This window comes from Mus caroli, unplaced genomic scaffold, assembly GCF_978045245.1.
Source record: "Mus caroli unplaced genomic scaffold, Mus_caroli_1 scaffold_3, whole genome shotgun sequence".
Classification (NCBI taxonomy): domain Eukaryota; kingdom Metazoa; phylum Chordata; class Mammalia; order Rodentia; family Muridae; genus Mus; species Mus caroli.
The window spans coordinates 153484564-153556652 of NW_028227258.1; the positions used below are offsets into that span (position 1 = coordinate 153484564).

The 72089-nt window shown below is 38.1% G+C and overlaps 1 long non-coding RNA gene across 1 annotated transcript; it reads right to left on the reverse strand.

Annotated features, from left to right (window-relative positions):
* Positions 1–1137: 1137 nt before the first annotated feature.
* Positions 1138–48427, reverse strand: LOC147005683 (uncharacterized). Its single transcript, XR_015046648.1, has 2 exons — positions 48269–48427; positions 1138–1297 (listed from the first exon to the last, which is right to left on the reverse strand). It is a non-coding gene; the product is annotated as an uncharacterized LOC147005683 (long non-coding RNA).
* Positions 48428–72089: the final 23662 nt, after the last annotated feature.

Here is a 72089-nt window from a genome sequence, read left to right on the forward strand (position 1 = left end):
TTTTTAACCAGGACCATTGGTTGAGAAATATCCACTGGATCCTGGTGAGTTCAGAGTTAGTATACAACTGGAAGCAATGACTATCCCTCCCCTCAAATCTGTCTATCGACAGTTGTTTGGTAGGGAGGGGTAGTATCCCATGAAGTTCTCCTGGGTCTGTGACAGGCCCAGTCTTTTGCCAGCCTATGGCAAGCAAGTATAGATGCTCTGAGGATCATGTTTGCAATGACCGTGTCATGCCTGTAAGATAGGATTTCTCATCTATTCTCCCTATCTTTGGCTCATATATCTGTTCTTTGTGCTTTCTTTCCACAATGTTCTCTTAGCCTTAGGGAACTGTTATAAGGGTACTGTTTAGTACTTAGAACTTAGCTGTCATTTATTCTAAGAGGCTTGAATAGTCACACATCTTTACATACACCATCACCTCACCTCTATAAAGGGAAACCTTTTTGATTAAGGCTAATAATATTATTTGACTATGGTTACAAAAACAAACAGAATGAATTTTGGACTTGTGCTAATTTTCTCCCTTGGTTCTATAATTTCCTGAGCCATAGGTCTTTGGCCAGATTACAGTACCAAGTTTGTTTTCTCTCCTGCACAGTGATTTTCAAATCCAATCTAAGAGTAGTTGGTTGCCTCCATAACAGTCAGAATACTGTTGCACTAGTGAGCACACTTTGCTCAAAATGTTAGTATTGTCATTCACAGGATTCATAGATAGTAAGACCATTGCTGCCTATCAGTCCCATACTCTCCCAGAAACCTAAATAGCAATTTTCAGCATTGTGAAACTAGTCAGCAAGAAAGAAGCTTTCAACTTAGTTACATCAGGCTTTCTCTATAACTTGCAACCAAATTTATGGTATCTGGAGCAATAGGGTCTTATGACCTGTTCTGATGAGCAACCAATCAGAAGAGCAGCAGCTTGTTTTGTTCAGGTATCCCTGGTGTTTTCTAGGTCAATGCATAAAGAAGCATCCCACACTGAGTAGTGAGATGTTTGTTTGCTAAATAGAGTAAGGCCGTTACATTTCTTAACAGAATGGCAAAGCTGAACATAATGTAAATATTATATTATGGGGTGGCACTAGTCCATTTTTCCATTGCTATAAAAATACATAAAGTTGGATGTTTTAAAAATGAAAGATTATTTAGGTGAAAATTGTAGAAGCAAAGAAAAGGAAAAAAAAACAAATTTAAAAAAACACAAGAGGCTAATATTGAACATCTCCATTAATTCAGGCTCTGGTGAGGCTCCTCTTGACTCCAGTATATCTTGGCAGATGGCATCCTAGAGAAAGCACATGGGAAAGGGGAGCTTAGATGGTAAGAAAGACACAGAATATTTCAGTTCAACATTTTTGTGTGCACATATATAAACACATATATGTGTAGGTCCCTGCTTTCATTCAAGAATGAATAGTCCAGAGGAGAATTTAGGGCATTCTGCTGTATTACTCTCAAACTTATTTACTTGAGTCAAAGTTCTTACTGAACTTGGAGTCAGGCTGGTAGCTGGCAAACTCTACTAATCTTTCTGTCTATACAGCTATGTGATTAAAGGCTTGATCTGCCAACTCTGACTTTCACGTAAGTGCTCAACACTCAAGCTCTCATGCTTCTGTATCAAGTGTTTTTACACATAGAGGCATCTCTCCAGACCCAGTTTTACACTTGATGACAATTTTAGTGATAACTGTGTCAGGTCCTATAAGAACTATCTTATTTCCTATTAAGTTCATTGTCCCTAGAAACTAAATTACTTCTTACTAGATCCCAGCTCTTAAGACTGATTCCATGTCCCAACATTGCCATTATTTCTCAGTATGAAATAAAGCTTTCAACATATAACTTAAAGACAAACTTAAGCCATTTCTAAGAGATAGCAGCTATATTACACAGTATGCAATGTAATGACCTAACATCTATATTTTTGCAGCCAGCCTAAACAATGGTATCAGGAAAATCACAACCTTTCCTTAGCTGTTAAATGTAAGAGTTCTCTAGACCCTCTTTGTCTCTACACCCAGATCTATAACTGATGAGTTTGCTTAGTATCTAATACCTCAGTTTCCTCATCATTGCAAAGAGAACACAAAAATTTCTTCTATACATAAACTGATGTGCACAGAGTGTGTTCATGGAATGTCTTGGCTTTGTAGGTATTTGTTTGTCATGGTTGTCCATAGGAATAATTTATTGCTTTGATATACACTGAGAACTTGTTTTGTCTGCCAGGTAGAGATGCAAGCGTTGGTTCTACAGCAGTGAACACTAGATGATGTTCCTGTTTTTTGTGGAGGTAACACTCCTGAGATAAAATTTGCTCATTTCACAAAGAGTATCCCCAGTAAATGGATATCTTGAAATTTAGGCTCCTTAGTATGAGAATAGCAGCACACAGAAGTATCTTAGTGTGTGTGGGTGTTTATTATACTCTGCTGATTTTATTTTGCTCCAAGGGGAATATTTGGGGAAATCAGTGAATGCTAGAGTCAATCATTCTCCTTTCTTGTGCTCTGGTTATGCCTTACAGAATATGACTTGAAAGGAGCTGTTAAAACATTTTGGGGTAGCAAAGATTTTATTGTCCCTGTTGTTCTTACCAGCATGTCTTTAGTTTGTGATAAAAGAATTGTAGTTCTTGAACTCACTTTGGTACACATATTTTATTTTTGCTAGAAAAATGACAAATGAATACATAATGGGGCACCATGGAGTGTTGTCCCTCCTAACATGAGCAAGGCTGACACCTCTGTCCATATTGAAAGCCATAGTAGAAACAAATGGAAATGGGGATTGTGGACTGTCTGTTGGTAAAGGGCTTGTGATGTAATCATGATGACTTTAGTTCAAATGTCTGCCATTCACATAAAAAGTTAGTTGTGCCCATGTGCTCATATAACCCTGCAGGTGAAGAGGAAAAGACTGGTTGATCTCTGAAGCTCCCTATAAAGGGAGCCTAGCCAAATGGGGTACTCCAGTTTTCATGGAAGGGATTGTCCCAAAAATAGTGATTGAAGAAAATACCAAATAGCATATATGCCAACTTTTAGTTTCTACATATTTATATATTTCTTTCTGTACACACATGTAGTACATGTACACATATACACTCACACATACACACAGACTTAGAGATGGAGAATAGAATGAAAGGGAAGAAAATAATTCTCAAGTTTTGGAAAAGACACGATTAAGGGTATAGAGGCACCTGTGAATCTCAAGGCAGACATGAAGTTTGTGGGCACATTATGTGGGCCTATGAGGGCACATTAGATCCTCCAAAGTGAAATAGCATGTTCTTCTGTTTCTTAAAATGGCCTGGTGATAAGGATTCCACTGCTCTTGATTTTTATTCTTTCCATTACCTAAAGAATGTAAACTTTGATTTCTCTTACCCTAAGAGAAATCTTCATTCCTAATATGTCAATGATGCTGTCTCTTACAAAAGTATCTCATGGGTTAGAACTATACATCGGGCTTAAACATAACAGGGCCTAATGATAAAGATAGTGATTGTTATTGCTGTCTTGGCACACAAACAAGTATAAAATAGGAGGAATGGAGAAGCTGAGCTTTCCGGCTGAGCTGTCACCCCTCAGATGCCTTGAATGATTTTACTTCTTGAAATTATATACTGAGATTTTTACCCTAAAGTTAATGTTTTAAATGATGAGTCTTTAGTGAGGAAAGGAAACTGGAGACCTCATGGTGGCCATGTGAAAGAGAAAAAGGAGAGAGTTCTCTAGCCTTTTTCACAACACGGACAGAGGATGAACGACTACTGATGATGAAGCAACCCTCACCAGACAGCACAGTTGTTGGCACCTGAATTGGCTTTTGTAGCCCCTAAAACTGTGAAAAATGAATTGTTGTTGCTTGTATCCTATATGGTCTGTAGTATTTTTCTTTTCTTTATTGAATTTTTTATTGATATTTTGCAAATTTTGCATCATTTACCCAAATCTCAATCATCTCTCCAGCTCTCCATATCTACTCTCTGCCCTTGCAACTTTCTCCAGAAGAAAACGGAAAATAAAAATTGATACAACAGCAACAACATCAAAATAAATAAAAAATTAAGAAACAAAACAAAACATCACCAGCAAAGTCTTATTGTGTAAGTTGCAGTGTACTTTTGGCCAAACAGCTTTGCTTGCTAAGGTTTATTGATTTGAGATCACAGGTTTCTGCTACTTTATCAATATTGGATGTGCACTGGGACTTCTCTCTGGTATCATGTTGTTGCCCTGTGTCATGGAGATTCTGCAGCTTTGGTTATGCAGGACCATCCCTTCATGGTTCCAGCAGTTTATAGATAGGGCAGATGCTGGGGTGGGCCATTTCAAAGCCCTAGAATCCTGGGCCTGGATGGTGGTTGTGTTGTTCAGCCCACCAGCTCTCCCTCAACCCACAACATGTCCCCCATACACCATGGTGACAGGCTCAGCTCTTTCACTTTGCCCAGTCTGTAGGGGTGCGGGTGATGGAAGCTCTCTTATGTTCATGTAGTTTGAGCTAGATTATCTGTGCCCATTTCTGTTTCCATTTCCTCCTTGCTTCATAATGTGAAAATAGTTCCTTTATCTTTCTCTCATAACTCTTCACTACATTCTTGCTTATTGTAGTGGTGCCTGCCCATACATCACCACACAGCAGTGGGTATGCCTCTGAGTAGCTATAGTAGTGGTACTTGCCCACACACCACCACACAAGGCTAGATGTGGCCCTGAGTGGCTACAGTGGGCATGCCTCCATGTGGCAGCTGGCATACCCCTGGGTTTCTTTCTCTAGTGTGTGTACACTGTTATTTAACAGTGGTATATAGAATTTTATTAGAGAAGACTAAACAAAGTAATTCATATTACCTCACAGTTAAATTATGTTTAAGAGAGATTATGAATATTTTCATATATTTTGTTTATATAGCTATATAAATACACACACATTTATATTAGCCAGTTAGCCATACATAGATACACAATGGATAGAAGAAAACCCATCTCTTTCTGTAAAGCTTATAAATAACATGTGGATATATATTTATATACAGAACTTATAATCAATATGTGGCTATGTGAGTGTTGGAACACTGTTGTGCAGGGCATTATGGACATGCAAGTATATCACAGTATGTTTTTATTTCAATACACAGATGACAAAATAGCATGCATATATTCAGAAGATATTCAGAATAGATAAATCTAAAGTAGGACTCCCAAGAATAGATAAAATAATGATCTGAATATTGGATAAAGAGAAAAATATTACTGAATAAAAACAATAATTAAGAATACAGTGTCAACTCTGATAAGACCATGATTAAGCAGATAATGGCATGTAGATGCAGGCATGATGGATTAGGAGAGAAAGAATATGTAGAACTGGAGAGCATGCTCAAATCAATAGAATGGAGGACCCTAAGAAATGATGGCAAACTTGCTTATGCAACCAGGAATGCTGGACAGCTTCAAAAAAAAAAAAATAAATTTAAGGTCTGAGATTCGGGAACTAGCAAACTTTGGCCAGGCTGAAATGGTGACTGGAATTTCTGCTTACAAAAGCCCCAGAAAATAACTTACGGCAAATATTTTTTGTGTGTGTCCTCAGGAATCCATGTCAGCACTTCCTATCAAAATGATCATCTTCACGGAACTGAAGACTATGGAAAAGAGCAATTAGACAGTTGGCAGTGAAACTGTTGCCTTTGTCCCATTTCTCTACTCTTGTGTAGATTTCCAAATGGAGTTGGCTGAGCCAAATGAGAAAAGTTTCAGGGCATTCCAAAATATACCCTCTACCCAGTCTCAGAGTATCTCTTAGCACATTTACCATCAAACCTGTGACAAACTACCTGTGATATATATAACCTGTAGGATGATGGATAGAAAGAACTCTGTTGCTTTATTTGCTTCAGAGCTGGTGTTACCACTCTGTGGAATTCCACCAGAAATAAGGCTAGTAAGTATTTAGTCTGGCCCACTTTAGCCATCTGAAGCCAGGCCTACCCGCTCTGAGGTTAGGCAGCGAAGAGCACAAGTAATAAAATATTGAAGAGCCCGAGAGAGCTTGGATATAAGCCCATCTCATGACCTGTTAGGTTAAGGAAGTGCACACACATTGGTAGAAGTTATTAAGCTCAGAGCTCTTGTCCTTTGACTTGGTGATAATGTTAAAGTGAGTAAACTTAGTCATAAATTGCAAGTACACTCATGTCTTGGAAAACAATCTTCCAAGCCTTTTCAGAGAGCCAAGATCACCATTAAGTGAGACTTTATAGAAGGGTCTCCATTAGGGATTACTTCTCAACACCTTGAAAGGTAATTTTGAAGCCTATCTTCCAATAGAAGACTGGCACAATGTCAAGAATGATGCCATTGAAGTTACAAAGGAAAACATTGAATGGCTTACTGTTATTAAACTACAATAGAAGATAGAAGACTGCCACCACTTAGCAGTCATCATCTAAATCCTCAGCACACTTTGTACCCATTCCATGACCCATGCAGATGCCCAAGCTGCTTGCAAAGTATTCTGCCTTGGGTACTTAGATAAGGGATTAGTTTTTCCTCTACCTCTTTATTCATTACTCCAAGTCTACGGAATATGCAGGAGGAGGGTCAGGTGAAGTATATAAAGCAAATAGACAAAGTTAAGCAGAATCTGTGTTTTTATTGTGATGTGGATTTTGTCTTATACACTGAATGCCCTGGGATTTGTTTCCAGTGAAGCTGCCTCCTCCTCCTCCTCCTCCTCCTCCTCCTCCTCCTCCTCCTCCTCCTCCTCCTCCTCCCCCTTTTTAACAGTATTTCTGGGGAGGTGAGAATGAACTATAGCAATCCTGCAGAATTTCCTATGGAAAAAGTACCCACCACAGAAAGACATCTCACTCTGACCCCTCCTGGTAGAATATCAGAGCAGAGAATTAGAATTGTGTAGGGTAGGTAGTGTGAAAATTATGAATTGCAGAACTTCTGGGCAATGGCAACTCACAAAACAAAAACACATAGGTACTCATATATACACATGCACACACACACACACACACACCAAGTCCTCTGATTTTTCAGCTTCGATATCAATTGTTCTCTTTTTGAGCAATTGATATTTTTATCATTTAGAGATAATAAAATGTGAAATTATCTCCTTTCCTAGGAGACAATTTGAGAGACATGGACTGACAGCTGTTGCTCTTTGCCTTACTTCTCTTGAGGCAGAGTGAAATCTTAACCTTCAGTGTTAGTGGGAGATCAAAATTTTGGGAGGTGAAGATTTTTTTTTTCTGGATGAAGCCACTGCTATTGATTTGTGTTTGGTATTTGTTGATTAGACTGCACTGCCACTATGACTTGTGTTTTGATATCTTCAACTGGATTGATATCTTAACAATGAAGATTGGAATTGCCCCAAAGAACTGCTACTAAAGAGGTTCAAAACTCCCATTTTCCATGAACCTTTCTTTTCCCATATCCTCTTGTAGGTGGGATAGAGGAGAGTTTGAAGTGCTATAGAACCATAATTAAAGTAAGATTTGTGTTTGGGACTGATAGCCTAAGTTCCAGAGAGATAGCTAGGTACTTCCACTACATGAGAACACAGGTAAAGGCATCATATACAATCTAGTTCTTATCAGACACTGAATCTGAGAATATCTTGAACCTTGCCTTCTCAACCTTGGGAACTAGGAAACAGATTTTTGTTGTTTATAAGCTATGCAGGTTATAGAATTTCTCTGTGGCAGCTCAAATAGCCTAAAGTTTGTCAGAACACCAAAGCTCTAGCCATAGCTTTTTTTTTCTGGGAATTACAGTCTTACATTACTAGATTTCAGAGACATCCATATATTAACATTTACTAAGTATCTATTATAGAGAGAATGCCTTGTGTATTGTAAGAATACATCACTTGTCTTTTATTTGTTAATTTTTTCTTTGCTTTTTTTTTATTGGTTATTTTAATTATTTACACTTCAAATGTCATTCCCGTTCCCAGGTACCCCTCTACAAACCCCATATATCCTCCCCCATATCCCCTGCTTCTTTGAAGGTGCTCCTCCACTCCTGCCTCGGGGCCCAACCATTGTCCTATGTTGGGTTATTTGAGCCCCCACAGGACCTCCCATTCACTGATGTCAGATAAGGTAGTCAATCCTCTGTTACATACACAGCTGGAGCCATGTGTCCCTCCATGTGGACTCTTTGGTTGGTAGCTCCCTGGGAGCTTTGGGGGAGACTGGTTGGTTGATATTGTATTTCTTCCTATTGGGTTGCAAACCCCTTCAGCTTCTTCAGTCTTTCCCCAACTCCTCCATTGAGGTCGTTGTGCTCAGTTTCATGATTTGCTGCTCAGATCTGCATCTGTATTAGTTAGGCTCTGGCACAGACTCTCAGGAGACAGCTATACCAGGCTTCTATCAGCAAGTGCTTCTTGGCATCAGCCATAGTGTCTGGGTTTGGTGTCTGCAGATGAGATAAATCCCTAGGTGGAGCAGTCTCTGGATGGCTTTTACTTCAGTCTCTGTTTCATTCTTTGTTACTGAATTTCCTTTTGACAGGAGCAATTCTGGATTAACATTTTTGAGATGGGTGAATGGCTCCATCCCTAAATTGGTGACTATGCATAAACACTAGATATGGTCTCTACAGAGTCTCTCTCCCCTTTGTTGTTGTTTTTGTCTAACATCACCCCTGTTGGGAACCTCTTGGGTCTCTGGCATCTGGGACTTCTACTGACTACTCCCAGGTCTCCTTCACCCATGACTATACACCTTCATTCAAATTCTTGACTCTCTGTACTTCTCCCTTTCTTGTCCCACACCTAATCCTGCCCCCTTTTCCTTCCCCCTCCTCTCTCCCTCACAGGTCCCTCCCTCCCTCTATCTCCCATTATTATTTTTTCCCCTTTCTGAGTAGTACTGAGCAGCCATACTTTGGTCTTCCTTTTTCTTGGGTTTCATATGGTCTGTGAGTTGTATTGTGGGTATTCTGGGCTTTTGGGCTAATATCAGTGGGAACATACCATGTGTGTTCTTTTGTGATTGGGTTACCTCACTCAGGATGATATTTTCTAGTTCTATCCATTTGCATGCAAATTTCATGAAGTCATTATTTTTAATAGTTGAGTAGTAATCTATTGTGTAAGTGTACCACATTTTCTGTATCTATTCCTCTGTTGAGGGACATCTGTGTTGTTTCCAGCTTGTGACTATTATAAATAAGGCTCCTTGTACAGAGCTCAAGTATAAGGGGATCAAGGACCTCGACATAAAATCAGATATGCTGAATTTAATAGAAGAGAAAGTGGGGAATAACCTTGAATATGGCACAGGGGAAATTTTTCCTGAACAGAAGACCAATGGCTCAGTCTCTAAGATCAACAATAGAAATATGGGACCTCAGAAAATGGAAAAGCTTCCTTAAGGCAAAGGACCCTGTTAATAGGACAAATATGCAAGCTACAGACTAGGGAAAGATCTTTACCAATCCTATATCTGATAGAAGGCTAATATCTAATATATACAAAGAATTCAAGAAGTTAGACTCCAGAGAACCAAATAGCCCTATTAAAAAGGGGTACAGAGCCGGGCGTGGTGGCACATGCCTTTAATTCCAGCACTCAGGAGGCAGAGGCAGGCGGATTTCTGAGTTCGAGGCCAGCCTGGTCTACAGAGTGAGTTCCAGGACAGCCAGGGCTACACAGAGAAACCCTGTCTCGAAAAACCAAAAAAAAAAAAAAAAGTGTGTGGGGGGATACAGAACTAAACAAAGAATTCTCAACTGAGGAATCTTGAGTGGCTGGCTGAGAAGTACTTAAAGAAATCTTCACCATCCTTAATCATCAGGGAAATGCAAATCAAAGCAAGCCTGAGATTCCACCTCACACCAGTCAGAATGGCTGAGATCAAAAACTCAGGTGACAGCAGATGCTGGCGAGGATGTTGAGAAAGAGGAGCACTCCCTCCATTTCTGGTGGAACTGCAAGCTGGTACAACCACTCTGGAAATCAGCCTGGTGGTTTCTCAGAAAATTGGACACATATCCCAATAGATGTCCCAGCTATACTACTCCTGGGCATACATCCAAAAGATATATGGGCATATACTATATAACAAGGATACATGCTCCACTATGTTCATAGCAGCCTTATTTATAATAGCAAGAAGCTGGATGCATCATTGTTAAAAAGTCTATGGCCTATGGCTTAGACAGGAAATGGGAAGTGCAACGTCTGAGAGGAGAGAGAATTCTGAAATAGATCTAGACAGGAGATGTGAGAAGACTGATTCAAGGTACTTGGGCACAGGTACTCAGTCACATGGCAAACATAGATTAAGATAGATGGGTTTTTATAATTCTACTCAGAGAAGAGCTAAGGTGTTCATTAATACAGTTTGAGTCTTAGTCTTACTTCTGGAGGCATGGGGCTGGGAGAAGAACAAAACCAATGTCAACAAAATGGTGCCCAATATGCAGTGATTAGAATCCAAGCTTATAGTTCAAGAGTGTCCAGATAAAGACAGAGGATAGGTCAGGCTAGCAGGTCAAGAGGCTCAATCCATTTTAAAAGGAATGAAATCAGATGAGAGAGAGGGCCAAATCTTCCCAGAACAACACAAGAGCAGCTGAGGAGATTTCATAGCCAAGGAGAAGGATCCTGTGCAGAGAGAATGGAGGGAACGTTTTAAAGAAACCCCTACTACTTCTTTTCTAAAATTTATTGGATATTCTATTTATTTACATTTCAAATGTTACCATCTTTCCCAGCTTCCCTTCTGAAAGCCCCTACCCCATCCTCCCTACCCTGCTTCTATGAGGGTGCTCACCTACCCACCCATCGACTCCTGCCTCCCCACCCTGGCATTCTCCTACACTGGGGAATCGATCCTTCACAGGACCAAGGGCCTCTCCTCTCATTGATGTCTGACAAGGCTATTCTCTGCTACATATGCGGCTAGAGCCATGGGTCCCTCCTGTGTACTCTTTGGTTGATGGTTTAGTTCCTGGGAACTCTGGGGGCTCTGGTTAGTTGATGTTGTTCTTCATATGGTTTAAAAACCCCTTCAGCTTCTTCAGTCCTTTCTCTAACTCCTTCATTGGGCATCCCGTGGAATGGTTAGCTATGAGCATCTATGTCTGTATTTGCCAAGGTCTGTTAGAGCTTCTCAGGGAACAGCTATATCAGGTTCCTATCAGCAAGTGCTTCCTGGAATCTGCAATAGTGTCTGGGTTTGGTGTCTGAATATGGGCTGGATTCTCATGTGGGGCAGTCTCTGGATGGCCTTTCCTTCAGTATCTGCTTCAAACTTTTTCACTGTATTTCCTCCCATGAGTGAAGTATAGCACAGAAACTGAGGATTCTCCCATTCTCCCAAGGGAAGATCACAGAAGTGGGTGAGATGGAGGAACCAGATCCGTGTTACACACAGGATGAATGTACCCAGTGTATCAGCAGATGGCAAAACTCATGGAGATTTCACAAATACCACGGCTGTGGGATAAACCACTTTGGTTTCTTGCAAGCTTGGAATGGCAGGTTGGTTCAACCCTGTCCTATGGGAATTAATGTTCTGGGCTTATAGAATGCAAAAATGCCTAGGTTGGTTGCTGAGGCCAGAATCAGGCAGAAGCCCGAAATGCCTCTTCCTGTAAAGTAAGGGGCAGGGGCCCAAGCAGAGCCCAACATCTGAGCTAAAACAGAGCTGTATCTATCATTACAGTATCTCCACAAGTTTTGCCATCTGCTGCTACACTGGCTGCATTCATCCTGTGTGTAACATGGATCTGATTCCTCCTTCTCACCCACTGCTGTGATCTGCCCTTGGGAGAATCCTCAGTTTCTGTGCTCTAATTTACAGGACACAGAGACAGGCAGATCTTTGTGAGTTCTAGACTAGCCTGGTCTACATAATAATGCTAGGACAAGATCGTCTGCTGATAGATACAGCTGTTTGTAAACAACAATCTGAAATTCAAAATGATACATTAATTTTTCCTTAAAAGTACGATGTAGGTTATTGTTTAGTAACTAGAAATATCCTTAGTAATTTTTAAAAAATGAGTACACATTGAACGTAATTTTATATAAAGAGAAAGGGGAATATAGGTATATTTATTCACATAGGGAATGTTTATAATTTCAAATTGAAAGATACTTTTTTTTTTTCCCCTGTGGCCAAAGAAGCATTTTGCTCTAGGAAAGATAAATTCTGCTAGTCAGTATAAGGACCCAGAGTTAAGGTTGGGCTGGAGTTGTTTGCTTTTATATTTCCAGAGTTAAAAAAAAAAAAGAAAAAAAAAGCATACAATTAAGGAATCTAGAGACCACTGGACAAAAGAATAAAGAATAATATTGTTAAGCTTAGTAGTCATACTTCACGTTAATTATGATTGGCAATACCGAATACAAATTATTTTTGTCAGAGACGATAAATCAAATAAACATGCATGTGGTAGAGACAATGTGATATTGCTTTAAATTTAAAAAGATAGGGTACTAATGCCAATTAAGGTCTAAATGTGATGTGTCATCATAATGTCCAATGGGATACACTGACAGACAGTGAACCAATTTAAAATGGCATAGATTGAGGACTTACTACGCCAGTGAAGTAAGGGTGTCAACATTATTCTGAGCCACTAGTGTCCACCAGAGAACTGATTATGGCTTACTCTAGCATATAACTCACACCTAGAACAAAAACTGAACAGATACGTGATTACTTGTACAGTAAATAGAAGGAAATTTAAATAAACTTCAATGTAGTGAAGGACATTAAGTCAATTTATATAACAAGAAAGGGGACTATCATTGTATTTATCCTCATAGATAATAATCTCCAAAGAAGGAAGAAAGAAATGAGAATTGATAAAAATGTTTTCAAGGGTGCATGGATAGTAAATAAATAAACCCAGGCCTTTGATCTCAATAGTTGGGAGACACAGACAGAGACAGATAGGTTCCTTGTGAGTTTGAGGCCAGACTAATCTGCAGAGCAAATCCAAATCAGCCCAGGCAGCACAGAGAAACCCTGTCTCAGTAAAACTAACCCTGACTGATCCTACCTCAATTGCATCAAAGCTGTTTCCTCTAAAGACGTCTTACAGGATAGCTTCGGAACAGCTAGCTCTCTTGGTCCAGTCTTTCAGATTGTTCCAGTCAGGATTTCATTTAAGGCTCTACTTTCTCTGCATACAGAGATGGGAGAAAAAATGCTACACCTAGATTTCTTAAGAATAACCATTTTTCTAATGTTCTTGGGTACCCAAAAATGAATTATTTGCTAAATTCAGAATGAAGCTATTATAAAAAGTCTGTCAACCAGTCCCTTAAGTTGGGATGTATGGTTTTGGTTTTATAAATCGTAGATTTTATAAATTTATAAATTGTATGGTTTTATAAATGATAGATCTGTTGTGATTTTAAGGGATTATTACAAATAATTGTGGTCTTAGGGAAGAAAAAATTTGAGAGGTTAGATCCAGGAATTTCTATGTTTCCTTTTCTTTTCCCTATCTTCCTTTCTTCCTTAGGTAAAAGAAAGTGAGTTGAGAAGGAAAAGGGGGGAAATATAGAAATATTATAAGAGATAAAAAAATATGGGCCTATTATTGAATCTATTCTTAAACTAAATAATATATCATAGTCATAATCTTACATTGGTAAAGATCTTTATATCTTTATATTTTAATGCAAAATTGAGGTTCTATTTTGTTACATTGGTGTAGAATTTTGTATATTGATATGAAAGGTAATTTTGGTACATTGGTATGAGTTATTGTATATTGATACAAATTTAATATTAATTTTGGTATACATAACATATTTATGTTTTAACATTTGACATATTATGCCTATAGAATTCTTTAAAATGCATCATAAAGTTCTCATCCTTTTAAAAACTGCTATTACAAAGTACTAGAGATGATAAAAATGAAAGTTATGAACTATAATTAATGGTTAAGAAATGCATGTTAGTAGTTGGTCAAACTCATGGTCATATTAGGTACTAGATTTGTTCATTACAATAAAATGTTTTCACGTATTTCAGATAGTAAACAGCTAAGAATAAACAATGTTTGGCTACTCAAATATACTATGGACAGATAGTTAGAACCTAAAAGAACCTAAAAGATCCAAAGAATATGGCATTTAAATTTATTTTATTATCAGAAGATTCTGACTATGTGTAGTGTGCTCCTGATAGTACCCTATTCCACTTCGAAGAACACTGGGCATCATCAGAACCAAATATGCCCACCACAGCGAGTCCTGGATACCACAACACACCCAAAAAGCAAGACACAGATTTAAAATCATATCTCATGATGGTGGTAGAAGATTTTAAGAAGGGCATTAATAACTAACTTAAATAAATACAGGAGAACACTGCTAAACAGGTAGAAGCCCTTAAAGAATTACAGGAAAACACTGCTAAACAGGTAGAAGACTTGAAAGAGGAAACAGAAAAATCTCATAACGACCTACAGGAAAACACAACCAAACAGGTGATGGAACTGAACAAAACCATCCAAGATCTAAAAATGGAACTAGAAACAATGAAGAAAACCCAAAGAGAAACAACTATGGAGATAGAAATCCTAGAAAAGAAATCAGGAACCATAGATGTGAACATCAGCAATAGAAAACAAGAGATGGGAGAGAGAATCTCAGGTGCAGAAGATTCCATGGGGAGCATGGACACAACAATCAAAGAAAATGCAAAATGCAAAATGATCCTAACTCAAAACATCCAGGAAATCCAGGACACAATGAGAAGACCAAACCTACAGATAATAGGAGTAGATGAGAATGAAGATTTTCAAATTAAAAGGCCAGCAAATATCTCCAATAAAATTATAGAAGAAAATTTCCCATACCTAAAGAAAGAGATGCCCATGAACATACAAGAAGCCTACAGAACTCCAAATAGACTGGACCAGAAAAGAAATACCTCCCGACACATAATAATCAGAACAACAAAAGCACTAAATAAAGACAGATTATTAAAAGCAGTAAGGGAAAAAGGTCAAGTAACATATAAAGACAGACCTATTAGAATTACTCCAGACTTCTCACCAGAGACTATGAAAGTCAGAAGATTCTGGCCAGATGTTATACAGACATTAAGATAACACAAATGCCAGCCCAAGCTACTATACCCTGCAAAACTCTCAATTATCAGAGTTGGAGAAACCAAAGTTCTCCATGACAAAACAAAATTCACACAATATCTTTCCACGAATCCAGCCATTCAAAGGATAATAAAGGGAAAATACCATCACAAAGCTGGAAACTACACCCTATAAAAAAAAATGCTGTCTTTCTTCCACTGGATGTTTTTAGCTCCCTTGTCGAAGATCAAGTGACCATAGGTGTGTGGGTTCATTTCTGGGTCTTCAATTCTATTCCATTGGTCTACTTGTCTGTCACTATACCAGTACCATGCTGGAAAGTAATCCTTTAGCAAACTTAAAAGAAGACAGCCGCAAGAACTGAATCCAAACTTTAATAACAAAAATAACAGAAAGCAACAATTACTTTTCTTTAATTTCTCTTAACATCAATGGACTCAATTCCCCAATAAAAAGGCATCGAAAATAGGCTGGCTACACAACAGGATCGAACATTTTGCTGCTAATAGGAAACCCACATCAGGGACATAGACAGAAACTACCTCAGAGTAAAAGGCTGGAAAACAATTTTCCAAGCAAATGGTCTGAAGAAACAAGCTGGAGTAGCCATTCTAATATTGAATAAAATTGACTTCCAACCAGAAGTTATCAAAAAAGACAAGAAGGGGCACTTCATACTCATCAAAGGTAAAATCTATCAAGATGAACTCTCAATTCAAAATATCTATGCTCCAAATGCAAGGGCAGCCACATTCATTAAAGGAACTTTAGTAAGGTTCAAAGCACACATTACACCTCACACAATAATAGTGGGAGACTTCAACATATCACTCATACCAGTGGAGAGATCTTGGAAACAGAAAATAAACAGAGACACATGGACACTAACAGAAGTTATGAAACAAAAGGATTTAACAGATATCTACAGAACATTTTATCTTAAAACAAAAGGATATAACTTCTTCTGAGCACCACATGGTACCAGCTCCAAAACTGACCATACAATCAGTCACAAAACAGACTTCAGCAAATACAAAAATATTGAAATTTTCCCATGCATCCTATCAGATCACCACGGACAAAGGCTGATCTTCATTTACAGCATAAATAATAGAAAGCCAACATTCATGTGGAAAATGATAAACACTCTACTTGATGGTCAAGGAAGAAATAAAGAAAGAAATTAAAGACTTTTTAGAGTTTAATGAAAATGAAGCCACAACACAACCAAACTTATGGAACACAATGAAAGCACTCCTAAGAGGAAAACTCATATCCCTGACTGCCTTTATAAAGAAACTAGAGAGAGTATACACTAGCAGCCTGACAGCACATCTAGAAGCTCTAGAACAAAAGGAAGTAAATTTACCCAAGAGCATTAATCAGCAAGAAATAATCTAATTTAGTGCTGAAATCAACCAAGAGGAAACAAAAAGAACTATTCAAAGAATCAACCAAACCAGGAGCTGGCTCTTTGAGAAAATCAACAAGATAGATAAAACCTTATGCAGACTAAATAGAGGCCACAGGGAAAGTATCCTAATTAACAAAATCAAAAATGAAAAAGGAGATATAACAACAGAACCTGAGGAAATCCAAAACATCATCCGATCCTACTACAAAAGGTTATACTCAAAAAAACTGGAAAACCTGGATGAAATGGACAACATCCTAGATGGATTCCAGGTACCAAAGTTAAATCAGGATAAGATTAAAGATCTTAACAGTCCTATTTCCCCTAAAGTAATAGAAGCAGTCAATTATAGTCTCACAACCAAAAAAAAAAAAAAAAGGCCAGGACCAGATCGATTACTAGTACAGAGTTCTATCAGACCTTCAAAGAAGATCTAATTCCAACTCTCCTCAAACTATTCCACAAAATAGAAACAGAAGGTACTCTACCCAATTCATTCTATGAAGCCACAATTACTCTGATACCGAAACCACACATAAACCAAACAAAGAAAGAGAACTTCAGACATATGTTCCTCATGAATATCGATGCAAAAATCCTCAATAAAATCCTTGCAAACCAAATCCAAGAAGACATCAAAATGATCATCCATTATGACCAAGTAGGCTTCATCCCAGGGATGCAGGGTCAATTTAATATATGATAATCCATCAATGTAATCCACTATATAAATAAATTGAAAGAAAAAAATCACATGATCATCTCATTAGATGTTGAGAAAGCATTTGACATAATCGACTAACCTTTCATGATAAAAGTCATGGAAAGATCAGGCATTCAATGCCCATACCTAAACATAATAAAAGCAATCTACAGCAAACCAGTAGCCAACATCAAACTAAATGGAGAGAAACTCAAAGCAATCCCACTAAAATCAGGGCCTAGACAAGGCTGCCCAATTTCTCCCTATCTATTCAATATAGTACTTGAAATCCTAGCCAGAGCAATTCAACAAACAAAAGGAGATCAAAGGGATACAAATTGGAAAGGAAGAAGTCAAAATATCACTATTTGCAGATGATATCATAGTATATATAAAAGACCCTAAAAATTCCACCAGAGAACTCCTAAACCAGATAAACAGCTTCAGCGCAGTAGCTGGATATAAAATTAACTCAAACAAATCAGAGGCCTTTCTCTACAGCAAGGATAAACAGGATGAGAACGAAATTAGGAAAACAACACCCTTCACAATAGTCACAAAACATATAAAATACCTTGGTGTGACTCTAACTAAGGAAGTGAAAGATTTGTATGACAAGAACTTCAAGACTCTGAAAAAAGAAATTGAAGAAGATCTCAGAAGATGGAAAGATCTCCCATGCTCATGGATTGGCAGGGTTAATATAGTCAAAATGGTTATCCTGCCGAAAGAAATCTACAGATTAATGCAATCCCCATCAAAATTCCAACTCAATTCTTCACTGAGTTAGAAAGGGAAATTTGCAAATTCATCTGGAATAACAAAAAGCTTAGGATAGCAAAAACTCTTCTAAATGATAAAAGAATCTCTGGTGGAGTCACCATGCCTGACCTCAAGCTGTGATCAAAAAACCAACCAACCAACCAAACAAACAAACAAACAAAACAAACAAAAAAACCCTGCATGGTACTGGTACAGTGTCAGACAGGTAGATCAATGGGATAGAATTGAAGACCCAGAAATGAACCCACACACCTATGGTCACTTGATCTTCGACAAGGGAGCTAAAACCATCCAGTGGAAAAAAGACAGCATTTTCAAACAAATGGTGCTGGCACAACTGGAGGTTATCATGTAGAAGAATGCGAATTGATCCATTCTTATCTCCTTGTACAAAGCTCAAATCTAAGCCGATGAAAGACCTCCACATAAAACCAGGTACACTAAAATTTATAGAGGAGAAAGTGAGAAAAAGCCTGGAGGTTATGGGCCCAGGGGAAAAATTCCTTGAGAGAACAGCAATGGCTTGTGCTGTAAGATCAAGAATTGACAAGTGGGACCTCATAAAATTGCAAAGCTTTTGTAAGGCAAAAGATAATCTCAATAAGACAAAAAGGCCACCAACAGATCGGGAAAGGATTTTTACCAATCCTAAATCTCATAGGGGACTAATATCCAATATATACAAGAGCTCAAGTAGCTGGACTCCAGAAATTCAAATCACCCATTAAATAATGGGGTACAGAGCTAAACAAAGAATTGTCAACTGAGGAATATCGAAGGGCTGAGAAGCAGTTGAAAAAATGTCCAACATCCTTAATCATCAGGGAAATGCAAATCAAAACAACCCTGAATTTCCACCTTACACCAGTCATAATGGCTAAGATCAAAAATTCACATGACAGCAGATGCTGGAGAGGATGTGGAGAAAGAGGAACTCTCCTCCATTGTTGGTGGGATTGCAAGCTTGTACAACCACTCTGGAAATCAGTCTGGCGGTTCCTCAGAACATTGGACATAGTACTACTAGAAGATCCAGCAATACCTCTCCTGGGCATATATCCAGAAGATGTTCCAACTGGTGTTAAGAACACCTGCTCCACTATGTTCATAGCAGCCTTATTTATAATAGCCAGAAGGTAGAAAGAGCCCAGATATCCCTCAACAGAGGAATGGGTACAGAAATTGTGTTACATTTACACAATGGAGTACTACTCAGCTATTAAAAACAATGGAATTATTGAATTCTTGGGCAAATGAATATATCTGGAGGATATTATTCTTAGTGCGGTAACCCAATCACAAAAGAAGTCACTTGATATGCACTCACTGATAAGTGGATATTAGCTCAGAAACATAGAACACCCAAGATACAATTTGCAAAACACAAGAAAATCAAGAAGAGGGAAGACCAATGGTTGGATACTTCATTCCTCTTTAGAGTAGGGAGCAAAATACACATGGGAGGAGTTACATAGACCGAATTTGGAGCTAAGTCCAAAGGATGGACCATCCAGAGACTATCCCCCCCCCCGTGGATCCATCCCATCATCAGCCACCAAATACTGACATATACCAGCAAGTTTTTGCTGAAAGGACCCTGATATAGCCTTCTCCTGTGAGGCTATGCCAGTGCCTGGCAATTACAGAAGTGGATGCTCACAGTCAGCTATTGGATGGAACACAGGGCCCCCAATGGAGGAGATAGAGAAAGTATCCAAGGACCTGAAGGTGTCTGCAACCCTATAGGTACACCAACAATATGAACTAACCAGTACCCCGTGAGCTATCTTTGGGAAGAGAGGCTCCTCGTTCTTGCATACTTTATATGCCCCAGTACAGGGGAACACCAGAGCCAAGAAGTGGGTGGGTAGGGGAACATGGTGCAGGAACTGTATAAGGGACTTTCAGGATAGCATTTGAAATGTAAATGAAAAAAATTTCTAATAAAAAATTGAAAAAGAATAAAATAAAATAATTTAAAATATATAATGTGCAATAAAACACCAAGTTTCTTGTAGACAGGATAAATTTAGTTTTGTGGGCGAGTTGATATCTCTATTGCTCCACTTGTTCCTCATAAAGGAGTTCAAGCTCTTATGAGAGGCCTCTGTGCTAGGATGCACTCTCAGTGACACAGGTACACAGTGACTAATGTACACAATCCTTCACCTGAACTCCTGCAAATAACCCCAGTAAACGCTGATGCAGCTAATTTGACTTTGGTAATATCATAATTTAGTAGTATTGGTTTCTTTTATAGGATGAGTAGATATTTTTTCACCTATCCTGAGAGAATGTGCAACAGAACACAATATTTTACAATGGAATGAAACTCATGGTATGTGTCCCTCACAAAGCTTTTAAAAGACACTTGAAAATATTAAGAATAACATCTAAAAGTGTTGATACTCATGTATATTTGATGAAGGTGCATAAAAAAATACATTGGAAAAAAGTTGTCTTCCGTGAGTAGCACTGTGAAGATGAATAAAAATGATGTTAGAATTGGATTTCTCTTCCTGCATAAAAATCAATTCAAAGTAGAATACCTTAATATATAGGCTGAAATGCTAAAGCTGCCAGAGGAAAGCATCAGGGAAACACTTGGAGGTCATGGTATAGGCACGTTATTTGCAAAAAAGGTCAGAAAGATTTAAGTAATAGCCTGTGGAACTGATACGTAGGATTACCTTAAATTATAAGGACTTAGCACAGCATAAGGAACTATCAGAAGAATGAAAGCATGGCTTGTAGAATGGGGGAAAATCTTTTCCAACTATGCTTCAGACAGGGTTTTAATAATCATAATACAGCAAGAACTGCAAAAATGGAACACCAAACTTTCCCCAAGTCTTCTATTAAGCAACTTGTCTAATGAACTGAGCATACAGTTCTTAAAAATGAAACACAAAGAGGCCATTAAATATTTTTTAAATGGTCAGCATATTTAGCCTTCCGGGAACTGCACATTAAAACTGCTTTTTAATTTTATCACACCCAGAGGGAATGACTAAAATCAAGAAACAAAGCCAACAAACACTGGGAAGGAAGTGAGAAATAAACCTTTATTCATTGCAGTTAAATGTAAGCTAGTAGTACAGCCATAATGGAAAACATTAAAGAGATTTCTCAATGGACAATAGAGCTTACCTATGGTCCACCTATACTTCTCCTAGGTATATATAAAGCAGATTCCAAGTCAGCACAGAGTTGTAGTAATTCATTTATATTGCTACCCTATTTACAATAGAATTTTTAAAAATGGAATCATCCTATATTACCAAATGAATGGCTAAAGAAAATATTAGCCTATATACAATGGAATGTCATTCAGCAATAAACAAAAATGAAATCAAAACATTTGTAGTGAAATGGGTAAAAGTAGAGATGACTACATTATGCAAAAAAAAAACCTTCACAAAGATAAATGATAGATATGTTTTCTTTTTTATTAGATATTTTCTTCATTTATATTTCAAATGTTATCCCCAAAGCCCCCCATACCCTCCCCCACCCTGCTCCCCAACCCACCCACTCTTGCTTCCTGGCCTTGGCATTCCCCTGTACTGGGGCATATAATCTTCTCAAGACCAAGGGCCTTTCCTCCCTAGGAATCCAAGGTTTCAATTTATATTTGTATGCACATGAATGTTTGGATGGGTGAATAGGTGGGTATTAATAACAAAATTATAAAGAGTACAAGATCATTAGAGAAGGAAAATATTCTTGAGGGTTGGGTAATACAATATATGCTCCAAGAACAAAGAAATGAGGCTACTGGGGAGAAGAGGGGGATGAATAGTAGAGAAACAGGGATGGAGGTAGTAGATGGAGGTGGAAAGGGGTTGGTAAGAGCAGAGTATTCAAGAAATGCCATAGTAAAACCCATTTTTTTGTATAAAAATGTAAAGAAATCCAATTTTTCTGGAAGAGTTTAGCAGCACTAATTAGTGATTTTGGAATATATTTCCATAACCAAAATTAAGTGACTTTAAAAAAAAATCACAAAAATTATTTCACAATGTGAATGTTAAATAATCTGAAGGGTCGTTTTTAAAAACACAGCAGGGCCACACTGGTCCATGTTCATTGTTTAGCAGGACTTTTTCTGGAAAGGCATTAACACACACACACACACACACACACACACACACACACACACACACACACAATTGGGTAAACCAATGAGATTAGATTATACTGGGATTGCCAACAGGAGTAAGGATAAAGGATTACTTACAGGAAGCATAAATAACTCTAAAGCATTCATATGAACCCTGGGGACTGAACACTGGAGATGACTTCCAACAGCTGCAAGGGTGAAACTTTCTTCACATCTTGTTGACAGCTGCAGGATCTGAATAAATCCTCTCACTGCAGGGTAGCTGGTCATGTCTCTATCCTCATCCTGTAATTTATTTAATAATTGTTATATTGCTGGGAGCAGAACCATCAAGAATATTTCAAATTTGGTTAAGAAAGACAACACAGGCCCTGAGGTGATCCTGTGCCACAGCAAGAGAACTGGTCTCCCAAGAGTGCAAACAAACCTATGGGCACAGGTAAGACTACCACTTCTTTTCAAATTCCTGGCCCAAGAGGGAAGTTTCCCCCTCTAGAACCATCACAACACAGGAACCAAGGTACATCCTAGGACAAGATCCATACAATTTCCATCTGCACCCTGGAGCTGATGCTGTGCCACAGCTCACCATACCCAAATTCCTTTTGGAGAAAACTGGTATCCAAGAAGTACTGAAACACAGGCATGCAGGAGGGACAAACCACAGACAGAGACAGCAAGACCAGAGATAACCAGATGGACAGAGGCAAGGGCAAGAACATAAGCAATAGAAAACAAGGCTACTTGGCATCATCAGAACTCAGTTCTCTCACAGTGAGCCCTGGATAACCCAACACACCAGAAAAGCAACACTCTGATTTAGAGTCATATCTTGTGATGATGATAGAGGACTTTAAGAAGGATATAAATAACTGGATCACAGGTCCCCCAATGGAGGAGCTAGAGAAAGTTTCCAAGGAGCTAAAGAGATCTGCAACCCTGTAGGTGCAACAACATTATGAACTAACAAGTACCCCGGAGCTCTTGACTCTAGCTGCATATGTATCAAAAGATGGCCTAGTCGACCATCACTGGAAAGAGAGGCCCATTGGACACGCAAACTTTATATGCCCCAGTACAGGGGAACGCCAGGGCCAAATAATGGGAATGGGTGGGTAGGGAAGTGGGGGGAGGTTATGGGGGACTTTTGGGATAGCATTGGAAATGTAATTGAGGAAAATATGTAAGTAAGTAAATAAATAAATAAATAAATAAATAAATAAATAAATAAATAAATAAAGGACAACACAGGTAAACAGCTAGAAGCCCTTAAAAAGGAAACACAAAAATCCCTTAAATAATAACAGGAAAACACAACCAAACAGGTGAAGGAATTGAACAAAACTATCCAGGATTTAAAAATGGAAATAGAAAAACTGAAGAAATCACAAAGAGAGACAACCCTGGAGATAGAAACCCTAGGAAAGAGATCAGAAGCCATAGATGCAAGCATCACCAACAGAATACAAGAGATAGAAGAAAAAAAATTCTCAGGTGAAGAAGATACCATAGAAAACATTGACAAACATTCAAAGAAAATGCAAAATGCAAATTGCTCCTAACCCAAAACATCCAGGAAATCCAGGATAACAGTGAGAAGACCAAACCTAAGGATAATAGGTATAGAAGAGAACAAAGATAGCCAACTTAAAGGGCAAGTAAGTATCTTTAACACTGTTCTGGAAGAAAACTTCCCTAACCTAAAGTAAGAGATGTCCTTGAACATAAAGGAATTCTACAGAACTCCAAATAAATTTGACCAGAAAAAAAATTCCTTCTACCACATAATAGTCAGAGCACCAAATGCACAAAATAGAGAAAGAATATTAAAAGCAATAAGGAAAAAATGTCAAGTAACACATAAAAGCAGACCTATGAGAATTACACCAGACTTCTCACAAGAGACTATGAAAGCTAGAGGATCCTGGGCAGATGTCATACAGAACCTAAGAGCACACAAATGTCAGCCCAGACTACTATATCCAGCAAAACTCTCAATAACTCTATATGGAGAAACCACAGTAATTCAAGATAAATCCAAAATTACACAATATCTTCCTAAAAATCTAGTCCTATAAAGGAAAATGTATGGAAAACTCCAATACAAGGAGGGAAACTACACCTAGAAAAAGCAAGAAATTAATCTTTCAACAAACCCAAAAGAAGAGACCAACATAAACATAATTCCACCTCTAACAGCAAAAATAACAGGAAGCAAAAAATCACTTTTCTTTAATATCTCTTGACATCGATGGACTCAATTCCCCAATATAATGATGTAGTCTAAAAGACTGGATACATAAAACAGGACCCAACATTTTGCTTCATACTTCTCAGTGTCAAAGACAGACACTTCCTCAGAGTAATGGACTGAAAAACAATTTTCCAAGCAAGTGATCCCAAAAAACAACCCTGAGTAGCCATTCTAATAAAAAATTTTAATTTCTAATTGAAAGTCGACTTTCAACCAAAAGTTATCAAAAGGATAAGAAAGGACACTTCATACTCATCAAATCTACCAAGAAGAACTCTCAATTATGAACATCTATGCTCCAAATGCAAGGACACACACATTCATAAAAGAAACTTTACTAAAGCGCAAAGCACACATGATACCTCACATAATAATAGTGGGAGACTTGAATACTCCACTCTCATCAATAGGCAGATTATGGAACACAAACTAAGCCGAGACACAGTGAAACTAACAGAAGTTATGAACCAAATGGATTCAATAGATATCTATAGAACATTTCATCCAAAGAAAAAAGAAAAAAAAGAAAGAAAGAAAAAAGAATATACCCCTTTTTTTCAGTACTTCATGGTATCTTCTCCAAAACTGACCATATAATCAGTCACAGAACAGGCCTCAACGAATAGAAGAAGATTGAAATAATCTGATGTATCCTATCTGATCACCACAGAACAAGGCTAGTCTTCATTAGCAACAAAAGAAATAGCACACATACACATGGAAGCTGAACAACACCCTACTCAATGATAGCTTGGTCAAGGACAAAAGAAAGAAAGAAATTAAAGCCATTTAGAATTTAATGAAAATGAAGGCACAACATATATAAACCTATGGGACATAAAGAAAGCAGTAATAAGAGGAAAACTCATAGGTCAGAGTTCCTCAAAAAAGAAATTGGAGAAAGCATACACTAACAAGCTTAACAGCACATTTGAAAGCTCTAGAACAAAAAGAAGCAAATAGACCCAAGAGGCATAGGTGGCAGGAAATAATCAAACTCAGGGTTAAAATCAACCAAGTAGAAACAAAAAGAACTATACAAAGAATCAACAAAACCAGGAGCTGGCTCTTTGAGAAAATCTACAAGATAGATAAATCCTTAGGCAGACTAACCAGAGGGCACAGAGACAGTGTCCTAATTAACAAAATCAGGAATGAAAGGGAGATACAACAACAGAAACTGAGGAAATTAAAAAATCATCAGATCTTACTACAACATAATATATTTAACAAAACTGGAAAATCTCCATGAAATTGACAGTTTTCTAGACATATACCAAATACCAAATTTAAATTTAAATCAGGATTAGAAGCAGCCATTAAAATCTTAAAAAAAAAAAAAAAAAAAAAAAAAAGCCCAGGACAAGATGGGTTTAATGCAACCTTCTATCCTTCCTTCACATAAGACCTAGTAACCATACTCCTCAAACTATTCCACAAAATATAAACTGAAGGAACACAACCCAATTCATTTTATGAAGCCACAGTTACAGTGATACCAAAACCACACAAAGACCCAACAAAGAAAGAGAACTTGAGACCAATTTTCCTTATGAATATGGATGCAAAAATACTCAATAAAATTCTCTCAAACTGAATCCAAGACCATGTCAAATCATTCCACACTGTCAAGTGGGCTTCATCCCAGGGATGCAGGGATAGGTCAAAATACAGAAATATATCAACATAATCTACTACACAAAAAGAACTCAAAGAAAAAGTCCGCATGATAATCTCATTGGATGCTGAGAAAACATTTGACAAAATTCAACATTTCTCCATGTTAAGATTCTTGGAAAAATCAAGAACTCAAGGCCCATACCTAAGCATAGTAAAAGCAATATACAGAAAACTAGTAGCCAACATCAAACTACATGGAGAGAAACTTGAAGAGATTGCACTAAAATCAGGGATTAGACAAGGCTGTCTACTCTCTACATATTTATTCAATATAGTACTTGAAGTTCTACCTAGAGCAGTTAGACAACAAAAGGACATCAAAGGGATATAAATTGGAAAGTAAGAAATCAAAATATAACAATTTGAAGATGATAAGATAGTGTACTTAAGCGATTCCAAAAATTATACCAAAGAACTTCTAAACTTGATAAACAACTTCAGAAAATTGGCTGGATATAAAATTAACTCAAATAAATCAGTAGCCTTTTTATACTCAAAGGATAAACATGCTAAGAAAGATATTTGGGAAATGGCACCCTTCAGAACAACATAAAAGATCTTGGTGTGATGCTAACCAAATAAGTGAAAGATCTGTGTGACAAGAATTTCAAGTCTCTGAAGAAAGAAATTGAGGAAGACCTCAGAAGATGGAAAGATCGCTCATGTTCTTAGATTGTGAGGTTTAATACAGTAAAAATGGCCATCTTGCCAAAAATAATTCTAAAGATTATATGCAATCCCCATCAAAATACCATCTAAATTATTCATAGACTTAGAAAGAGCAATTCTTAAACCCATTTGGAATAACAAATAACCAAGGATAGCGAAAACTATCTCAACAATAAAAGAACTTCTGGGAGAATCAACATCCCTGACCTCAAGCTATACTACAGAGCAATTGTGATTAAAAACTGCATGGTATTGGTACAGTGATCAATGGGATAGAATTGAAGACTCAGAAATGAACCCACACACCTATAGTCACTTGAACTTTGTTGACAAAGGAGCTAAAACCATCCAGTAGAAAATAGAGAGCATTTTCAACAAATGGTGCTGGCTGAACTAGCAGTTAGCATTTAGAAGAATGCAAATCGATTCATTCTTATCTCCTTGTACAAAGCTCAAGATCAAGTGTATCAAGTACCTCCACATAAAACCAGATACACTGAATCTAATAGAAGAAAAAGAGGGGAAAAGCATTGAACACATGGGCACTAGGGAAAAGTTCTTGAACAGATCACCAATGGCTTATTCTCTAATACCAAGTATTGACAAATAGGATCTCATAAAATTGCAAAGCTTTTGTACAGCAAAGGACATGTTAACATGAAAAAATGGCAACCAACAGATTGAGAAAAGTTCCTTACCAATCCCACATCCAATAGAGGGCTAATATCCAATATATATAAAGAACTCAAGTAGTTAGACTTCAGAGAACCAAATAACCCTATTAAAAATAGAGAACAGAGCTAAATAGAGAATTCTCAACTGAGGAATTTGGAATGGCCGAGAAGCCCCTAAAGAAACATCCATAGTCATCAGGGAAATGCAAATCAAAACAACCATGAGATTCCACCTCACACTGGTCAAAATGACTAAGATAAAATACTGTGGTGACAGCAGATGCTGGGAAGGATGTTGAGAAAGAGGCATACTCACTTCTCTATTGATGGTGGAACTGGAAGCTGGTACAATTATTCTGAAAATCAGTTTGGTGGTTCTTCAGAAAATTGGACATAGTGCTACCTGAGGACCCAGCTATATCACTCCTGGGCATATACCCAGAAGATGCTCCAACATGTAATGAGGACACATGCTCCATTATGTTCATAGCAGTCATATTTATAATAGCCAGAAGCTGGAAAGGACACAGATGTCCCTCAACAGAGGAATGGATACAGAAAATGTGATACATTTACACAATGGATTACTACTCAGCTCTTAAAAAATGAATTTATGAAATTCTTGGGTAAATAGATGGAACTAGAAAATATAATTCTGAGTGAGGTAACTCATTCACAAAAGAACATACATGGTATGCACTCACTGATAAGTGGGTATTAGCCAGGAAGCAAGGAATACCTAAGATACAATTCACAGATCATATGAAGCCCAAGAAGAAGGACGTCCAAAGTGTGAATGCTTCAGTGCTTATTAGAAGAGGGAACAAAACATTCACAGGAAGAAATATGGAAACAAAGTGTGGAGCAGAGACTGAAGGAAAGGCCATCCGGAGACTGCCCCACCTGGGAATTTATCCAATATCCATCTCTTATACATCCCATATATAATTGACAAACCTAGATGCTATTGTGCATGGCAGGAAGTGCTTGCTGATGGAAGCCTGATATGGCTGTCTCCTGATAGGCTCTGCTAGAACCTGGAAAATGCAGAGGTGGATGCTCACAGCCAACCTTTGGACTGAGCACTGGGTCCCCAATAAAGGAGTTTGAGAAGGGATGGAAGGAGCTGAGGGGGTTTGTGGCCCCATGGGGGAAGCAACAGTGTCACCTGGCCAAACCCCAAGAGCTCCTAATGACTGGATCACAAACCAAAGAATATACATGGAGGGACCCATTTCTCTGGCAGAATACGTGGCAGAGGATGGCCTTGTTGGACATCAGTGGGAGGAGCAGCCTTTGGGCCTGAGGTGTTTGATGCCCCAGTGTAGGGGAATGCTGGGGCAGGAAGGCAGGAGTGGGTGGGTGTGTGAGGAAGCACCTTCATACAACAGGCAGGGGGAGAACAGATGAGATAGGGGGTTTCCAAATAAGAGACCTGGAAAGGGGAAAACATTTGAAATATAAATAAAGAAAACAGCCAATAAAAATGAAAATAATATAAATCTTTTAAAAGAAAAAAATACAACATAAAAATAGTATCTTCCAAATTTGTATTCTCCAAGACATGTGACCTTTTCTTTACGTCTTGAGACTCTTGGAGGAAATGTTTGAATTTAGAGGAAAATGTCATTTAGTACTATCCCAGAATGAAGGCTCTACACAATGCCTTGTAATTAAAAGGAAATAAACCATTCTTTACTTCATACTGGAAAAAGCTCAAGGAGTGTATAGCCGTGAGTTCCTGAGATCAAAGGAAAGACATTATTTAACCAATACAACACAGGAAGCAACCTGAGCCAGAAAGAGTGGGTGGGGGAAATCCTGAATCACCATGACTAGCATTATCAGAAAGCATGGCATTAAGTCCTTAGCTTCTTTTCCTTGTGTGTATCTTGGTAATTGAATTATCTATTTCTTTAAAGCACATAACATACTCTCACACACAAAAAAAACAACAACAAACATAAGGTGGCAGATAAGTATGCAATGCATGGGATTTTAGAAGCTAATCCTTATTTGCACTGACTTATTCATTGTAATTTCCCCTGTGCAGCCAAACATTAAAATTTCATAAGGCAATCCATACACATAAACGTGATAGATACTATTTAGCAGGTCTATTCAGAGACAGGCAACTTCAGTAATTTGAGGAAAGAAAAGGAATTCCACAGTAGGCAACACATTTGTAAGTGTAGGTGTTGGCATAGTATTTTCAGCAGAATTTTTCATTTGTGGTTTTTATATGCAAAAATAGATTGCTCTCTGTGGTAAAATGATTTCTTTTGTTTTGGTTGCATGGTAATAAAAGAAAGATCTTAATCATCTGACACCTCCACTGACAATCTAGACAAATTCTGCTAATCACTAAATGGAGAATGTGCAAAGAGCTAATTTACAAGCTGATGTGAGTAACTAGGTTGAAGTAAGAGAACTCACATCATACCAGAACAGAAATGAAATTTAGAAGAAGCCTAGGAAATCCTTGACATGCCCTGCAGGGCTCGCAGTTAGCCTTTAGAGACAAGGAAATCAATTGTTGTCAGGTTTCTTGGTTATTTGAAAGGTAAGGATTGGGAGATGAATTTATCCATCTGCTTTTTAAACAATGTATGTTTGCTATTTATTTGAACTTAAACTGTACTCCAAAATAACTATAATGGGGTCTATTCTTCTAAGGGACTTTCATAATCTGTATTCAGAAAAAAAGTGATCTGTTTCACAACTTAAGTTATATGTTTCATTTTCCTTATTAACAGAATTTGCAAGTAACAATAAGATTGCTTACATTTTTTTATAGGGTGAGTATCTCCTACTTGAGAATTCAAAATCTTCAAAATCTGACATTTGAGTGTCCACATGGTGCCATAAGTAGACAATTACAAACTAGCTTAAAGACTTACTCTGAATGCCGTTCCCATGTACTAATATAATAAATCTTTACAATTCTAGTTTGTGTTTTAATGAATGTGTATATTCTGCAATGTATGTGGGTGCACATATGCACATGCATGCATGTGTGCATGCACGCAAGCACACACACACACATACACATGCACATCCATAGGTATAATTGTGCATGTGTGTGTGCATATATTTGGATGTCAGAGGACAATCTCAGCTATCATCATCAGATATACTGTCCACCTTTGAGGTAGTCTCTCTTGTTTTCATTATCCAATGTTTCTGTCAATGTATAGAATTATTGACTTTGGTTATAATATCTCTATACTTACATATGTAGAGATTTAGGGGTAACATGCATTATTTTTCAAATGTTCCTAAGCCAATTTGCATAGCTGTTGCAATGATTTTATTAATACACTGCTAATTTTGGAATTTTGATTTGGAGCACAAAGAAAAAGAAGCAGCTGTATTTCCATCATACCAGGAAATTATGGTTTATATGTAATAACCCACTACATTCGTGCTTAAGAATTTGCAAAAATACTTTTTCTAGTCCTATGCACTTTAATATTGAAATCTTATCTGTGTTTTTCTCTAGTGTGGCCAGTGGGACAAAAAGTATTCAGACATTGATGTGTTTTGTTTAAGGCATGGAGAATTAAGTATATAAGTACTTTACTGGGTCATACTTGCTTTAATCAAAAGATACATCTCAACCTCTGGGCCACACTGTAGTGATCTTGAACAAGAGAGCCTAGTGGCACAATAGTATCTTTAGAAATACCTTTATGGTGTCTACTTTTTAGAGTGAGGCTTCTCTAATGTCAAGTTCCCACAGAGGTCTCACTTGCATGTGTCTATGGATGCTGAGTTAAGAAAATGATTTCATATTGTTGTCCCACCTATAGGGTTGCAGACCCCTTCAGCTCCTTGGGTGCTTTCTCTAGCTTCTCCATTGGGGGCATTGTGTTCCATCTTATAGATGACTGTGAGCATCCACTCCTGTATTTGCCAGGCACTGGCATAGCCTCATTTGAGACAGCTATAACAGGGTCCCTTCAGCAAAATCTTTCTGGCATAGTACTAACCAGTACCCACACAGCTCATATCTCTAGCTTCATATGTAGCAGAAGATGGCCAAGTCAGCCATCACTGGGAAGAGAGGCCCCTTGGTATTGCAAACTTTATATGTCCCATTACAGGGGAATGCCAGGGCCAAGAAGTGGGAGTGGGGGACTAGGGGAGCAGGGCGGAGGGAGGGTATAGTCCCTAGAAAACTTTCTGGATAGCATTTGAAATCTATATAATGAAAATATCTAATAAAAATAAGTAAATTTAAATAAAAAGAAAAAAAGCGATTTTCTATTTTTAACTATTAACAAACACTAGAGCAGTTGTTCTCAACATGTATGGTTGCATAACCTTTGGGGGTTATATATCAGATACCCTGAATATCAGAGATTCATAACAGCAGCATAATTACAGTCATGAAGTAGTAACAAATTAATCCCATGGTTGAGGTCCCTACAACATGAAGAAATGTATCAAAGGGTCACAGCATTAGTAAGGTTGAGAATCACTGTTTACATGTTCAAACTTTGTCATAAGAAGGAAGATATTAGTGTTACATCATCAATAGCCTTTGATACTGAAGGGGAGAATGAGCCTTTGATTAGCTGGTAAAGCTGACGTTCTGGTGTAAGTAGCCATATACTTCCCACAGTTTTCTGCAAGTTCCCCATCAAGCATGACAACCCTTTTGACTGGCACTACTAAACTGCTGATTTAGTTTCTTTTGTAAAGGTTGAGGCTCCCAGAGATGGAAGATTAAATACACATTATGCTTGTGGGATAGAAGAAAGAGAAGGTGAGAAAAAGAAATTAGAAGAGACAAATTTCCTACAACTTTGTAGCAAGATGGATGTGTGGAAGGACCTATGAGGAGGTTTCTTACAGGATCTGCTTTGTGAAAGAGCTAAGAAGTAATATTAAGATTCCAGAAATGTGGGTTAATTCGTGCAGATTTGGGCATAGTCCCTAGAAAAGTTTTCTAGCCTTAGAGTAAAAGCTTCCAATATTGGCTTTTCCAATGCTGAAAGCCAACATGCTTCAAGTCTTTCACAGTCAAAGGTAGCAAGACCACAATCATGATCAAGAGACACACTAGAGAAGCTCTTTTTGAATAAACTATTGTGCTCTAATAAGATGAGATGTTTAAGAAGTGCTGTAGAATAATTGTACTAGCAATGACTTTTCTAACTAAAAGAGGGACTTGGTTTTTCTTATCAAAATGAAATATGATTGTATATACTTGAACTTATGTCATAAATGCATTATTGATTATTATATGGCATCATCATTGCATGCCATTATTTTTATAACTGTGTTCATGTATTACATTTAATTCCCCAACATGGTCACTAAGATACTGTCACCCTTCAATACAGTTCTTCATGTTGTGGTCACCTCAACCATAAGATTATTCTGTTACTATTTCATTATAATATGACTGTAATTATGCTACTGTTTTAAATCATAATATAAACATCTGATACTTCAAATTCAGAGATAATTGAACAGTATTTAACATTCTCTAAAAAATATTTTAATTAATCTACATGAAAGCACATTGTTTTGTCTGCATTTAATTGGCTATATAGCTATACAAATATTACTACACAAACATATACCTTCATACCAAGATCATACTATCTCAACATTGTGTATATTTGTATGATGTATGTGTATAGAAATATGTGTGCAAGTGCAAGTGCATGTATGTACATGTGAAGATAGAAGATGACCTGTCTCTTCCTCTATTGTTCTTCACCATATTTTTTTATACTGGTCTTTTAATAAACATAGAACTGAGATTTGGCAAATCTAGCTAGCTGCCCCAAAAGCTTCAGGGATCTTCTAGTCTGTTTTCCTAATGTTCCAACAAACAAGGCTGTTTATTAGGACTCTGGGGATCTGAACTCAAGTCCTTGTGCTTCCATGCTAGCATTTCATCAACTGAAAAATCTCCCAGCTTCTAAAGTTTCATTTATAGGGATTTTCTGTTCATTGACATCTTTACACTATATTTAAAATATATACTTAACATTTGAATGAAAAACCAAGCCTTGGGGGGTGACACATAAGGTGTGCTTGCTGTGTAATCATTAGTATTAGAGTTCAGACATAAAAGGCAGATAGCAGGGCAGCCTGACATACTTCCAACATGTGTGGTAGAGAGAGGGAATCCTCTAGTAAGCTCGTTAGCTAGACTGTCAAAAAATTGGTGAGGGCACTCTGGGTTCACCTAGAGAATTTGCCTCAATACTCAAGATGAAGAACATTCAAAAAAGATATTGAACATCATCTTCAGTCTTTTAATGAATAAACACACACCTGCATGTGTACACACACACATATACACACACATACACACACATGAAAACATGCATACACGTGTGCATACATTCCAGATATACATACATACAATTAGCTATAAAATATGTCATTATTGTATAAATAATAAAGTATAAATTTGAAGAAGAAACCAGTATTATAGTGGGCTTCCTGGAGACAGAAGACAGTGATGTGTTAAGGAAAAAAAAATCTCTACAAACAAAACACTGGTAATCCTGAGACCAAGCGTGTGCTTATCTACTTCAAAGTAGTAAGATTTTCAATAAACTTTGGAAAATTCAAACCCGAACAGGAAACTTCCCACTGGTACAAATAACCAGAATAATTTGGGGGGAAGTACTTTGGGATAAATAGAAATTTTTTCTTCTCCCTGTGCAGAAGGCTAATTATTATTTTCAAATTTCTTTCCATTCTTTGCTCAGAGGAAGATAATAATCGGTATGGGGACCACACCGATTTATACAGATATTATTAGTCTCGTTACTTTCTTAACAGCTGTTTTTTTTTTTCCAGTAGGTATACATGCATAAGAGTGACTTGTGTGAGGAAGCAATTTGTTTGAAAATAAAAGCTGTTAAAAGAAAAAAGTGGAGCAAAATTTTATTTTTCTTAGCCATATAACTGTTGTTATTGTTGTAGTCATTACAAGCTAGATTTCTTATAATATCTATGAGATGATTATTTCATTTCCCTCCAGAATTACAATAATTTGTAGATAATCACAATGTATAATCTATGCCTATCAAAGCCTATATTTTAAACCCTTTCTAGATAACTACCTGAAAGCAAATCTATGAAAATAGTCATTTTGTATTGTTTATTGAAGGCCTAGAAGAATATGTTCAGTATGCATGTAATTTTATTTGAGTTCTTCCTAGGTAAGGTTGATTGAATTCAATAATTCAGGTCACTATTAAGAAGGTAAAACAATATAGATTAATTATCCATTTGTAGAGGACTAGAAGTTGTCATCCTACTGTGACTATATATAACACAATGGGTTTATTTCAAAACTATATCGTTGTCTTAATGCATGGCAGTAAAGAATAAATGACTATCTTTACTTTTGTGGTTTTAAGTTGTGTACTTATTTGGTTCAATGCATTTTATTGGACCTGTGTGGAAAGTTGTATCTGATAAAAGTTATGATAAAATCTTAAGTCCATTAGAGTCGATCATAGAATACACTCAATAGCATCAAAGTTTTTATTCCACATGAGTCACTTGATACTGTGCATCTAGTACTGTCCACAACATATTGACAATAGTGAAAAACAATATGTGAATAGAGAGGCCCCATTACATTGAAATAAAAGATAAAAATCACTAAATAGTTTCTTAGCCATAGGATTCTCACTTGATTTTCACCACAACAGGCAAAATTAGGAGGCTCCTGGAGGCTCCAAACCAATGGCAGCAGCAGGGCTTGGGAACAGTCGAGAACAATAAAAAGCCTTGTGAGGAATGGAAATTATTTTTTCTTTGAAAACTAAAGAACAGCTTGTTGTCCTAAAGCCAGTTAAGAATATGCTTCAAGTTTATTAATATTTTAGATGAGATATTTGTCTAAATAATTCAAGATGTTTTTATAGACAGATGTATCTGTGCAGTACAGATTTACATTCCTCTCAAACACCTATTAATTATCATAATGATTCTAAAATGCAACTTTTCTGAATTTGTGTGTTATAATACATTCAAAACATTGTCACATAAGCTCTTTCCTCCTAACACAGCCAATGTAATTGTGTCCTTTGTTTCTGTTTTCTCCCTTATATATCATAGCTCAGTTATGTCCCCAGTGTAAACTACATATTGATAGAAAACATATCTGGGATGTTGCTATTTCACACTTGGATTGATATTCTCCCATGCTCACTCATGGTGCTGTAATACTGTGTTTCTTCATTGCAGTTCTTTGTGTATCTACAGCATTCTTAATGTTAGACATGTTGTATTATGGAAAGGCACATTTAGAGTTCTCCATGAAGATGAAGCGTACTGAATCAGGCATTGTGAAAAATTCTAAGAGACTGAAGTCTACACTTATGCATGCACAGGAATTGATTTTCTTTTGCCGGAAGACTCTGCTGCTAATTACATTGCTCTATGTCTTTGTGAGTAGTTGAAATGATGAATCAATGTAGGACTTTTGGTCTTTGACATACACCCTCACTAAATTGTTCATTTCTGGAGACAATGTTTGTGAAGCCTAAATTTATTTCTCATTTCAAAAGTGTATTCTTATGTTCTATTGAAAGTTCTCAGATTCAGTTTACAACACAAAAATAAGGCTTTATTCCCACATTTTAGAAGGCTGAATTGAAAATTTCTACACAAACACCCCCCAAAACACACACCTCATTTGCATTACAGATTAGACACATCAAATATATTCCAAGGTGCTTGTTAAAACAATTAATTGGTAATGACTAATTCAATGTTTTTGAAGCCATCTACAAACCCAATAAGGTCCTGAGATCAATTAACAATGTCTGTTGCATATGCAACAGTAGAGGAGGTATGTTTTCCATAGCTTTCATTTCTTGCACAAGACCTGGTGAATCCTGGTCATTGAGTACTGAATAAATACATGAACATGTTAGGTCTATTCATTGAACAGAAAAAAATGTACACTAAGCCGAGTGAAAGAATTAGGAAACAGTTGTACACTGGGCACTGTGGAGAAGAGAAGGAACAAAGTAGGGAAAGATATTAAAAATGTTCACCCATAAGATTTAGTACCCATGTTTTGTTTGTCTGAGATAAAGAAGAGATCAGAGATGCAATATATAGTAGGAAGGTTTGTGTGTATGTGTGTGTGTGTATGTGTGTATGTGTGTGTGTGTGTGTGTGTGTGTGTGTGCGTGCGTGTATGCATTTGGGCATGTGCAAGGCTATTTTATGGTGGAAAATGAAATACTGAAGCTGACAGTATAGAATTATTGATATGGCATTCACTCATAAACAGAATGAATAAGTTCAGGAAATTCTTAAAGCTGAAGGGCCAAGTAAGAGTCTTAGTGTTAGGTATTTCCCTCCTCAGGAAAGGGGATGAAAGACAAAATGCACAATATACTTTGTAGAGTTCACAATTATATTTTCCAAAAAAACTGGCATAGTAAAAAAAAATCACTCTCAAGTCTTAAATTAAATACTATTAAATAATTTAAATTCCCAGAGGCATAATTATTGGCTATATTGAGAAATTCATGCAGTTGGAGACTATAGTGGGAATCACACATTAGATTTCAGATGCCAAAGTTAGCAAAGACCAGAAAATTTTTCCTTTTCTGTGCTATGGGAAATTTTTAGTTATGATAATCAGAAAGTAGAATGATAATCAGAAAAGACACAGTAATTAGGTGTCCAACAATCTTTGTGAAGATACATATGAGCTGCATATGTCATAGATCCTATTGGGCACTGTGTGGTTATAAATTTGAGATTCATGTATTAGTGATAGTACTTTAGTCTTGTCATGAAGAAAATTATGAGAGGATATAGTAATAACATAGTATTTTATAACTTTGGGATTCGACATTTTAGTATGATTAGTAGTAAGAGGACAGCAAGTTAAATAAGAAAAAAAAGCCACTTGAAATAAGCTCAGGACCAACTCACAGGAGTGACTGTAAAGGATGAGGTTTCAGACTTGTTTCTATTGTTTTACTCAGTTATTATTCTCTTTAGTTCTGTGATGGAGACATTTTGACAGGGCATTATTCTTACATTACATAAGGCAGTCCTTCAAAACTGTTGTCAAGAAAGAGGAATAAAAGAATAGAAATTATGCATAGGCCCTCATTCTTGAAGCAAATTACCAAAATGGCCACAAGAAGATGGGAGAACAAGGTATTTATCATAAAATTACCAGAAATTAGCTTATTTTAAAGCTAATGCACACAGTCATCTTAGTTTATAATTGAACAGCAATAATTTGACAACTGGAATCCAGGAATTCTCCCTTCACCCCACTGAAGCAGGGTAAAGGGCAGTGGCAGTGCACAGAAGCACATTTCTAGTGTCTATGCAATCTGCTTTAATTTTCTGTCCCAGTGAGGTATTACAGGAAACAAAAGCACCCATTTCATATCAAAATAGGTTTTTTAAAAGACTCAAATTTTCAAATCAAAAATTAAATTGCTTTTGTGAAAGAAATTCATTTTCTTTGTCAGGCATGTACAGACTTCAAAATAGGTGTTCAAAAAATTCTTTAGAATAAATTAACGACCTGGAATGTGGGATTATATTGCCATCTTTGTGAGAATGGAGCAGCCACAGCTTATTAGTGTTCAACTCTAGCATGAATGTACAATGGAGCAGAAAAGTTCACTTTCAAAAATAAAATAATGATAATAAAGACAAAGTAGAAACAAGTTATGAGAATGAGAGAAAGTAAGAATACTATCTTAGGAATCAGCAGGAAGCCATGATATATCTGAAATTCTGAGTGTTTGGTGTCAGGCACTTTCACAGGTGTAGAGGAACCATCTCCATTTGGATGAAGAATGGTCTTGAGCAGAGACAGAGTCATTGTAGTGATGAGTGACCTGGGTATATAGAAGAGACACCGGAGTCCTTATGCCCCTCTTTACTGAACCCTGGACTAGCTTCTTGCCTCTGTGTGGAATCACAGTCATTTCTGGATTTGTAGGCAGGGAGAACCCAAAAGGACAGCTCCTTTTGTCCGTGAATTGATGCTAAAAAAGAAGTAAATGGAGTTGAGTGTTTTTAGAAATGAATGTGCTTGCTACCCATAATGATATTTGAGGTAGAGTCCTAGCTCTCTGATCTACTCTAAAGAAAAGCCACTGCTATTTATAGTATAGTTACATCCTGGAGACAGGTATTTCTGCCTGTAAGTTTGAATTGCTGTAATCTTGGGTCTTCATATCTTTCCAAACAGCATCATTAAGACTGAGACCATCACATACAAATATGAACCCACTGAAGTGGTAATCAGAAGCTATCCATGCTTCATCTGTCAGGTTGTCAGCTTGGATTGTCACACCCACCAGTCCTCTCCAAGATGTACCCAAGCATAGCTGAGGACTAAAGAGAGAGTTTCCCTAATGGAAACTATGTTACTTATTTCTTTAAATGCACTATCAGTCTTCCTTAGAACATTCTCTTCCTATCAGAATATTTATCATTTTATAATAGCTCTTGAGATTTAACAAAGAATTCCTTAAAAAAAGTATTTAGTAGTGTAGAAAATCCTATTAAGCATGTTCTTGAACATTTGAATGTAGCTTATTCTAACTGCATTCTTTATAAAGAAATTCTGAATATTTGCTCAAATTAAAATAAAATTCTGGGGGCTGGTGAGATGGCTCAGTGGGTAAGAGCACCCGACTGCTCTTCCGAAGGTCCAGAGTTCAGATCCCAGCAACCACATGGTGGCTCACAACCATCCGTAACGAGATCTGGCGCCCTCTTCTGGAGTGTCTGAAGACAGCTACAGTGTACTTACATATAATAAATAAATAAATCTTTTAAAAAAATAATAAAATTCTGTTATACCAGATGTGTCCTCTGTTTTTAAACAGTTTTTATAATGCAGAAACAACTACACAAAATCAACATAGGAAGTGGAGTTCTGGTAATTAAATTATACAAATTAATCAGAGGGTGGTTGGAAATAATTTTACTGTCTTGATTAATGCTACTTAGAAAAAAAATCTTGGATTTATTTAGCAAAATTAATCTTTGTAAGCACAAATGTGTGCTCTAACACCATGGAACATTTCCATATATGTATTGGATGAACATGTCTTTTTGACAAGCTAACAAAACCTCCTGTCTGTATTTCAAATATAAAAACCAAAAACTTTTGGTAAGTTCTTTCTTGTATAACAATGATTTATGATGAATATAATAACCAATTGGCTTGTCATTTTCCACCACCCCTATCTTTTTGCTGTTACTGAAGCCACTTAGGGGTAAAGTAATAATAAGTAGAGCATAAAGTACCCCAGTGAGTCCATGAATAGGTTTTAATGTATGCCTTCAATCACACATTCAAGACAGCTGACACCCTCAGCCCTCACATCATTCTTGATGGAGTCTTTTTCATTGACCTAAATCATGATGGTAACTTAATTTCCCTTTCCTATAATGCAAATTTCACTTTAGCTTCCGCAAAACCCTTGTTCTCCTGTGAGAGTGATACATCTGTCCCCTTTCATGCTTTCCTGTATATTTCGAATGTAAGGGATCAGGATGACTGGAAATTGTGCAAAATGTTAAATACTGTATGCTGGTGTTAGACTAGGAGGAGCATCTCTCTGGGATGTTGGAGAGGGAGAGTAAGTGGGAGAAGGTTATACAGTAGGCTTTGTGGTTCCATAAGTCCTTTTAGAGATTTTGTTTTAACCACAGGCACAATAGCTTGTTGTATTTTTACACTGTTGTGTGTGGACTCTAACATTGTGATAAGTATATTTCACTTGTCAGTGAAGCTCATAGATTAGCTTCGCTGCTGGTGGAGGAAGACACCAATAACTGACTTTCAGTAGCCTATTTAAAAAGCTATGAAAGGTATAAACAGAATTGAGATCCATTTAGGGGTGCTTGCATACGTTTTTATTTTCATCTCATGCACTGGAATTGATATTTATTGTCACTCCATTTCTATGTATCTGAGCAGATAAATAAAATGTAGCCTAATATTTAGATTAGACATATTGTGTTATTAGTCCCCGAATGTTTAAATAAAAAAGAAAATAATCTCCTCTTAACCCACCTTAATATGTGTTGATTTTAAATAACTCAATTGATTTTCTTTGTTCCAAGAAATGTCTAAATTAGTAAATTAATATATTACCTTCTTATAAATCAGGAATTCCTGTGAGCTTCATCTTATAGACAAGTGGATCAAGGTGCTGGCTAGTACAATGTTTTCAATGTTTGTGTATTACTAACAGCCTCCATACCTGAACACCAAGTTTCCTTGACTCTGCTTCTTGATATCTGTGCTCTTCAAAAATAGATCAATGGCCAGAAGTAATGTCTAATGTGGCTGCAAGAAGTTTACCATGTGAGGAAATATAAGTTGTTCATTACGCTGAACAAACTAGACTGACTTGTTCCTCAGAATCTCTGGGGAAATTCTGACTTGCATTCTGACTCTGTGTTTTGTTCCTCTGAGGAAAGTTATAATGATTCTTAATCCATCTTGCCAAAACAAGGTAGAGTTTATTAACTTGGGGGATGTGTTCTTAAGTATAGATAATATTTGGATGTAGATAAGCATGCCCACCAATATATAGCTGTAGCCGTAATCATAGAGTGAACAGACCATTTCGGTCTGAACCTTTACAAATATTTATATATTTAAAATTCATCATAATTTTAACTAAGGAGGTACAGCAACTATTTCATTATTCTCATAAACGTGTGTAAATTGAGATTCAGAGTGGTTTTCTAACCTGCCCCAAGTCCCATACAAGAGGAGCTGGGTTTTATGCATAAGCAGTCAAACTCCAGGAACCAGTCATCTAACAGCTACACTATAGCTTTTTTCCCATGCTATTTCTAATTAGTGATTGATAGAGAAGAATATGTAAAGCTTGTCACATGATTGCTCAAATTCAATTTTCCAACCTGAGTAACACATGTATTTCTAATTGAAAGTTTTAATAACCACGACATCTTACTAACATAGAGAAAAGTTTCTTATGTGAGCAGCTATTATTCTCCTCAGAAATTTCGGTGTTATAAAGAGGTGGAGATGCATTTCAAGTTGGAATTTACTGTCTTTAGCATCTGTTCTAGTGAATCAATATAAAGATCAATACAAAAGAACATAACTTATCTAATAACTAGAATGACTGCTATGGATTTCTTTTTAAAATAAAACAGAGGTGAACTCTGCTATTGGGCACTGGCATTTTAATTCAGACTCTTTTGGTTAATATTAATTGAAACTGAGCAGTATTTTTTCATTAGCTTCCTTTTATTCCAGTTTTTTTATCATGCTTTTAATCATTTCTCTGACTACTTCTGCAAGCTAAAGTGATTTTAGCTCTTCTGTCATTGCTTGCAGGGATCTTTCACTGAAAGGTCGATACAAGAGGATTTCATCACTTCCTGTAATGCACTGGACTGTGGGCACTACTGACAGCTGAGATTTATTACTTGGCGAGTGTAATTCTTTTGCCAATGAGTCAGTGCAATGGCCAATTCTTTGAAAAAAAGAAATGAGGATGCGACCTCCAGCATATGTTCTGACAGTAAGATGGAATGTATAATATCAATCCTGTCAATGAAATTTATAGAACATTATCAGCCTCTGTGTGAGGATGCTATGAACAGTTGGAAAATACAAAATACAGATTTCAAATTTCCTGATTGTCCTTGATGAAGAAGGAAAAGAAACTCCTTTTCTAAACACCACTTTATAGGGTAATCCTTTGTCCCCTCACACCCCCTTCCTCATTCTTTTGTTTTCTTCATGCCACGTAGCATGTTTTATGAAGCTTAAAAATCATTAAGCACTATGAAATGTAGATGAACATGTAATAATATCTAATATCTGTCCAATAAGAGTCCATAGAGTCCTTGAGAGCTAGAAAAGTGTGCTATTTAATAAAGTACTCACGAGGACATTAAGAAAGAGAACACAAAGTTGGGAGACATTTGAGAAACAAGTGCAAACTGACTTATCTATGAAAGGATGAGCACAGATTTTTTATAAGTTTCATTGTCAGAACAGAACACCCAAGCAAGGAAAGCTGAATGCAGGTATGATAATATCTAAGTTGTCATCTCCTTCCATCTTGTAATTATGATTGGCTCTATAGTGCTTTTATTTTCAGATTTTCTTCCTCTATGGAGAGGCATCTTTAGGAATTTAATAAGCCTAGCTTTGTTTCATAGTTCCAAAGTAATCATCACAGTCTCTATATTTATTTTTTCTAGTTTAACCCTTTCCCCCCCCTCTCTCTCTCTCGTGTGTGTGTGTGTGTGTGTGTGTGTGTGTGTGTGTGTAACTCTTGCTAGCTAGGTTACCCAATGTTAGTCAAAGGTACAATAGATACTCATGAAACAAAAATAACACCTTTCAAGCCGGGCGTGGTGGCACATGCCTTTAATCCCAGCACTCGGGAGGCAGAGGCAGGCGGATTTCTGAGTTCGAGGCCAGCCTGGTCTACGAAGTGAGTGCCAGGACAGCCAGGGCTACACAGAGAAACCCTGTCTCAAAAAAAAAAAAATAACACCTTTCATAGTTTAAGGCTGAAAAAATAGTGTTTATACTAGAGGCAGAGGTAAAAAGATATATATTCTCTCTCTCTCTCTCTCTCTCTCTCTCTCTCTCTCTCTCTCTCTCTCTCTCTCTCTCTCTCACACACACACACACACACACACACACAGACACACTGAAGCAACCTGAGGTATTACATAAAGTAGGAGATGTCTATTAAGGTACAAGATCCATTTAGAATACCAAGAAACAGCGTCAGAAAAAAAATTCCCTCCAAATAATCAGGGTACAATTCATAGACGACATGAGGCTCAAAAAGAAGGAAGACTATAGTGTAAATACTTCGGTCCTTCTTAGAAGGAGAACAAACTACTCACTGGAGCAAATATGGAGATAAAGTGTAGAGCAGAGACTAAAGGAAAGGTCACTCAGCAGGTGTCCCACCGGAGGATTCATCCCATATACAGTTACCAAACCTAGACACTATTGTGGATGTTAAGAAGTGCATGCTGAACGGAGCCTGATATGACTGTCTCCTGAGAGGCCCTCCAGAGCCTTACATATACAGAGGCAGATGTTAGCAGCCAACCATTTTACTGAGCACAGGGTCCCTAATAGAGGAGTTAGAGGAAAGACTGAAGGAGTTGGAGGAGTTCATAACCCCAGAGGAAGAACAACAATATTAACCAACCAGATACCCCAGAACTACCTGGGACTAAGTCATCAAATAAGGGAGTACATATGTCTCCAGCTGCATATGTAGCAGAGGATGGCCTTGTCATGCATCAATGGGAGGAGAGGTCCTTGGTCCTATGAAGACTCAATAGATGTCCCAGTGTAGGGGAATCAAGGGCAGGGAGGTGGGAGTAGGTGGGTCGGTATTGGAATACCCTCATAGAAGCAGAGGGAGGGAGGATGTGATAGGGTGTTTCTGGGAGGGAGGGAAATCAGGAAAGGGGATAACATTTGAAATGTAAATAAAGAAAATATCCAACAAAGAATTTAAGTTGTGATTAAAAAGAAAAAGAAAAGAAAAGAAAATTTCCCAGCACATAATAGTCAAACCATGAAATGTACAGGACAAAGAAAAATATTAGAATCTATAAGGGTATAAGGTCAAGTAATATATAAAGGCAGCCTTTATAGGATTACACAGGGCTTCTCAATAGAGACACTAAAAAATTGATGGTCCTGGAAAAATGTTCTCTAGCTGTAAGAAAAACTTTCTCCACAAGAGATGGATAAGATATTCCATAAAAAATACAAATTTAAGCAATACCTGTCTACCTATCTAATCTTACAAAAGGGGTTAGAAGGAAAACTCCAACCTAAAGAAAACACAAGAAATAAATAACCACAGACCAAAAAATTAAATGAGGAGAAAATAACACACACACACACATACTGCTGCCACCACCACCACCACCACCATCAACAACAAGAATGAACAAATACTGTTGAATGATACCTCTTAACATTAATGGTCACAATTCAACTTTAAAAAAGTGAATTACAAGAATAGATGTGAAAACAGGATAAATTTTTTTTGCTATATCCAAGAAGCACACTGTAACATCAAGGATAAATATTATCTCAGTAAACAACTGAAAAAATATTTCAATCAAATGGACCTAAGAAGCCAGCTGGTATAGCCATTTTAATATCTAACAAAACAGATATCAAACCAAGACAGATCAGAAAATATGGGGAAGGACAACTATTGAATCTAAGAAGACTTCAAATAGATCATCTTCCACAATCAAATAAGTTTCATCCCAGAGATTTAGGGGTGGTTCAATATATATAAACCCATAAATGTAATGCAACATGTAAATAAATTGAAACATTAAAAACCACATGATCATCTCATTAGATGCAGAAAAGTCTTGAACAAAATCCAACACTCTTTCAATAGAAAAGTCCTTGAGAGATTAGGCTACAAGGGACATACCTAAAAATAATAGAGGCACTTTAAAGCAAACTCATAGCCAGGGTCAACTTAAATAAGAACTCAAAGCAATTTCACTAAAATCAGGAACAAGACAAAGTAGTGAGTGCACTCTCTCCATACCAGTTCAATGTAGTTCTTAAAATCTTAACTAGAATACTAAGGCAACTGAAGGAGATCAAGGAGGTACAAATTGGAAAGGAAGAAGCTAAAACGCTTTTATTGTTAGTGGATATAATAATTTATATAAGTGACACTAAAAATTTCACCAGGAAGCTAGTAATGTTAATAAAAATTCTCAGCAAAGCAGCTGGATACAAATTACCTCAAAAAAAAAAAATCAGTAACCCTCCTATAGACAAACTACAATGGACTAAGAATGAAACCAGGGACACACCTTTCACAATATCCTAGAGAATAGCCATGAACTCAATGGCACAGGAAAAGTCTTTCTCAACAGATTACCATTAGCACAGGTACTAAAATCAACAGCCTAGATGTCTCTCAACAGAAGAACTCATGAAGAAAATGTGGTACATTTACTCAGTGTAGTAATACTCAGCTGTCTAAAATAATGAAACTGTAAAATTTGCAGATCAATGGATGCAACTAGAGAATATTCATCCTTAGTAAAATAACGTAGATATTCAGAAAATACAGAAATACCAGCATGGAATATGCTTGCTTATACCACTTAATTCAATGTAATGGTGCAAAGATCCACAAAAACACAGAGTTTAGGAATAGGGTAAAGGACTGTGGAGGAGACAGATTTCATTAGAAAAGGAAAATTAATAGATAATATGGATGAATGCAGGAGCAGGAAAAAACAAGTAAGTCAAGAGGGAGGGAGAGGAAAGAGGGAGATGATGGAAGAAGTAAGGAGAGAAACAGCTAAAATTATAGGTCGTTTGAGTGCACTAGAAGCGTCCTAAGATATATCTAAATATGAAGACAATCTAAATGAATACTTCAAATAATAAAGGAGACAGACCCCCAACTGTCCATAAAAGGAGAAACAAGTTTCAAACATTATAAAACATCCTGGGGGTAGTTCTAATCAAATAAAAGACTTGTATGATAAAAATTTTAAGACAGTGAAGAACAAATTTGAACAACATGTCAGAAAATGTAATGATTTCTTATGCTCATGGATCAGTAGGATTAACATAATAAAATGGCTATCCCACCAAAAGTGATCTACAGATTCAATGTAATCCCATAAAAATTCCAACTCAGGTTTTTACAGATCTTGAAAAGAAAATTTTCAGCTTCAGAGGGAAATACAAACACACAAACAAACTAAAACAAAATAAATAACAAATAAGATATCTAAAATAATCTCAAATAATAAAATACCTATTGGAGGTATCACTATCCCCAATTTCAAGTTTTACTATAGAAATATAAAAATAGCATGATATTTGCACCAAACACAGACACATTGGTCAATGGACTGAAGACCTGGACATAAAATCCACACAGCCATAGACATCAGATTTTTTATAAGAAAAACAGAAATATACACTAGAAAAAGGATAAAATCTTCAACACATATTTCTGGTCACATTGGATAGTGGCATGGAGAAGAATTCAAAGAGATTCATACTTATCATCTTACACAAAAATTAACTCCAAACATATCAAAGACCTCAATACAAAATCAGGTCCACTGACCCTGCCAGAAGAGAAAATGAGGACGAACCTTGAACTCATGGGCACAGGAATAGACCTTCTGAACAGAGCACTGTTAGCACATGTGCTAAGATCAATAATTGATAAGTGGAACTTCATGAAACTGAAAAGCTTCTGAAAGGCAAAGAACACTATCAATCTCACAGAGAACGGTTTTTTTTTTCCTATCTCCACTTCTTATGGAGGCCTAATATCCAAAAATATATTAAGAACTCAAGAAACAAGATATACAAAAACCCAAACAAATCAATAAAAATGGGTTACAAATCTAAACAGAGGATTTTCAATAGAAGACTCTCAAATGGCTGACACACACAAAGAAATGTTCAATGTCCTTAACCATCAGGGAAATGCAAATAAAAACAACTCTGAGATTCTTACACTGTCAGATATGCTATGAGTAGTACTACAAGTGACAACTCATGCTGGCAATGATGTGGAGCTAAGGGAATATTCCTCCATTTGCTGGTGGGGGTGTAAACTTGTGTAGCCATCATGGAAATCAATGTAACTGTTCCTCAGAAGATTGAGAATTGATCTGCTTCAAGATTCAGCTATACCACTCCTGGGCATATATGCAAAGGATACTCTATCCTACCACAGAGACACTTGCTTAATGACATGCATTGCTGCCTTATTCATAAGCACCAGAAACTGGAAACAACCTAGATAGTTAAAGAAAATGGGACAGATTTACACAATGGAGAAGTATTCACCCTTTTTTGTTTGTTTGTTTTGCTTTTTTGGTTTTTTGTTTTTGTTTTTGTTTTTTTGAGACAGGGTTTCTCTGTATAGCTCTGGCTGTCCTGGAACTCATTCTGTAGACCAGGCTGGCCTCAATCTCAAAAATCCACCTGTCTCTGCCTCCCAAGTGCTGGGATCAAAGGCGTGCACCACCACCACCCAGCATATTCAGCTTTTAAAAAAGTGAAATTATGAAATACATAGGAAAGTGGATGAAAGGAGGAAAGATAATCTTGAATAAAGTAACTCAGAATCAGAAAGACAAATATGGTATGAATTCACTTATATTGGATAGCAGTTGTTAAGTTAATAAACAAGCTATAAGCTCTAGAACCAGAGAGGTTAAGCATGGAGTAAGGGACTTGGATAGAGGAACAGTTCTCTAAAAGAGGGAAATAGGATAGTTGGATGAGTAGAGGATGGAATGGAGGATCAAGGGGGAAAGGAAAAGAAAAGGGGATGTGGGAGGAAATGCAGGGATAAGGAGTAATATGGAAACCTTATATAGATGAGTGCTATATCTATCTATAATATTGATCTATCATTATATATATATATATAAATTTATATATATATTCCAGCTGATGGCCAAAGGTTAGGGAACCTTCAAAGAATCCTACTATTGCCAGGGCTATAAGTTGTGCTCTATAAACTGAAGGCCCTATTGCTGAGGACAACACTCACACAACTCATGGAACACAGAGAAGTAGAGATGTAGCGTTCATCACGTCTTCACCCCTACATGTTAGCATCTTTGTTACAGGGGATTATTCTACGGAGTACTAAAGAAGAATTATAAACATCATCTCAGGCACAAACCCTTTGATCTTCAGTGGTGACATGTCTACAAGATTTCTAGAGTAGTAGTGGGTCCAAACTTGTGGGAATAACTATTTAATATTTGATTTGACTTACAGCTTGTGGGGAATTGCAGGCTGGTCTCCAGTTGAGCTGAGGTCTGAACCCCGATGGTCATAATTCACCTACATAACATGGTAGGCGTTCCCTCATGCTGCTGGAGCTCTGGCCCCTGCCTAAGTTACCGCCTCCCACAGTGGCCACAAGAGAAGCATGGTCAGTAGTTACGTAGACAATGGCCCAAGATTCTGACCTTCAGGCTAAACTTGTCCACAGTTTCCTAGCAACAGTAAACACCATAAAAGAGGCTGTTAGGCCCCCACCTTGCTTTCTTACTCTTACACTCTTCTCACTACTCACTACTCACTCTCACCCTCTCCTCTCCCCTCCCCTCCCCTCCCCTCCCCTCCCCTCCCCTCCCCTCCCCTCCTCTCCTCTCTTTCTTTCTAGCCTTCTCTCTCTCTCTCTCTCTCTCTCTCTCTCTCTCTCTCTCTCTCCCTCCCTTCTCTCTTTCTCCCTGATCCCTGCAATTCTATAATAAAGCTTTTAAACCATGGAGAGTCTCTGCTCCATCAAGATCCGCTGTGCATTCTGATCAGTGTTGGGAACCTCTTCCCTCATCCCTCTCTCCTATAACCCCTGGGCTATAGGGTGTGTCCCTGGGGCCTCCAGGTTGGGGGCTGCCCCCTTGTCCACCACCCACCAAGTGGCCAGAGGCTTGGATGCCCACCCAGTGCTAAGTGGAAAGCGTCTGGCAGTCCCCCCACGCCTGCTTCCACCTGCCCAGAGCACAGGAACTCTGGCCTGTAGTGGGCAATATCCTCCCCTTTCCCCACTTGCTCAGGGCTCCCTGCTCTTTTTAGTTCCCAACAATAGCTCATTCAATGAAATGGTATGTGATACTGCTTGGGTAACTAAGAGCGTGAGAGTAGATAACCCAGAGATCTAAGTTAAACAAAATGCATAAGTCAAAAGCATAGCATAAAGTGATTCTTAATAATATCTACTCATAGATCAGTGCCTTGTAAAGCCATCATATGAGAAGCTTCCTCCGCATCAGAAGGTAACATATTAGTGGCCCTCAGACAGACATTATGGAGAGAGAGCAGTGAGTGGGGGGCAGGGTGGGTAGGCCTTGGAACACTTAGCTCTAAATGGAATGTCTTAACCAAATTCCTTGCCTCAAGGGATGTCGGAAGATAAGGCAAAAAGAATATAAGGGCCTTAGGTGAGGAGAACAATGGCTGTCCTTTGGTTCTGGCCTGAAAGGGTCAGAGCAGTTAATTGGGGGAAAGTTCCTGAAAGGGAGGGATGTTCTAACATGACTTCCTGTGGGCCAGAGTTTTTCCTTGTTCCTAGTCAAGGGTTAATATTTACCCGGAGAGGAGGATGTCCTTGGGTCTGCTGATAAACAGTTCCTTCTTCTGAAGAATGTTCTTGTTATGAGAAAATGACTCCGAAAATGATAATATTGTGTGCCAGGTGCAACTAAGTAAAAATGTTATTTTCTGAGCAAAAATTGCAAAGTCATACCCCATGTTTATAAGGTGAAGAAATCAGTAAAGCTTTGCTACTTGCCACCCCGAGCGGCAGCAAGGCATTCTTTAAGGTGTTCACGAAGCTGGTCTTCCTCACTTAGGGAATGGATACTACCAAGAAAACAAAGTCCTCTAAATCAACATGATTCACACATGTACAAACACCCAGAGACTGAGGCAGCATGCACAGGAACTGCACAGGTCTGCACTAGATGGGGTTCTAGAGCTGGAAGGAGAAGTGGACACATGTACTCATCCTTAACCCAAAACCAATGTCCAATTTATAACCTCTTGTAAATGAAAGTTTTGTTTTCTCCAAAGGAGTCTCACTAGTAGTCTGCAGGCCAAGCAGTAGATAGCCAACAGAAAATGAACTCAGTGGAATCTTGAGAGTATCTTGTCTCACAATATTATGTCAGAGGCAGTCTGTCTCCCTTCCTTTCTTCCTTTCTTCCTTTCTTCCTTTCTTCCTTTCTTCCTTTCTTCCTTTCTTCCTTCCTTCCTTCCTTCCTTCCTTCCTTCCTTCCTTCCTTCCTTCCTTCCTTCCTTCCTTCCTTCCTTCTTTCCTGTTAAATGTTTTTGTAATGAAATATTGGTATGTATTTATTTTTGTTTATTTATTTACATTTCAAATGTCCCCTTTCCTAGTTTTCCCTCCACAAATATCCTATCCCATCCCCCTTCCCTCTGCTTCTATGAGGGTGCTCCGCCACCCACCTACCCACTCCCTCATTACCTCCCTAGCATCTCCCTATCCTGGGGCATTGAGCCTCCATAGAACCAAGGGCCTCCCCCGCCCCCCCCCCCATTGATGTCGGATAAGGCAATCCTCTGCTACATATGCAGCTGGAGCCATGGGTCCCTCCTTGTATAGTCATTGGCTGGTAGTTTAGTCTCTGGAAGATTTTGTCCAGTTGTTGTTGGATATTTGTCCTATGGGGTTTCAATCCCATAGCTCAGTCCTCCCCTAACTCTTTATTGAGGACCCTGTGCTGAGTCCAATGGATGGCTGCAAACATCCATATTTGTATTGGGCAGGCTCTAGCAGAACCTCTCACAGGATAGCTATACAAGCTTCCTGTGAGCAAGCATTTTTTGGCATCAGCAATAGTGTCTGGGTTTGGTGGGAACATATGGGATGGATCCCTAGGTGGGGCAGTCTTTGAATGGCCTTTCTTAAAGTCTGCTCCACTCTTTGTCCCTGAATTTCCTTTAGACACAAACCATTCTGGGTTAAAATTTTTGAGATGGGTATGGTCTCTATATTTTATCTTATTGATTTTTAGTTATGTATAATGTATATAATGTGTGTGTATATATATTATAGTGTGCAAATGAGTGTGCCTGTGATTTTTGTTGTCTTCTCTTGGACACTTTTCCTTCTGTTTGTATTTTCCAATTCCAAACTGGAGGTTACTTTTGGTTGTTCAAGATAGGATTTCTCTGTATATCCTTGGCTGTTATGTAATATACTTTATAGACTAGGCTGCTCTTGAATTCCCAGAGATCTACTTTTCCTCTCCTTCCCAAGTGCTGGAATTATAGGCAAGTGGCACCAATACCAGTCTTGGCTTATTATCTTTTATTATTATATCTTAGAAGTCTGTCTGTTTCCTTATGGGATATGGGCCTGTTTAGATAGTTTACCTGCTCTTAATTTAAGTTTGGTATGTGGTATCTGTCTAGAAAATCATCCATTTCATCTAGATTTTCCAGTTGTGTTAAGTACATAGGCTTTTGTAGTAGGATCTGATGATTTTTTTTTTTTTTTACTTTCCTCTGTTTGTGTTATAATGTCTCCCTTTTCATTTCTGATTTTGTTAATTTGGACACTGCCTCTGGGCCCTTTAGTTAGTTTGGCTAGGGGTTTATCCATCTTGTTGATTCTATCAAAGAACCAGCTTTTGGTTTCGTTGATTCTTTGCATTGTTTTCTTTATATTTATTTGTTTGATTTATGCCCTGAGTTTGACTATTTCCTGCCATCTACTCCTCTTGGTTGTGTTTGTTTCTTTTTTTTCTAGAGCTCTCAGTTGTGCTGTTAAGTTGCTAGTGTAAGATATCTCCAGTTTCTTTACCATTGCTATGAATTTTCCTTTTAGTACTTCTTTCATTTTGTTCCATAAATTTGGGTATGATGTGTCAATATTTTCATTGAATTCCAGGAAGTTTTTTAATTTCTTTCTTTATTTCTTCCTTGATCAAGTTATCATTGGGTAGAGAGTTGTTCAGTTTCTATGTGTATGTGGTCTTTCTGTTGTTTTTGCTGTTATTGAAAACCAACCTTAGGCCATGATGATCTGATAGGATGAATGGGATTAAAACCTCCCAACCAAAAAAAAAAAAAAAAAAAGCCTGGGGCCACATGGATTTAGTGCAGAATTCTACCAGACCTTCAAAGAAGGCCTGATACCAATATTCCTCAAAACAGAGGGAATATTACCTAATTTATTCTATGAAGCCACAATTACTCTGATATCTAAACCACACAAGCACCCAAGCAAAAAAGACAACTACAGACCAATCTTGCTTATGAATATAAATGCAAAAATACTCAATAAATTTCTTGCAATCCAAATCCAAGAACACATCAAAACCATCATTCACTATGATCAAGTAGACTTCATCCCAGAGATGCAAGTTTGGCTCAAGATATGAAATTCCATTAATGCAATCCACTATATAAACATCTCAAAGAAAAAAAAAATCATATGATCTTCTCCTTAGATGCAGAAAAGCATTTGACAATATAAAACACCCCTTCATGTTATAAGTATTAGGGAGACCAGAAATTCAAGGCCCATACCTAAACATAATAAAAGCAATATACGCCAAACCAACAGCCAACATCAAATTAAACTGAGACATACTTGAAGCAATCCCACTAAAATTAGAGACAAGAAAAGGATACCCACTCTCTCCATACCTACTCAATTTAGTACTCAATGTGCTAGCTAGAACAATAAAACAACAAAAAGAGATCAAGGGGATACAAATTGGCAAAGAAGAAATAAAGGTATCAATATTTGCAGAGGATAGGATAGTATACATAAGCGAACCCAAAAAACTGTACCAGAGATCTTCTCCAGCTGATAAACAACTTCAACAAAGTAGCTGGGTACAAAATTAACTCAAATGAGCCAGTAGCCTTCATTTATACAAATGATAAACAGTTTGAGAAAGAACTTAGGGAAACAACTCCCTTCACAATAGCCACAAATAATATAAAATATCTTGGGGTAACTCTAACCAAGAAGTGAAATACCTGTATGAAAATAACTTCAAGTCTTTTAAGAAAGAAACCTATGAAGATCTCAGAAAATGGAGGGATCTCCCATGCTCATGGATTGGCAAATTAATGTAATAAAAATGGCCATCCTACCAAAGGCAATCTATATATTCAATGCAATCCCCACCAAATCTCAACACAATTCTTCAAAGACATGAAAGAGCAATTCTCAAATTCATCTGGAAAGGCAAAAAACCATAATAGCCAAAATATTTCTTAACAATAAAAGAACGGCTTGGGAAAATCACCACCCCTGACCTCAAGCTTTACTACAGAGCAATAACGATAAAAACTGCATGGTATTGATACAGCAACAGACATGTTAATTAATGGAATAGAGTTAAAGACCCAAAAATAAAACCACACACTCATGGGCACTTGATCTTTGACAAAGAAGCCAAACATATACAATGGAAAAAAGAAAGCATCTTCAACAAATGGTGCTAGTCTAACTGACTGCTGGTATGTAGAAAAATGAAAATAGATCCATATTTGTCCACCTGGCACAAAGCTCAAGTCTAAGTAGATTAAGGAACTCAACATAAAACCAGATACACTGAATCTAATAGAAGAGAAAATGCAAAAGAGCCTTGAACTTATTGGTAGAGGGGGACATTTTCTAAACAGAGCTCCAATGGCACACACTCTAAGATCAAGAAATCTTAAATGGGACCTCATGAAACTGGAAAGCTTCTGTAAGGCAAAGGACACAGCCAAGAAGACAAATTTGCAACCTACAGATTGGGAAAAAATCTTCACTAACCCCACATTCAATAGAGGGCTAATATCCAAAATATATAAAGAACTCAAAAAGCTAACCACCAAAACAAACAAACAATCAAACAAACAACCCAATCAAAAAATCAGGTATAGAACTAGACCGAGAATTCACAACAGAGGAGTCTCAAATGGCTTAGAAACACTTATATATTCAAAAAGTCCTTAGTGATCAGAGAAATGCAAATCAAAGTGACCCCGAAATTCTACCTTACACCAATAAGAATGACTAAGAGCAAAACCCGAGGTGATAGCACATGTTGGGCAGGATGTGAAGAAAGAGGAACACTCTTCCATTGCTGGTGGGATTGCAAACTTGTGCAACTACTCAGCGTATCATTCTGGAATTTCCTCAGAAAATTGGAAATAGATCTACCTGAAGACCCAGCAATATACCCAAAAGATGCCCCACCATGCCACAGGGGCATGTGTTCGACTATGTTCATAGTGGCCTTGTTTGTGATAGACAGAAGCTGGAAACAACCCAGATGTCCCATAACAGAAGAATGGATACAGAAAATGTGGTTCATTTACACAATGGAATAGTACTCAGCTATTAACAACAAGGACATCCTGACTTTTGCAGGCAAATGGATGGAACTAGAAAATATCATCCTGAGTGAGGTAACTCAGACCCAAAAGGGTATGCCTGGTATGTACTCACTAATAAGTGGATATTAGCTCTCCAAAAGTACAGAATACCCAAGGTAAAGTCCACAGAATTCAAAAAGGTTAGCAAGCCGAAGGGACCTACTGAGGATGACTCGGTCCCACTTGGGTCGGAGAAGAAAGCAATCACTAGGGGGAAAGGAGCAACTGGGAGAGAAGGTGGATGGGAGGTGGGGTGGAAAGGGAATATGATGTGGTATTGGGCAGGGGAAAAGGACTGAAATCCCTGAGAGCTAGCAGAAAGAATGGAAATAGGCAACCTCAGGAGATAGAAGGTTGGGGGGATCCTCCAGAATGTACCAGAGACCTGGTAGGTGAGAGACTCTCAGGAATCAAAAAGATGGACCTTAGGTGAGATGGTCTACATTGGAGAGAGGAAACTTGTAGAGTCCACCTCCAACAGAAAGTCAGGGCATCAAGTGAGGAATGGGTTGCCATCCCACAGTCACAACTCTGACCCATAATTGTTCCTGTCTGAACAAACTGCAGGGAGAGGAGTCTGAGGAAAAGAAGGTCCAGCAACAGACCCAAATTGGGATCTAGCTCAAGGGGAGGCCCCAAGGAGACTATTACTGAGGCTATGGAGTGTTCACAAAAAGGACCTATCATGACTGTCCTCAGAAAGGCCCAAAAAGAACCTGAAAGAGTCAGATGCAGATATTTAAACCCAATCAATGGAAAGAAGTTGCTGATACCTGTTGTTGAATTAGGGAAAAGTTAGAAGAAGCTGAGGAGGAGGGTGACCTTATAGGAGGACCAGAAGTCTCAATTAATCTGGACCCCTGAGATCTCTCAAACACTGGATCACCTATCAGACAACACACTTTAGCTGATATGAGGCCCTTAGTACCAAGGACTGCCTGGTCTGGGTTTAGTCAGAGAAGATGCACCTAACCCTCAACAAACTGGAGGCTCCAGGAAGTTTAGGGGTCTGGTGAGGTGGGGATAGCAGTGGGGACATTTTTGTGAAGATGGGGGCACAGGGAGGAGGTATGGGATGTGGAACTATCTGAGGGTAGACCGGGAGGGGTATAAAATCTGGAGTTTTAGATAGATAGATAGATAGATAGATAGATAGATAGATAGATAGATAGATAGATAGATATAAAAAGGTAATCTGTTTTCTAATAAGAGAAAGAAAGATTGTGGAAACTGATGTGATAGGTGAGGTGGTAAGGAACTGGGAGAAGTAGAGGGTGAGAAAACTGTAATTAGGACACATCGGGTTAGAAAGAATCTATTTTCAGTAAAATGTTAAAACTTAAATTAAATACTCACTAGAATTGTTGAATAGGATACAAAGAAACCCAGAGAAAAATTGGCTGAAGTTTAGGACACTCTTACATGCATTATAACACAAAGCATCTAAAACATGTACAAATGGTCAAGAGGAAGGGACATAAATCTTACATTGAAAGATATAGATATTATATTAAAATAGGTAATATTTGAGACTTCTTTTTAAAACTGCTGAAAAACACTCAACTTGAATTTATAAAATCTACAAGAACAATTGCAGAAGGAAAACATTTAAAACCATTAAAGTATACTGCCAGAAGTAGGGTCCTTACACTTTCATGGCAAATGCTTTACTCACTGATAAACTAGATGCCACTCACTACGTCAATTCTTAATTAAGGTAAACAGGCAAGCAGCCACATCTACCCTTTTTGCATACATGTATAAACAAATATTGTATATGTGATGTGTGCTTATATAAAAGCCTACATACAAGCAATACATTTGAAATAATCTTTTTTTACACAAAGAATATAATAAATATACTTTATGGCGGCTTCCATATGGCATAGACTCTGGAGCCCATATCTTCAGGAGACTCATAGACTTCCTAGTGTCTAAAATTTGGGAGTGTATACTATAGTATTTGTTGATACAAGGGGTAGAAATGGCTCTGTTTCTTCAGCAGTAGCTAGGAATACATTAGCATGCTCATCCAGTTACTCTGAATTGCAATCTTAGGCTGAAAGTTTTTCATATCTAGCTTTGCCTCTTGTTTTGTAGGGATTTTGATGAAACTGATTTAGTAATTAGGAAAAAAATAAGATATTTCGTTAGCCTATGCTTAATCTTCAGTCGTCCTTTTTGGTAATGTGTCTTAAGGTTATTTAATAGTTTTTAGGAAAATGCTTTTTTGTATCATAAGCTCAAAACTAAACTGTATGATTTTATACATGTACAAACATAGGAAAATAAAGCAAATGGTCAGAGCAATACTGCACAGTCTTGGTTTTGGATAGTATATACATACATTTTATTTTCCTGCCTGAGTAGTGTAGTCTTATCTGTTGTATATTTTAAGGATAATATATATAAAAGAATAAATACTTAAAAACATGAAAGTTGTTCCCTACATATGATAATCTTTAAAATTATATTAAGAACAATCTGACCACCCTAGAATACTTCCAGCCATAAGTCATAAAGATTTAATAATAATACTCATATTTGTAACTGTCCTGTGAGATGTTATCTTCCCTTTACATTAGACATTACCTTTGATTTAAATTAAGAAAAATGATAAGACATAGGCAAAGCAAAGAGCTCAAGAGCAGTCGGCTCAACATACAGTGGCAGCTACAATCTGTATGTCCTTCTGTCCCAGGTCCTACTATCTTTCCATTCCATCTTCCATAACATTGCTTTTATCTTTCTGCTATTACATTATTACTCACATTTGTTATATAGTCACAAAGAAAGACCAAGTGCAGGAGCCAGAAAGAACTGTTTTTCTAGAACTCCAAACAAGACCAAGTACAGGAGCCAGAAAGAACAGTTTTTCTAGAACTCCAAACATACAACAGCTGCTCACCTGTCTTCACACCACACCTGATCTTATCAAGATAGTACTAGCTAGACATAGATTTTATTTTTAAGGAAACATAGGCCTCTTATATTGAATATGTGCTGTATCATGTAATAACTAATATGACATATCAACTTGAATAGATGAAGAAATGTTGAAGAAATATTATTGAGCAACACTATTGGGCATATCTGTGGCTATAATTGGAGGGAACTTGAGGGGTTGGTGTGGCAATCTACTGCAGTGGACTCTTTCTGGAATCTATGAGGTGACCCTACTGAGGACCTTTTGTAATGGAGGATATGGAGTCTGAACTGGCTATCTTTAGTAGTCAGGCAATGTTTCCAGTGATGGAGTCCTGTGAACTCTCCAAACAATCCATACTGGTGCTAGGAAAGAACATCATTCTTTAAAATCGGACAGTGGGGCTCCTTTGGTAAGGACAACTTCCACACATTGAACCTAGAAAGATCGAACTAGTCCCTACATTGAACATTTACCCATACATTCTAAAGTCTTTGGTGTGGGAAGGTGCTCTGCATGCTACTGAAAGAGAAACCTGGACATCAAGCCATCCACAAAACTTTAACCTCCAATCTATCCTGCTTGCAAGATGTGCTGGGGCAATGGTGGCACAGAATGTGTAGGAGTAGCTGATCATTTTATGGGTTAACTTAAGGTCATGCTATCTGGATATCTAGGAACCAGAGACTCAATATCCCAGAGACCTAGGGTAGAACCAAACATGACTGAAAAAATACATGAAAGTATCCTTAATCTTGCTATATTCTGATTGGTGACTTGGCCAATCATCATTAAGGAAGCTTTCTATGGTAGTAGATGGGAGCAGATGCAGAGACTCCAGACTGACCCCAGCTAAATGGGGAAAAAAGAAGGAACTTAGGAAGAAGAGGAGAGATTGTGGGAGTCAGAGGGCATGGAGGACACTAGGAAAACCTGCCCCACAGAATCAACTAAGCAGTCCTCATATAGATTCAAAAAGATAGAAACGGGAAGGTCTATACCAAGTTCTTTGAGTATAATTTATGGGTGTTAGTTTAGTGTTTTAGTGGAATGCTTAAAAGTGGGAATGGGTATGTTGCCCACTCTTGCTTGTTCTTGGGAATCTTCCTCCCACTGGGTTACCCTTTCCATCTTCAGTATGAGGCTTTTTGCCTTGTATTATATCTTCTTCTGTCTGTTTAGCTGTTGTCTCTTGAAAGCCCACTTCTTTCTGAAGGGAAATAAATGAAGGGGGAATAAATATGGGGGAAAAGAGAAGTAGGGGGAAGCTGGGAAGAGTGGAGGGAGGGCGGTACTGTTGTCAGGATGTACTGTATGAGAGATGAATCTATGTGCAATTAACAAAATTTAAAAAAATAGACAACTCTAAAAGAAGATTCTTCAAGTGTACAATTGAAAAATTACTATAAAATATTCATTTGATAGAAGGAAGCTGAAAAGATAAAGCCTCTTGTATATCCTGCTGGAAAATGACCACCTAAGAAATGTTTTCTGTGTGTTTACTAAGAAAGATTTACAAAGACCACACAGATGTGGCCTTTGGGGATATTTTACATCTTAAGTCTGATAATGGAACTTAGCATTACTAGCTTAAGCATTTGTTTTTGCAAATCTGAAGACTATTGGAGTGAGAAGCTTTACATCAAGGATCTGGAAAACTACTGAAACCAGGTAATATATGGAAACCTTGTACATCCCATATGAAGGTCATGAGTGGGCTATATTCAGTTGAAGTTTAAATTTTAATGAAGACCTGAACATTTTGCAGAGTCCAAAAATGTGGGGTCATTTGCCAAGGACATTGACTGTACTGGGTGGAGCAGCTTCAAGAGAGAAGCCATGTATGTTATAAGCAACAGAGCTGGAGGTGCAAGATTCCCCAAGCCAGTTGGAATACAGGCCCATCATGCCTCCAGATTACTGACATGGAGCTTGAAGGTATCATGTTTTCTTTGCTGATCTTTAGTCTCACTGTGGCCTGATGATTCTTTGGTATGCCCTTATACCCCCTTGTAGGAGATAGGCACAGTTTTGCCTGTGCCAGTAAATTAGAAGTACATAACTAGTTTTGGATAGTTAGAGGGACTCACATTTCAGGTATTACCTTCAGTCTTAGAAAAGACTTTGAATCAACTTAGACTTTTGTCCATTGAAGCTTAGAGCACTCTTGGAGAAGAACTAAATGCATTTTATACTGTGAGACGATTGTATGCCTTTGAGAACAAGAGGTCAAATATTATGCTTTAAAAGTGAGGTTGATGTATTTTGGGTGTTAGTTTGACTAGGAATGGACTGATGATGGTACATTTTGATTCTCAACTTGATTGGACTAAGAAATTTATAGGGAATTATTGAATCACACCTTTGATATATCTGTAAAGGTATTTTCAAGGACAATTAATTATGAGGGAATGATTCACCCTAAATATGGGCAGTATCCTGCCATTGGTCAGGGTCCCAGAGAGTAGTAAAAATGAAAAGAAAGAATATAAATGGAGTGCTGACATTACTCATTTTTTGCTTTTTGATTTGCCCAGAGAAGCAAACAGCAACCTGCCACCAAGTTAAAGGTGGTACTGCTACCCTGTCCCCCTAACATAATGGATTAGATGAACTGAACTGTGGGGAAAAGTAAACCCTTTATCCTTTACATTGCTTCCATTCAGATATTTGGCCACATCAATGAAAAAAGTCACTAAAATGCCCCCAATATAACCCAGTAGATCACAGAAATAAAGAAGGACATCAGGAGTTTTGAATAGAAAAATCAAGGGGATGTCATACAGAAAGCAATTGATTTGAAGGGATACAATTGACTCTTTTTTTTTTTTTTTTTTGTCTCTTGAGATAGAATCTTGTCATATAAACCATTCTGACCTCAGAGTCATAATACTCTTACCTTCCAATTGATACCATCATAGGTATGTCACCCTACTTAGGACCGGGTCAGTATCTTAGAGAAGAAATGATTGTCTGGATTACCTAGAATGAACTATGAGAACAGATGGTAACTGTATATACACCATATATATATATACATATATACCATATATATATATATACATACATATATATATATATATATATACATATATATATATATATATATATATATATATATATATATATACTAGATGGGTTGTCAGAGAAATCTGAGAGCATGGGACAGCCAAGCCAGGCAGCTAATTCTACAAATTCCATGGTGTCTCTGAATGTGTAGGAGAAGAGGATGAAGCATAAACTCATTAATTTTTTCCACTGGAAGAAAAAAAAAATCTACTGAGGAAACTCAGAGTTTAAGTTCAAAACAGAAAAAGAAGGTTTCCAGGGTTAGATCACTGGTTGAGTATGTCTCTGTGTGGTTAAAGTTGTGTATGAAAAGCTGTAGTAACAAGCAAAATGAAACCATAGTCTCACATTTTCTAGAGCTAAGCATTTGGCACCTCTGTTACTGGGCTTTGATTCTTTACTGTCAGTCTGTGGTTGTTTTAGCATTAATCCTAACATTTTTTAAAATATTACCCACTTAATATTCTCCTATATATTATTCTTAACATGGATACCTGTTTCAGGCTTTGCATCCTTGTCCTGCCATGTGTTTTGGCTCTGAGTTCCTGGAAGTTTGGCAGGGCATTCCTCTTCTTGGCTAAAAGTGGTAGGACATGGGGCAATCTATGGCAAAAGCAGCCACTGAAAGCTATTCTTGGCAGGTTAACAATCATACCTTTTAAAAAGAGGACTTCACCAAGATACACATCAAGTAAGTATATAAAAAGATACTGCTAATAAAGCCAATTGATACAAATGTAGACAACAGGGAGCTGCCACTACATGTCTCTTAGATGCCAGAGTCCCTAACAGTGAAAGTCCTGGAGGCTAAGCTGTGAAGCAACAAGTTTCATTTCTTCCTTCAGAGGGGTGTGGCAATGTGGGATAAAGGTTCAGAAGTTTCATAGAAAACTAAACTTACAGAATGAACCATTAGTTGGACCCTGTGGTATTTCTCCCAAGGATTTAGAAGCTTCTGTCTGTACAAAGACTTGCAAGCAGATCCATTTAGAAGCTTCTTCATTCATAGTAGCTAGAACTTGCAAGAAAACAAGATGTCTTCTAGTAAATGAATTGATAAGAAAACCATGGTACATCTGGACAGTGCTACAAAATGAAGGTTCAAGACAGAAAAGGAATGTAGGAACCTTAAATGTACATTGTAAAGATAAAGAAGCTCAGTTCTATAGCATAACATAATTCGTATTTTAGAAAAGAGTTCAAGGTACTAGTTTCAGCAGTTGGGAGGGAGTGATGAGAGGGGAGAGCAAAGATAGCTTTCAGGGAACTGTGACAATTCTGTGTGCTCCTAAATGGTGTGTACAAATCTCTGTACAGTTGTTCAAGACTGCATTTGCAACACTGAGCATGCCCTAGTGTGCACTAAGCCTGGCCTCATCATGGTGTGCCATTGTATGTTCAGCATTCAAAACAAATGTCCTGTTGGTTTCATTGTGTACAAGGAAGAGGCTATCTATGAGTGGCACCGGAGGGTTATAAAAATTAAAAATTCTTATACCCAATTTCTGTGTGAATGTAAGACTGATTTTAAAATGACTACTAAGTTTTTGTAAGGTTTAAACAACACATATCAGCAGGACTAGTGAAGTGCCTCAATATGCAAAAGGCAAGCCCCGGGACACAAGTGTTAGAAGCAGTGAATCAACTCTACACTCATGTGTACTTGCTTATACATGCATGTGTGTATGCATACATACATACACACATACACACATATATACACACACATACACATATGCACACGTGCACACACACACATATTTTTATACACCCAATGTGCACACACACACACACCAACACACCTACCTCTAAATAGGAAAGAAAAAATGAGTATTACCTTAGTTAGGATTTCTATTGCTTCTACTAGACACCATGATGAAAAAGCAAGTTGAGGAGGAAAGGATTTATCATAGTTCATTATTGGAAGAAATCAGGACAAGGAACTCAAACTAGGTGGAACCTGGAGGCAGGAGCTGATGCTGAGGCCATGGCAGAGTGTGACTTACTGGCTTGTTTCACATGGCTTTCTCAGCCTGCCAAAAAAAAACAACAACAACAACAAAAACAAACAAAAACAAACAAACAAACAAACTCAGGGCACTAGTCCTGAGACAGCACAACCCATCAGGGGGCTGGACTCTCCTCCATTTATCACTGGTTGAGAAAATGCCTTACAGCTGGATCTCATGGAGGCATTTCCTCAACTGAGACCCCTTCCTCTCTGATGACTAGTTTGTGTCATGTTTACACAAAGTCAGCCAATGCAAATATACAATATTCTCACTAATTGGAGATAACACAATTTATCTACCTTTCCATACTAAGTTCTATCTCTTTAAACGCATTTAAATTTTTCCAAATACTTTCCTAAATCTTTTATTTCTGGATGTAATTTCTAAAGTTATATCTTTGAAAATTTAAAATATAGTACAATATTTCTCTTTGCTCACATGGCCTGAAAAAAAAAAAAAAAAAAAAAAAGGTTTGTTGAGTAGATTCTATCCAGCAAAAGACTATAAATCTATTTTTGTTTTCTTTTTAGAGACATCAAAATAAATTTGGTGGTAGGGAGGAAGAATCTATATCTAAACTAGACAGTATCTGCTAAACCTCTGGCTACTGAATTTTTAAAATGTAGCTAATGTCAGTGAGCAATTCAACAACGATCAGGACATGTCAGTTATCGCATTGGGCAATATAGGTTTTGTTGCTTTCTCTTGATCACTTTAACTTTCTATTCTAGCCTTATATTTCTTGTGGGTTAGAAATGGATAATTAGTCTAAATGCTTGATAAATTAAATGAAAGTTTGTTGAGAGCATGCCCTAGTGTTGTTATTCATAGAATATTTTATCTCATTGTGCATAACTTGTTTCAGTCTGCTGTTTTCAAGTATAACTTGTTTGTGTATGCTTGTTTCAGTACTAAGAATGATAAGATAGAACCCAGGGCAGAGATGAGGAAAGTCTGATACCTTCATTTCATATCCAGAATTTTTCTTGTAAGTCTGGAATATATGTTATTTAAGATGCTCCATAGAAGACTGTTGCGGTAAATCTCTCCAACCCATATATGCCCCAGCAATGAAAACACAACACAATTAATATGATTTTATGCTGTGCACCTAGACTGGGCAAATCTACCACTACACTACCATCTTCCACATCTGTGAGACCCCTTAGAACTTTCAGTTTTTCCAGGCTGTGTGCTTCTGCTCTGCATTTCTCCTTCTTCCTCCTCCTCTGCATCCTCTCTCTCTTCCATTTTCTCCTTCTTCCCTTCACCTTCCACTCCACCTTCCATTTTATCTGCCCAATCATCAGCTCTCCTTTATTTTACAAATTAAGGTGGGAAGCAGGTTTACAGGGAATCACCTGAGTGATGACTCATTCCTTGTTCACAACTCCTCACAGGAGAACAGATTTAAAATCAAATATAATTAGCCCCAGGGCTATCTATAACAGAAGACAACATATAGTGCACACAGCAATTCTAGGTCTCAATGTGAGAAAACTGGCTTATACAGCTAACTCAAAATTCTCATAGTGTCTGTCCATAAACTAGAGTCAGGAAAGCCAGCAGTCCTTAGAGAAAGGACTAAGAACAACCAGGCAGAAGGTGGTAGGAGAGCACTTGTCTTTGTCAATATTAGTTACTTTTATATTGCTATGATAAAAAACATAACCAAGGAAATAGGGTTTATTTGTACTTTTTCAAGAGGAATAAGAGATCATCACTTTCATGATGGGGAAGCATGGTGGCAGGTATAAATGGTGATGGGAGGAGCAAGCTAAATCTTCACATCTGAAACCACAAGCAGGAAGCAGGGATAGAAAACTGAATGGTTGGAGGATTTAAAATATTGACCACCCCTAGTAACTTACTTCCTCCAGTAAGGCTGGACCTCATAAACCTATCCTAACTCTAACAACTGGGAGCTAACTATACAAACATCTAAGCCTATGGAGGACATTGCAATTCAAACCACTATATGGCCATACCCTTGAAGGTTGTCATTTTGCATCCATATTTAACAAACAAGCTTCTATACTGCAACTGTGATCTATTGATAACTGCAAGCACATTGTTTCATTGGCTATGCTCCATGATATACTCAACAACAAAGTTCAGTATCAATATTCTGGGAATACAAAGAACACAATCTTATTACTTTGTTTTTGCTATAATGCTCCTGTAACTTCCTTTACAATGGTCTTTTCCATGTTTAAAACAATGAGGCATGAGATATAATTATATACTAGCTAATTAGCCTTTTAGGAGAGAAAAACAAGTACAGATACAACACGGTATGAAAATATTTAATGTGAACATGAATATCTTTGCTGTAGCATCTAAGTTTCCTTAGTAATTAATAATGAAAATGAAGTTAATTATTATTCTTTCCTTTACATAATTTTTGCATGTGTTATGTATGTATGTGTATGCATATTTTTTGAAAATATCCAGAAATACATATATCTGAGGTTAATGCCAGGAATACTCTTGTATTACTCTTTCATTCTATTCTTTGATCAGGATTTCTCAGTTAAGCTTGGAGCTCACTGATAAGGCTAGTATTACTTGCCAGATTTCTCTGGAGATCCATAGTCTCTGCCTTCTGAAGCTGCAGTGGGCTTCCTTTCCCACCCAGCATGTATAGGGGTCTTCAAATCAACTGTTAATTTCTCTGGTTGAAAACAAAAGTACTCTTTTTCAGTTGTTTCAATAAAAACATTAGTGCATTTTTCATAACAAAACCAGAAGGAGAGGATCATATACACATTATACCACCCACAACAACAAACATAACAGCGACTAACAATCCTCTGTCTTTACTACCTCTCAATTTCAAAAGACTCAGTACCCCAATAAAAAGACATAAGCTAACAGACTGGATACAAAAGCAGGATCCAGCATTTTGTTGCATACAAGAAACACATCCCAATAACAAAGACATATACTACCTCAGAATAAAAGGCTGAAAAAAAGTCTTCTAAGCAAATGGTCTAAAGAAACAAGTGGCAGTTGCCATTCAAATATCCAATAAAATAGACATTCAACCAAAAGTTATCAAGTGTTATGGGGAAGGACACTTCATATTCATCAAAGGAAAAATCCACCCAGAGAAAGTCTCAATTCTGAACATCTAAGCCCCAAATGGAAAGTGTAACCACATTCATAAAAGAAAGTTTACTAAAACTCAAAACTCGAATTGCACCTCACACAATATTAGTGGGAGACTTCAACACCCCACTCTCACTATCCCGAGCTTTTGTTCCCGCAGGAAAGAACACACTCGGGACAACCAGAATCTTCTGTGGCAAAAGCTTTATTGCTTCTTCAGGAGGGAAGACCCCGACCCCAGAAAATGGAGTCGCTTATATAGCCCTCAGCCATGGCGTTTCAGCACCTGATGTAGCGTGTCAGCTCCTGATTTGTTGCTTGCCCATCACCCCACTATTATGCCCCGAGAATGGGCAGTGACTAGGAGTGAGTTCACTCTTGCACCTGCATACAAGGCTTGTTTACTAGTTAGGCACAGTGGAGGCCAGCACCATCTTATAATGGCGATTGCTCGCAGCACGCACGGCTCTCCACAGCGATTGCTCACGGCATTGATCCCCACATCTTCCCCTTTTTATTTTATTAAATTGAGGCTGGACTAGGTCTGTGTAATTATGCCCATCCGTTGTGGCTCCTGTCTTAGGTCGTTCCTCCAATGTCACAGCCTTTCCTGTCATAGGGTAACCCTATCGCCACAGGGCCCCGTGTCTTAGGTTGATCTGTGCATGAGGAAAGTTGCCTGTCCCTGGATACCACACTGCTATGCAACAGTAACTACTAAATGACCTAGGGCAAACTCTACAAAAGAGGCCAGCCACCAATGTCAACTAATTTTTGAGCATAGATAGCCAGATTTCGGGGGAGGCCCCTTGCTCAATGGCAGCAAGTGCTTGATCTATCATAACCTTGTCATTTGTTTGTTGGGTTCTGAGCTTGCAAACCAACCAGAGCATGAACACAAGTCCACAGCAGGTGGCAACACCAAATAAACCCACCCCCACCCATTCCTTGAAATAAGAAAATGCAGATGAAATCCAGGAGGAGAGGCCCTCTGTCAATAACAGGTCCACTCACGTTGAGTTGACCTTTAAAACTGCCACCCTCAGGGCCTCAAGAGTCTCATCGAATCCCTCGGACCAATTTCCTGCAAGATACAAGAAAAGCTGTCTAGACAGATTAGCTGCATAAGTAAAATTTTCATATTGGACACTGGTAATACATAGAGCTTCCAGTTTTCTTTCACAACCCAACTGGGCCATCTGGTATAGAATGCCTATCTGTTCCTCTGCCAGGTCAAGGCACTGATTCGAAATCATCAGCCCTCCCTTTAACTTGGTACTAGCAGAAGTTTGGACAGTGATGGCATCAGCCAGATCTGCTGAAAGCTGACTTAATTTTGTGCCTGATTGAACCGCAATAGCCATAGCGTACCCTGCAGCTGTAGCAGCAGCTGCACTGGGTGAAATTGCTATGATCACGGCAACAGTAATGCCAAAATCTCTTTTTTGTTGAAACAGGGATAAGGTGGAGGGTGTTTCCACCGGAACAGGGATCCAACGTGGGATCTATGCCACCATGGCACGGGTGTTCTTTGTTAAATCCCAACATTGAGAAATCCAACAAGAATCATTGGAACAGACTTCAAATGAATCATTTGGGAGAATAAACAAGAAAGGGGGGGAAACACAGACTGGGGTAGATGGATAATTAATCTGGTTTACCAAAGTTTTATTGAACCCAGTGATCTCTACACTGGTATTAGTATATCCATAAGAGTCCGGGGAGGCAGCATGTATTCCCCAATACTGAGCAAATCTTGAGATGCCAGTAAAAGAAGCCTTTCCAACTGCTCCTCCCTGGATAAAGATCAAAGGATTGAGTTCTGTACAACTGCCATTAACTCCACAAAGCACCCACTTGTGAAAGGGATGCATTCTAAAGTCCTGTATGAAAAGTCCCTTTTTCATAACAAATTCCTTCTCTGGGTCATCTATCATTTTGGGAGAAAAGGAAAAGGTTTTACTCTGATCTGCCCAACGAGTGATGGAGGATTGACAATCAGACCAAGGCAGTATCAGCCCTTCATTTTCCAAGCTACAATGAGGGGCTATTTTTGGTTGGTGGGGACGTTCTTTGTCTGAAAAGTTAGGTGGTAGAAATGTACCATTAACCCAAATTGCCTCCTGCCAGAAGGTCCAATTTGTAAAGGTTATATCTGTGTTGGAAGTATCTTGGGTTGTGCTCACCCAACCTCCTCGGTGCTCATTAAACTTCCCCAAAGGTCGGGCTGTGAGGTTGATACATTTTCCTGGTCCATTAATTTGAAAACATAAAGAACCCTGTTCTAATAAAGAGTGATTTTCTCCTAATGGTGCTCGGGTGGGATCATAGGGTAGATATGGTAAATCTAATGTTTTATTAGTAGTAAAGAATTTTGGAAAAACTATAGCATCATGGCGAACTGGAATTGGTTTAGGGAAAGTCGAGAGAATGGCCCATCTCTGTTCGCCCCTCATACTAGGAACCTGAGACAAGTTCAGCATTGTCAAGATTAGGAGCAGTCCTCGGGAGGTCGGCATCTTCCACACCATCCTTGATTACTATCTTGCGGGTGAGTCGTTCCAGCAGCCAAAATGGGTTGTCTTCACTTTGTGGAAAAACACAGACAGCTCCCCTGGATCTTATCAAAATAGGATCCGGGCCTTTCCACAGACCAGTTAAGACATCCTTTCATTTGACCATTTCTTTTGGTCTATCAGGGTCTGAGCTATGTCGATCGGCTGCAGAGCGACCTTGCTTGTCAAGATTCAAGAAATTAAGTGTAAAGAGTGCCATAGATACAGCTACTCTTGGCACTGAGGTCAGAGTCTCATCAACTCCCCCCTTTTGTTTTATAAGATAAGACTTGAGTGTACTATGGGCACATACCACAATGCCTTGTCCTTGAGGATTATAAGGAAGGCCAGTCAAGTGAGTGACATCCATTTGATGACAAAATTGCTGAAATTTAGTAGAGGTATATGCTGGCCCAATATCAGTTTTAAGAATTGTGGGCTTGCCCGAAGCACTCCATGCTTCTAAACAGTGCTGTATAACATGAGAGGCTTTCTCACCTGTTAAAGGTGTAGCAAACATAACACCAGAGCAGGTGTCAATGGAAACATGTAAATATTGATTTCTTCCAAAGGAGGAAATATGAGTGAAATCCATTTGCCAGACCTGTAATGGCCTGATGCTTCGGGGGTTTACCCCTACATGAGGAGTAGGCAGAAATTGACAACAGTTTTGACATTGGGTGACAATGTCACGAGCTCCTTTCCTGGTTAAAGTGAAACGGCAGCATAATGTTTCAGCCATCACGTGGAAGTGTTTATGAAACTCCCTTGCAGCCTCTGCCTGCGAGGACAGAGCAGCAGCCATGATTCTAGTAGCTTTGTCTGCCAAGTCATTTCCATGAGACATGGGGCCAGGAAGGCCAGAATGAGCCCTGACATGAGTATTATACACAAGATGACTTCTATGTAACAAGGCTGACTGAATTTGCTGAAAAATGTGAGCAAGCTTGCTAGAGGGTTTAATTAAGCCAGCAACTTCAAGCATATTAACTGCATTAACCACATATAAGGAATCAGATACAATAGTGAGCGGTCCCGGAAAAGTTTCAAGGACCTCTAGAACTACCAAACACTCTACAAACTGGGGTGATGTCTCATTATATTGTTTAGATGTTACTTGGCCATTTACTACATATGCACCTATACCAAATTTGGATCTATCTGTATACACTACTACCCCATCCGGAAGTGGGTGTTTGGCTGTTATTACTGGAAACACTATGGCTTGGCTTAAGGCAAATTGTAAAATTGGATGTTTTGAATAATGATTATCAATTTGTCCTGAATAAGAGGCAACCAAGACTGCCCAATCATTAGTTGTTGCTGCCAGGGTTTGAACTTGAGCAGAAGTATAAGGCACAATTAGCATATGAGGTTCTCTCCCAAAATGAGTAATGGCTGCTTTTATCCCCCTAAGTGTAAGTTGAGCAACTGCATTAGGATACCACTCAATGATTTTGGCAGGGGAAGCATTAGGATGGACCCACAATAAAGGTCCATTTTGCCATAAGACTGCTGTTGGTAACTGTGCAGTTTTTAATATGCACAATTCAAATGAATTTGACTCATCAATGCATTGTAATTGAGCATCTTGTAAGGCCTTTTCTATCGTTTGTAAAGCTTGACATGCAGCTGGGGTAAGTGCTCTGTGGGAGGAGATGTGGGTATCTCCCTCTAATATGTCAAATAAGGGCTTTAATTCTGCTGATGGAATTTTCAAAAATGGTCTTAGCCAATTAATATCTCCTAGCAATTTTTGGAAATCATTCAAGGTATGTAGTTGATCTTTGCGAATCTAATTTTTGAGGAACAATTTTGTAAGGATAAATGACTGACCCTAGGAAGGCTCCCATTGAAGCAACTTGCACCTTTTCGGTGGCCACTTGCAATCCCCATTGCCCTAACGTTTTTATTAATATAGGGTATGCATCTTGCAATAACTGTGAATTTTTATGGCAAATCAAAATGTCATCCATATAAATTATCACCTGTAATGATGGAAAATGCTCTCTAACTGACTTAAGTGCCAATTGCACATACAGTTGACATATAGTGGGACTATTCACCATCCCGTGAGGTAGGACCTTCCATTGGTATCTTTGATCCGGCCCTAAATGATTAATGGCTGGGATGGTAAATGCAAATCTTTGCCTATCTTGAGGGTATAAAGGTATAGAGAAAAAGCAATCTTTAATATCTATAATTATAATTTCCCAATATTTGGGTAAGGCAGAAAGCAATGGTAGCCCTCGCTGAACTGGTCCAAACAGACGCATTTGTGCATTAATTGCTCTAAGATCATGTAATAAGCGCCATTTGCCAGATTTTTTCTTCATTACGAAAATAGGTGTATTCCAGGGTGAGGTAGAGGGCTCTAAATGACCCAAGCATAGCTGTTCAGAAATTAGTTTTGTGGCTGCTTCTAATTTTTCAGAGGAGAGAGGCCATTGAGGAACACATACAACTTCCTCTGTAAGCCATGGTATGGGCATGGAGCCCTCAACGGCCCCTAGGAAAAACCCAAACCTTGTCTCCCATTATTACCTTTTTGAGGGATAGGTTCAAGTCTACCCTGCTCTCCTTTCCCTAATCCTCTTCCTTCTTTATAGCCCATTTTCTTCATCATCTGAACAGCTTGTGGCGAGTATTCGTTAGTCAAGGTCAGTCCTAGATCCTGTAAGATGTCTCTCCTCCAGAGATTTACTGGGAGTGGTAAAACATAGGGAGTGAATCGTCCCGTTTTACCTTCACGCGCTGTCCAGCTCAAAGAACGGGAGCTAATAGTGGGACAGGACTGATAACCTAAACCTTGCAAAGAATGTGATGACTGAGTAACAGGCCAAGTTTTTGGCCACCATTGGGAAGAGAGGATACTTTTATCTGCTCCTGTGTCTAAAATCCCTTTAAATTCTTTTCCTTCTATAACTAATTCTAAGAATGGCCTGGAGTCAAGAGGCATTACTAAGTAAGCAGAATCATTTCCAGTAGAACCAATCCCTCTGGTAGCTCGGGGGACACCAGAGGAAGGAAAACAGCCATGTAGGCTTGGCAAAATTATTAACTGAGCTGTTCTATCCCCTTGTGAAATAGAAAAGACACCCTGAGGACAGGAACAGAAAACTTGAAGTTCCCCTTCATAATCTTGATCTATGACTCCAGGGTGAATAATAAGACCTTGTAAGGTAAGGGAGGCCCGGCCCAATATTAGGCTGACACTCCCGGATGGCAGAAGTCCTTTATAGTCAGTAGGAATAGGCTGCACCCCCATTTGGGGCAAGAGCATGAATCGGGTGGTGGTATGGAGGTCCAACCAAGCTGATCCTTCTGTTGCCCTGCAGACTGTGGGGTCCACCTTTTTTCTGTCGAGGTCCCATATGTTTTCGGGCCCTGAGACCTCGGGGGCCTGTATTGGTTTTTTTGGAATGGTCTCATTATCTACTGCTTGAGGGAATCCTGACTGCAGGGGCCTGCCTCAAATGTCCCTGACTGAACGACAATCTCTAGCCCAATGATATCCTTTCCCACACTTAGTACACAGTCCTGGCGCTCTCCTTTTCACAAGGGCTCTACAGTCCTTTTTTAAGTGTCCCAGTTTGCCACAATTTTAGCAGAGTTTGAGCTCAGCCATGTCAGGGCATTTTTGCCCTTGTAGAATGGCAGCTGCTAAACCGACATTAGTGAGTGGCCCTCTAAGCTCACGGCTAACCTTCAACCAGTCCTGCAGTCCCTTGCTCTCTCTAGGTGTAATAGCCGCCCTACATTCCTGGGTAGCCTGTTCATAGATCAACTGTTCAATTAAAGGCATAGCTGTCTCTGGGTCCGCAAAATTTCTCCCTGCCGCTTCTGTCATTCTAGCCACAAAATCTGAGAACGACTCCTGGGCACCCTGAGTGATCTTGGTCAAGTGCCCACTTGCCTCTCCCTTCTTAGAGAGTGCCTTCCATCCCTTAACAGCAGCAGCTGAGATCTGGGCGTAAGCTCCCCAATGATAATTTGTCTGGTTAGTAGCAT